The 60948-nt window shown below is 32.0% G+C and overlaps 5 protein-coding genes and 1 pseudogene across 7 annotated transcripts; 1 reads left to right on the top strand and 5 right to left on the bottom strand.

Annotated features, from left to right (window-relative positions):
* Positions 1–4497: 4497 nt before the first annotated feature.
* On the bottom strand, positions 4498–8248 carry LOC100795181 (protein SGR1-like). The gene is made up of 5 exons (NM_001364726.1): positions 7896–8248; positions 6052–6228; positions 5767–5925; positions 5193–5339; positions 4498–4828 (listed from the first exon to the last, which is right to left on the bottom strand). Exons 1-5 carry the CDS (start codon positions 8061–8063, stop codon positions 4724–4726), a joined length of 756 nt encoding a protein of 251 aa, NP_001351655.1. The 5' UTR covers positions 8064–8248; the 3' UTR covers positions 4498–4723.
* A 1688-nt stretch (positions 8249–9936) lies between these two features.
* On the top strand, positions 9937–16682 carry LOC100798553 (probable methyltransferase PMT24). Of its 2 annotated transcripts, none has more exons than XM_003527912.4 (9): positions 9937–10202; positions 11156–12291; positions 12370–12519; positions 13522–13792; positions 13894–14004; positions 14086–14260; positions 14887–15156; positions 15866–16066; positions 16158–16682. In XM_003527912.4, exons 2-9 carry the CDS (start codon positions 11191–11193, stop codon positions 16384–16386), a joined length of 2508 nt encoding a protein of 835 aa, XP_003527960.1. In that variant the 5' UTR covers positions 9937–10202; positions 11156–11190; the 3' UTR covers positions 16387–16682. The 2 variants fall into 2 exon arrangements, with proteins under 2 accessions (XP_003527960.1, XP_014631844.1); XM_014776358.3 differs by lacking the exon at positions 9937–10202 and adding an exon at positions 10329–10347.
* A 4725-nt stretch (positions 16683–21407) lies between these two features.
* On the bottom strand, positions 21408–24961 carry LOC100798027 (putative wall-associated receptor kinase-like 16). The gene is made up of 3 exons (XM_003527911.5): positions 23693–24961; positions 23121–23309; positions 21408–22784 (listed from the first exon to the last, which is right to left on the bottom strand). The coding sequence occupies exons 1-3, from the start codon at positions 24558–24560 to the stop codon at positions 21580–21582; spliced, it is 2262 nt and encodes a 753-aa protein (XP_003527959.1). The 5' UTR covers positions 24561–24961; the 3' UTR covers positions 21408–21579.
* Positions 24962–26807: 1846 nt separating this feature from the next.
* On the bottom strand, positions 26808–30043 carry LOC100797492 (putative wall-associated receptor kinase-like 16). Its single transcript, XM_041016405.1, has 3 exons — positions 29077–30043; positions 28675–28848; positions 26808–28208 (listed from the first exon to the last, which is right to left on the bottom strand). The coding sequence occupies exons 1-3, from the start codon at positions 29939–29941 to the stop codon at positions 26989–26991; spliced, it is 2259 nt and encodes a 752-aa protein (XP_040872339.1). The 5' UTR covers positions 29942–30043; the 3' UTR covers positions 26808–26988.
* Positions 30044–44260: 14217 nt separating this feature from the next.
* Positions 44261–46388, bottom strand: LOC106794148 (gibberellin 20 oxidase 2-like; annotated as a pseudogene). The gene is made up of 3 exons (NR_163691.1): positions 45955–46388; positions 45167–45490; positions 44261–44615 (listed from the first exon to the last, which is right to left on the bottom strand). The product of NR_163691.1 is annotated as a gibberellin 20 oxidase 2-like (transcript).
* Positions 46389–50436: 4048 nt separating this feature from the next.
* Positions 50437–51916, bottom strand: LOC100796428 (uncharacterized serine-rich protein C215.13). Its single transcript, XM_003527908.5, has one exon. The coding sequence runs from the start codon at positions 51795–51797 to the stop codon at positions 50799–50801; it is 999 nt and encodes a 332-aa protein (XP_003527956.1). The 5' UTR covers positions 51798–51916; the 3' UTR covers positions 50437–50798.
* Between the last annotated feature and the right edge of the window lie 9032 nt (positions 51917–60948).

Genomic DNA, 60948 nt, shown 5'->3' with positions numbered 1-60948 from the left:
AAGTAAATTTATTTAAATGAAAATCTATATACTTTCGTTACAGGCTTTACGATGATATATGATGCATGCATGAGTGGTGATAAAGCTCATATATTTACTTTATTTCGGTAACACTATATTTCCAGCTAAAAAAATTAGAAATAATATACAATAAGAGTATTGAATACGTCTACTCTAATTCGAAATGCATGAAAATAAGAAATAGCTTCATTTATTTAGTAAAGAAATATTACATGTTCCATGAGAAACTCTTACGATCAGACACACACAAGAGGTAGTTAGTTAAATATGTACTGTCACGTATGTAGATACAACATGGCAACTGGAATATATATGAAGCAGATACGTATAGCATTCTTTGGTTTTAAACAAAGAGATTAATGGCTTGCTAAGTTGAGCTGACCATATAAGCAAGGATGCGTTGCCTTATCTTTCCACATATGAAGATGAATATTTTCCTCTTGATGCTTCCTCTACTAGGAGGGAATGAGTTTTTTCTTTTGCATGCTGGCCTAGTTCGATGAACTGATCCCATTCCCACGTGCACTTTCTTTTCCATGAGAATGAGATATATAACCTAGATATCTGATGAGATATAGTGGGTTTGCAGGAGAGGTAGTAAGTGATATATATATATATATATATATATATATATATATATATATATATATATATATATATAATAGGTGCTGTATAAACTATAAAGTTAGAATAGGAACCTTCGTGGTTCGTTACAATTTGCTAGTTAATGATTATAAACTGCCGATAATACCAAGGTTCATGCAGGAACAATTATTTTCGTACTAACTTAATTTATTGTCAGTGAGGGTTAATTTTATTCAAGCACAAAATGTGTATAGTCTAGTGCGCAACGCACATTTGATTCTCGGGCATTGTTTACGTTGTCTACTTCAAAAAAGTTAGAGTGAATTTAAGTGGTGTACGGTCACCACCACTATAGAGGGGGAGGGACAACCTCCGTATTTAAAAGTACATTCAGTGGATAAGATCTGTGATCCAATTAACATGCTATTAATTTGGAAAAACTTATTTACAGTTTATTTGAATTTATCTTATGACATATTTGAAAAATTTATGAAAATAAACTATGATTTATTTTTATAAACTCTTTTCAACTTATTTTTAATAAACCTTTTAGGGGAATTAAAATAATTTTTTTTAGGGTAAACTTATGAAAATATTGTAATGTATAGGTTATCATTCTTATATTAAGATTCAATTCCTCAAAAAGATCAAATTATATTAGTGTAATTTTAATAAATTTTTTAACACAAATGATCTTGATAGTACATAAATATAACTGAACGGTTGAATTAATAAAAAACACAATATATATCAAGTTATAAAAATAGTATAATAATTATTAAAGTTACATCGATAAAATTTGATTCCTTTTGAAGATCAAATTTTTGTTATATCTTAAGATATTTTTAAGATTTCTGTAAAAAAAAAAGATATTTTTAAGATTCTATCCATAGAATTATAAGTTTATGTGATAAATTATTAAAGAGAATGAAAATTAATTAAGTTTGTTTACCTTGTAGTCAGATTCACAAATCATAGTAACAGATAAATATTGTTTTCTATTACAGCAAAATATTCTTAACATTTAATTTCTAGTGTTAGTGTTACAATGTACCAATTAAAAATGATTGTTGGTATGCTTTTTTTTAAGATAATTAATGTAAAATTCACCAAAATTACAATACACTTTGAGATTGGATGAGTATAAAATACTATAGTAATATACCATTTACTTGTATTTTAATGAAAATTATTTAATGTGAAAAATTATGCACATATCATTATTTAGTTTTAAAATTTAATGATCGAGATAATCTGTTGGGTGTGACACTCTCTACCCCACACATATATGTACTAATAATAAAAGGAATAAAAATGTGAAATTAATTAATAGTTTTTAAAAATATTTAAATAAAAATATTTCAAAAGTGTAAAAGACTCACATTTGCTTTAATATTGTCAAATAAAACTTATAAAAATGAATATTCGACTCAGAGCAAGACGTCAAAGTTTACAAAAGAGTTTTGTTAAATGAGTAAGGTAAAATAAAATAAAATAACATCATGCGATTAAAATAAAAACTCATTCCCAATGTCACATCCTATCAGAGTATTGTGTCTCAGCATTCTCTAGCACGAGGTTCTTTAAAGTTATCCACCTAGTCATCTGCTCTCACGAACACAAGGTTCGCGATCATCACAGGATCCAAATAACACACAGGGAGTGAGTTATCACATTTCTAAAAAAAATACAAATAAACAAAGACGAAATCCAAATAAATTATAGAAGTATATATAACATAGCTCAATTTAATACACCCACATCACTTCACCACTTTATCATTTAAAATTCATTTTTCAACCGCTCATCACATTACACATGAATCACACACTCAGGTCAAGACGTAATAACACTCATCAATTTCATAATAAACAATTAGCAAACATTATGCAACAATTATACTAAGACTCAAGCCTATATGCAATGTGATACCATGTCAGTGAAAAACCACCCAGGGGTGCTTAGGAGTTCATAACAAGACACACCACACAATGGGTATGTCGAGTCACTCTCATTAAGTAAAATCATAAGGTGATTAGTCAGGATCACTCTATTTTACGAGAATGCTCCAACAATATGGGATCAACATAGGCTTAAAGGAGCAATCAAACTGAGTGTCTTTACTCCCAAGGTATAGACTCCGAAGAATCCGTTTGGGCCTCATCTTCTTGATTCAGGTCCAATCCCTAAAACAATTTTTTTCATGCATACACTACTTGTGAATTATACAATACCCACGACCTCACACTTGTGTTTCAAACACGTTTAACATATTGCGCTACAATTTAACACTGGTTCCTAACTAGGAAACCTATACTTTTCCTTTAACATTGCACATAAACACTTTTCTCAAGATAAACACCAGTCGGGTTATTGTATAATTCACAACTCATAACACAAAGAATTGTCATATAGTGTTAACCAAACACTTATTCATAATCAAGTCTCATGTCCACAATTTAACATCTTCTAATGTCACAATCCACCATCATATGTTTATGTGTATCTCACAAATTAACACATGTTCAACTTTACATTTATACTCAATCTCAATAACAATATTATAATCTCAAAACAACATGTTATCCCACAATTCATCACATATTCAATTTATCATTTACACACAATTTTAATCACAATTTCATGATCTCAATACAGTTTATCATGCTCACCTAGTAAATCTTATCCAAAATACAAACAATTTATACAAAAAAATTTCTGACAACATGGGGGGTAAAATTCCTCAAACAATTTCACATAATCATATCAAAATTAAGAAATCAAAATCATAGGTAAAAAAAATATGAAAACACCAAGAACACTCAATTTATCAACCAATTCGTATCAGGACATCAATTGGTTCGTCAAACACAACAATATCATATTTATAATCATAAAGGAAAAATTATAATTTAATAAACATCTCAAAATAAATTCAATTTAATTCTCTAAGGATCCCTACACATGTTCATTATAACCCCAATTGTGATAAACTCATCCCTTATTTCTAAGCGGGCTCACGTGTGTAGTCCTGCAATGATAGCTGTGTCTCTAGCAGTTCCCTAAGATTTCTCAAGTTTTCCCTCGATTTGCTCTGTTAGGATTTCCTAGCGTTAGAGAAAAGGAGAAGAGATTGTAGCTTTCATTTTATTGTCAACGTGCGAATGTCAACGTGCGAGGGATGTTTCTCTCTCTGTGAACATTATTTCACAAATCCCAATAGTGGAGATGTGTGAAAAGGGATTCCAAAGGTGGTGTCAAAATTTCACAATGATCCAACGGCTAACGAATCTAAGATTATAGTTTTACTGGGACATGTTTTGGGTCTCTGCAGAAAAAGAAAAAACTACAATATAAAGGGAGTTTCTCTCACCTCCGACATTGTTTCACAAATTCCAACGGAAGAATGTTTGGAAATGAATTTCGAACTTGGCGCTCAAATTTCACAACGATCCAACGATTAATGAGTCTGAGATCGTCGTTTTAGTGAGGCATGTTTGAGTGTATGCGGGAAGAAGATATGAGTTTGGAAGGAGAAGAAGGGAAAACAAAATTGAGAGGAAGAATCGCATGGACTATCGCGATTGATAACATGCCTCTATTTATAGCTAGATACTCTCGACCTATTATTTACTCTATTTTTCTTTATTTATTATTTTATAAAGAAATACTCTATTTTATTTTCTATCAAATAAATAAATCAAATATCTTTTTTTTTCTTCAAACCATTATTTTAATAAAGTTATTTCTCCTTATTTATTTAATTATAAAAATCTTACCATTTTTTTCTAAAACTCTTTCTTTTTAACTAAAAAATCTTTTTTAATTTATTTTAGGAAAGATTGGGTGTTACATTGGACACCAAACAAGAGAGAGTTGGCAGATTAGAAGTAGTCACAGAAATCATTAAAGCAAATTGCCTTGGTGGCACAGGAAATCTGCTTTTGTGCAACTTCACATTTTTGCTTTTGGTTTTGGGTCTTCCCAAAGATACATAGTTTCCTTGTGGGATTGGTTCATTCTTGCAAGCTGAATTTTGCTTTGTCTAACCCACTTGAATTTCTGAGCTGTGGGGGGAATTGGGATACAAACAAATAATTCAAGTTATTGATATAGTTCAAAGAAGAAAAGCAAAAAGAGCTTGGAAGATGGACTTTGGGCTCCGCAACTTTTCGGGACTATCTCTTCTTATTGACCCTTGGAATTGATCTGCTTGTTTTCCCTAAAGACACAAGATACATAATTAGAAAAGAAAAATTCTAGTTGTTATGAATGTGTTTTCATGAAAGGACTTGTGTAAAGAGAAAAGTGAAAAAAAAATGTTTATATTGCATTTTATCAGTTATTCACTCACATCTTGAATCCTCAAACATGAACTGTTATGAGATATTGGTAACAGATAACATTGCTGATTAGAAAACTAGTCAAGCATGAACAGAAATTTCCTTCTTCTTTTCATAAGTAGAATTTATTTTGTTTAGAATCTATTGAAATCTTGATTGTAGCAAATTTGGGTACGAAGCAAACAAGTAAATTAAATTACTAATCCAAATTTCATTGTTCATTTTCACATGTCTTAATTTTACCTCCATTGCATCCTTGAGAGGTCCCCAACATTCCATTCTGTTATATTTTTCTGAGCTAGAATGAAAATATACTCTAACTATAGAATCCAGCAATTCAGGATGCTCACGGAAAAGTGCAGAGTCTCCACAATGAATTGCTTTGAGTACCTGGCGTCATATATTAGCATTACTGTAAAAAATTTCTTTAAAAAATACACTTTAGGAAAATCAGATACTCATTCTAGCATTAAATAATACGAGAACATAGCAACCTCCTCAAGAATTCACTACATATTTTCAATTGAAGCTAGAATTTGTGCATATACCAGGTAGAACACAAGTTGCACAACATACAACATTGAAGAGCAAGTTTAGGAGACGGCATATAATTCAATTGTAAACCTCCTTTATAAGCTTTCTTATTCATTTTGAGCAATGGAAAGCTTTGGTAAGGAACGGTTCATCCATACCCCCTCACACAAAATACTCGCATAAGCTTTTGAGGAGGTTTTCGTGCATAGCATAATACTTAGATCAGTCCTAGAATTCAGATTTTTCTGTTTTGATGGGATCTATAAGTTAAATGCAAACATACCAAAGGCATTTCCTTGGAGAATATGTGATATCTCAATTCAGCAGCCAGATCCAGGAAGGAATTGGGACCACTGACAAAGCAATGAACATGTAGGCACATATCATTTTGCACTTTCTTCCATTCAGCTACAACATCATCCTTCTCGTACCACCCTCTCAACTGCCCGTCACAGAAGGAATTGTATACATAAAATACTCATAAATTAAGAGAACTAATGTTCTTGCTCAAAAATATGAATTAGGCACTAGTCTTTCAAGCTAAGCATGCAAGAGTAAAGATACAAACCTGCTCTAGGTTGATCACATTGGACACAGCTAAAGTCAGATTAGCTGTAAAGTCACAATGGGATAGAATGTAGGTTCTAGGAGTAAAACTTGCATGTTTGTTTATCTGATCTTCCAATAGAACAACCTTCAGTTTTGAAGGTTCAAATCTTGCTGAAGGAACCAAGAGCCTAACAGCCTAAATAAAATAAAAACAAAACCCACTTATACAAGGAATACCAGTGATACTAATTACAACACATCAAATAACAATTTTTCGTATTGCTATACGAAACAAAGATATTCAAAATTGTAAGACTAAACTGAATTCAAGAAAGAGAAGGAAGGTATTTGGTGTTCATTGACTACTGTAAGCAATTATTTGTTTGGATCTCAAATTGCAGATAATTATCTCATGAAGCATATTGGTTTTGTGCATGAATCAAGAAACGGAATCTTAATTTTGTAAATTGGAACTGGAAGCCAGAAGCCAGAAGCCAGAAGCCAGATTACCAATTGAAGCTGTTTATCCATAATTCAGTGATAACTGTAATGCAGCCATGTCAAACAATGCAATTGCAATAGGCTGACAAAAGTAAAAATCTTTTACGGGTATAATCTTAATATCTTATAGATAGTGAAGTGAAATACAGGAAGCATAATTCCATCTACACATTTCACATGAGTAATAAGGAATTCAAATAAATAAATCATTTCAGGAAATGAGGACTTTCTGTTGCATCTGGTCTAAGAAGTTCAATTTCCTATCTTATCATTAAGATGGGCAAAGCACAATGCTGGGTCTTGGGAGTTGAGTTCAGGTTTGCATACTACCTTTGTTTCAAATAATTGTCGCTTTTGAAGTACTTAGTTTATTTCAAATGACTTGTCATTTTAGAAAGGACAAAACATAAAGGCAGTTTCTTAAGTACTTTTGGTGTTGTTCTTCAATTGGAATTAGAGTTTCACTTTGGTAATTTGCATAATAAAGGATTGTGTTAAATATCAACATAGATTACCCAGATGACACTTCATCTAAGTTTTATCCTTTTAGAAAACCAAGAACTGGAATGAGAGCATTATGAGATGAGAGGGTAATATAGTCAAATAAATTCAGAGTTCCCTGAAATTGAGTGTGTGAAATGACTAATCCTTGTGCATAATCTCAAGCTGACTGTTATATATTCATGATAATTTCAAGATCCAGAAGCGTTATTATCTAGAAGTCAATGGGGATATACTAACAATTCTTTTCATCTTTTGGAAACAGGACAATCATTATAGTTAGGGGATGGACTTTTTACAATGGAAAAAGGGCACTAAGCGAAGAAAAGGGATAGATCTACATCTCCCATATCCAAAGTTCACCTTATACAATTCATGGAGACTACAATTCTGGGATAAGAGCAAGACTATGTGATATCACTGAATGTAAAAGCTTGGACTTTAAAAACTAATATTTTTAGCATCATTTGAATTACATATTTTCTTGAATATATTCTTGAAACATGCAACTGATGGATAAGTATATGCTACGACCTGTATATGCCTGCTACAACTTATATGACATCATGAACAATTAAAATTTCAATAGTACATTGTATGGAGAAATAGCACTAAGAGACCAGAGGAAGAAACAACAAAAAAAACCTTTTTATCATGAGATACAACAATAGCATGAAAAATGCAAATTCATGAGCTTAAAAGCATAAAAAACTAGTCAAATTAAACATGTTAATATCCACAACAACAAAAAACAACTACGTTCCTTAAGCTAGCTATTAAATCCAAAATGCAAGCAAACAACAACACCGAATGAATGAGAATGGCATGACATATAAAAGCTGTGAGAGGAGAGAAGGGCACCTCAGAAACAAGGGTGTTGTAGGATGGTGTGGCATTGGTGATGGACAAGAGAAAGGGTCTGCATCTAGTAGTAGTGGATGATGGTTTTGACATGATGTGGTTGGTGGCGAAGAACTCTCTGGTTGGTGAAAATGAAAAGGCATTGTAAGAAGCACAATGACATGCCATTGAACATGCATAACACAGTGCCCCTCTTCATGTTTCGCAAGCCACCATTGTCTTCTTCTCAAGCCTCAGAGAAAGTAAAGTGGTGTGGGAAAATAGGTGTTCTTGGTTCGGTTCGTTTGTGTGGACTGTGATTCAGACCCCACACTCGAAAATCTACATCACTTCATTTCTTCCACACGTTTTTTTTTTTAATAAATTATAGAAAATAGAAATGGAAACTTTAATATATTACAATTTAAATTGAACACGATGCATGATTTGAGAATGGAATTGAACGTTCTGCCACGCCATCAAAGAGCTAAAATTTTCGATAACATGTTGCGGATAATGTAGTGACGTGGCTTTACATGGGTCAACAGTTTGGTGTGACGCCAATCCTGATCTGCTTGAGGCCACCGAGTTCAACTTACTCGGACTTTGCTATTCCCACTTCCTTTCTTTTCTTAGTTCATCTCATTCTTTCTATCTTTCTCATTTTTTTTTTATAAAATTGACATACACAATGAGAATTATTCTACACCTCGATAGATTAGATCTTGTCCAGACACACAATAGAAATATATTTTCCTAATTTTGTTGTATATCTCGACCAGAATTTTCAAAATACACAACGAATACTTGTTAAAAAACATATTTCCAACTTGATTTATTTTATTATATTTTTCTCTTACAAATACAAGTTGTATACTTTATCCATGTTGGGCCATATTTTTTCGCAGTATTTATTAAGGGAACATTTCAAAAGAAGAGAAATGCTACTTAATCTCCATCCGTGATTAGTTGAAATTTGTTAAAAGTCACCAAATTTAATAGATTTTATATCTCATTTAATTATTCTCTTTTAATTTAAATGTTAGACTCATCAAAATTCATATTATAATAAATTTCAACCAATCATAAAAAATAATATACGAAGAGAATACTATAAATAGTGTTGCTAGTATTTCTCATACTGATATGTAACTTTATAAGAAAAATCTCTTGTTCATGACTGTATCTTAGAAATCTTGCTTTAACTTTGATCAACACCTATGCTTTGGATTGTTAATACTTTAGTTTGAACTAATCCACCCATACTGATTGGACCTCTAGTCCAATCCAAAATCGAAAACATTATTGTACTTAAAAATAACATTTTATTTCCTCCTTTGACCTTTGAGTTTGGGTAGTAGCTTGAATAAAAAAGGGTTCAAGTTTTTTTTTAAAGGAAAGGAACAAAGTAAAAAAAAAAAAAAGAAAACACTCTCAATACTACCGGATAAAATGTCGAATAAAATATGATAACAACAACAAAGACTCACTTAAATTATTACTATATGGTTTCAAACACAAAATCTAATCATAACTACTTCACTAATTTTTAGACATCATGAGATCTTTAAGAGGGTTGCCCTCTAAGCAGGAAAAGTGACTTAGAGAGGTTTCAAATCCACGTCCATAGAAAATGTGAAATTTCATTTCAAATTTTTAAACACCTGTGCCAATCTGCATTCACAGCGTTCAAGTTCTTTAATTACATGATTTTGAGTTTGTAACACTATTTATATATTAAAAAAATTATCTTATAGAGAAGTTTATATCATGTCTGACCGTATCTTAAAAGATATATGTTCACTTATTGAAAGATTGTTTCAGAAGAAAAAAGTTGAGGCATATTTAGAAGATTAAAATTTCAATATATAATTTTTTTCTCTCTAAACAAGCATAAAAAACTCTAAAAATATCTATGACACATCTTTTTCTTTTTCTTTAATTTACACCTATAAGTTGCTGTAAGTCTGTAAGTCTTTAATTTACACCTATATGTTGTACAAAGACACATGTCAACTGTTTCTCTTATAGTCAAATACTGAGCGACAAATAGCTCTGTCAGCTTTATTTATTTTAGTTAGCACACGGTAACAGACACTGTTCTCTCTCTTTTTCAGTTTTTTCCTCAATCACGGGTCATTTCCTTATTATTATAGCGACAGACAGTGTTTGGCCAAAACGAGATTCCCCACATTCCTCTGCAACATCAAACTTGTCCATCCTCAAAAATATCACATTCTTCACCTCTGTTCTGTTGAGTCTCCAACAATAACATATACCTGTGAATGTGAGCAAAGACTGTTCAAGGAATCTCACCTGGCCATTATGGTACAGTTCTATACCTTTTCCTTGTTCTCACATTTTGCTTCCTTTCCTTCCAGAGTGGGATCTAAGGACCTCATTGATGATCTTGCTTTTTCAGAAGAATATGCAAAAAATGTGCTTGTGTGGGTGTCTGTTTTTTTTGGGGAAAGTGAGTTAAAAGCTGGATTTTTTTTTCTCTTGAACCGTTATCTTCATTTCCCTTATTTGGAAACCTCATCTGTGTTTTCACTTTCCATGTTTTGGGCTTTTTGGTAGTATTTTCGATTTCTTCATGGTTTCTCCCATAAGGTGTGTTCTGGGTTGTGCGATTGTTGCTCTTTGCACTAGATTTTGTTCAGTTTTGGCTCACACACTCGCATCCTTGTGTGAAATATTCCTTCACTGGTTGGACTTTTGGGAGAAAGCAAAGATTTTTCTTGATAAAAGTTTATGCTTTATTCATGAAAGTTTGATTTTTTCCTTCTTTGAAAAACAAAAAGAAAAACATGAGCATAGAACATTACGCATCTATTAAGCTTGATCATGTTTGGTTGCTAGTATTAAGTAGGTACTTTTCAATTTCTCGCTTTCTGTCTTATTTCACATGTTCATATCGTCATTGTTTGAAACTTTGCTACTTCGGTTTATGCTATTTCCTACCTTACCCTTCTTTATGAGTGTTGGAGACGTTTAAACTGTTGATCTATGTTTCTTCTCCCTTCTTTCAACCTTCAAATTTGGATTTAGAAAGAACTTTGGTTGCCCTCTAGTGTTAGGCTTTTGGGTTTTATACATTTGTTGTGCTGATTTATTTGAATAATATGGCAAGGCTACAACATGGTTTTCCTTGCAATTTATGTAAAGGAGATATCCTGGCAAGTTATTTTTCTATTTTTTTTAAAAGAAAAAGCACCAGCATTTAGCTGAGCTACATGATTTTTTTAATAGATTTGATAATACTTTGCTTCCCTTTCTAGGTGTGTTTATCTTGAAATAGCAGTAATTAGCAAACATGGCGCTGGGGAAGAATTCCCAAGGCAAGGGGAGGAAGTTGTCAAACTACTGTTCAACCGTCTCTGTGGCTGTGTTTGTTGCATTTTGTTTAGTTGGTGTATGGATTGTATTGTCATCCATTGTTCCAATTCAGAATTCAGTCATTCAGGTATCTGAGACTGAGACAATTAATGATGATGTTAAAAATGTAGCAAGTGATTCCAAGCAATTTGAAGACAGATCTGGTGATATATCAGAAGATTCAACACGGGGATCTAGCCAGACTAAAAAATCTCAGAGTGGTGATAGCCATCCAGAAAACCAGGATGACCAAAAGGGAATTGAAAAAGTGTCTGATAATACTGCAGAAGAAAACCAGGAGGTTGTTGGGGACAACTCAGATGAAAAGAATGATTTGGAGAAGGGTCTGGAGAATACTATTGAGGAGAATGATCAAATGAGGAATGTCAAGCCGAGCACTGACGAGACGGAGAAAGAATCAGATAGAAGCTTAAATTCAGAATCTGAAGAAACAGAAACTTCGAATGATCAAATTCATGACGATGAACTTAGAGGATCAATGGAAACTTTAGATGAAAAAGAATCTGACAAGAGCACAAATGATAACAAATTAGGGACAGAAAAGAGTATGGATGAAGCCACACAACAAGATGAGATGGTTGGCGAGACTGCGGAGGACAAAAAACATCTGCATTCAGAGGCAACACAAAGTACTGGAGGGAGTAACACAGAAAGCCATGAAAACAATCCAGCTTCTAAAGAAATTTTAGTTACTGGTACCTCATCAGAAATTTTGATCGAAACTAGCACTGAAAATGGAACATGGTCAACTCAAGCTGCAGAGTCACAGCATGAGAAGGAATCACAGAAGTCTTTGGTTTCTATTGACAGCAGAACATATGACTGGAAACTTTGTAATACAACTACAGGATCAGAGTACATTCCTTGCCTTGACAATTGGAAAGCAATTAGAAAGCTTCAGAGCATAAGCCACTATGAACATCGTGAGAGGCACTGTCCTGATGAAGCTACCACTTGTCTTGTTTCTCTGCCTGAGGGTTATAGAAGCCCAATTAGGTGGCCCAAAAGCAGGGAAATGGTATGCAATACATAAACTGGATGAAAGCCAAATGCTGTTACTTAATAATGAAATTCAATATTTTGGTGCCTATTGCAGATATGGTACAAAAATGCTCCACATACAAAACTCGTTGTAGATAAGGGTCATCAAAACTGGGTCAAAGTTACTGGTGAATACCTTACTTTTCCTGGTGGTGGAACACAGTTTAAACATGGCGCTCTTAATTACATTGAATTCATTCAGAAAGTAAGCCTTTCTCAGGTTTCTGTGTTGCAACGCTATCATTATCTCGCTAATATGTTGTTTTGAATAGACAACTGCTCTTTGATAGGAATTCTGGCCCAATGGTTCCTGAGCAGTCCACTAAGGCTCTTAAGTTAAGATCTACACGTGAAGGTCCAAGTGCCAAAAAGTCTAGTTGAGGGGTCTTGGTGGGAAATTACAGAAGAGGGGGTGAGGAGTTAGTTATGGCGAGGTAATTAGCCAAGTTTATTACAAGGAATAGGGAGAGTAGGGAGGGGACACGTTTTGGGTGCTTGTCTAGTTGGGGACCAAGAAAGTCTCTGGCTTGGGGGGAAATTATCCCTTTCTCGCGTTCCCTTTCATTACAGACATTAATAATACAATTATAGACTTCATATGGGTCTATTCTAATCACTCTTAAAACCTGATTCAGTGTTTCTTAGTGATGGGAAAACAGAAACCTCTTAAGTAGCATACTAGCATGCTGTACACATACTATATCGACATTTTTGAGGAAGTTACACCGTTTATATTTTTAAGACAGGGTAATAGTCGTCCTAAATTGACATTTTTAAGGAAGTTACACCGTTTATATTTTTAAGACCTAGTAATAGTTGTCCTAAATTTGAACTGACCTTCCCATTTTCATGTTAGCACTTACCTTATTTAGCTTTTCTTTCTCTGCTTTGTCATTGCAATATCACTTCACACAGTAAGCTTGTTTGATTTACAAACCTTTTCTAGTGTAAGGTCTACATTGTTAAATGAATTGGTTTGCGCTTTCAGTTTTTATTTTTAATAAGTCAGCTTAGCCAATCCTTCATTTTGATAAATATGTTTCCTTGACCTCTAATTCCTTCATGCAATGAGTTTAACAAACGTGCAAATAGCGAATACATTGTCTTGGAAATCAACCAGTGTCTTAGCCATCCCTGCTCTCACTTGATTGATATATCTGTTATTGACTTATTTCCCCTCTAAATGGGTGCTTGTCTAATGATGCAGTCTCTTCCCAAAATTGCATGGGGGAAGAGAAGTCGTGTGATATTGGATGTTGGGTGTGGGGTAGCCAGCTTTGGAGGCTATCTGTTTGAAAAAGACGTTCTGACCATGTCATTTGCTCCAAAAGATGTACACGAGGCACAAGTGCAATTTGCACTGGAACGGGGAATTCCTGCCACATTAGGTGTCATGGGCACTGTAAGATTACCCTACCCCGGTTCTGTCTTTGATCTTCTCCACTGTGCTCGTTGTAGAGTCCCTTGGCACGTAGAAGGTGTGATAAAAGTTTTGATTAAGTTTTCTCTCTCTCAATGCTTTTATTTTCTTACCTATGCTTGACTCTTCTAGTAATACTCTATTGGTTGTACAATGCAGGTGGCAAGCTGCTCTTGGAGCTTAATCGTGTATTACGCCCTGGAGGTTACTTTGTATGGTCTGCTACTCCAGTGTACCAAAAGGATCCAGAAGATGTTGAGATTTGGAAAGGTACAACCATTGAACCCTAATTCATGTTACACTAGGAAATGAACTTATGGGTTGATTTTATACAAAACCATTTTGTTGCAGCAATGGGTGAAATTACAAAGTCAATGTGTTGGGATCTGGTGGTAATTGCAAAGGACAAATTGAATGGAGTGGCAGCAGCAATATATAGAAAACCAACTGACAATGAATGCTATAACAACAGAATAAAAAATGAGCCATCAATGTGCAGCGAATCTGATGATCCAAATACAGCTTGGTACTTCTATTTTTGGTTTTTTGGCAATAGGCATAAATAGGATTCTCAAATAAAGAGGAGTGGAGATAATGCTTTGAAATTTCCTAATAAGAATGCAATTTTTTTTAAAGATAATAACAATACTAATCCAGACAATCCATAGTCTTTCTACCAAGAAGTATGAATTTATAATTGTTGATATATAAGTGAAAACCGTTTTTCCCTTGTCAAATTTTTGCAAGCTTTCTTTTGTTTGGAGATGCTGAAATTTTTCTTAAATGTTTTGCAACAGTAATTTATTGGTATCTGGAGAGTACTGTTATGCAATGTCAGTCACCTAGCAATTTGTGTGTGTGAAGCTTAAGAAAAAGAATGAGATTCTTAATAGTTGATACTAAAATAAATTAAAGTATTCTTTTATTCAAATCCTTGACGTCCTTTTCTTCTGGGCTTGAATCACTAGAGCTGCTTAAGGAAAAAAATGGAGTTAAACATCTCAAAATTAATCACTCAGGTTGAAATTGCCTTCTATGCTAATATTCAAGAGTGTTGATTGTTGATAGTGCATTACTTAGTCGGAGATTATTCCTTTTTGAAAAAGTTACCCTACTAAGTTTAATGATATGTTCCAACTTCCATGTCTTCAGGAATGTATCACTACAGGCTTGTATGCACAAAGTGCCCGTAGATGCATCAGAGCGTGGATCAATCTGGCCTGAGCAATGGCCACTGAGGTTGGAGAAACCACCTTACTGGATAGACTCTCAGGCTGGTGTTTATGGAAGAGCTGCTTCAGTGGAATTCACTGCTGATTACAAGCATTGGAAAAACGTTATTTCCCACTTGTATTTGAATGGAATGGGTATCAATTGGTCTTCAGTAAGAAATGTCATGGACATGAAAGCTGTTTATGGAGGGTAAGATATTATTTGTACTTGTGCATATTCCTGGTTCCTCTTTGAATGGAAATGAATTACTTTTTGTTTTTGTTCTGGTGGAAAATCATTATCTTTTATTCTGCATGTCTTTCTTTTCTCCCCTAGAAAAGTTTGCAGAAGCAAGAGTAGGAGGAAAATGAGTACATATTCTACTATAATGCCCAATAATTTCATGTGGTGTCTGGCCAAAGAATAAAACATCATTTTGGTCCTTGAAAGATATGAGGTTGGTCACATAAATCCCTAAAAGATGAAAATCATAATTAAACAGATCAATTTTAATCCTTTTTTACATCCCTAAAAGAGGACTAAATTGATTGACATTTTTATCCATCCTTCATGGATGAAAATGGTGATTTCCATTTTTTGAGAACTAATGCGACCCAAAATTTTAGGGGCCAAAATGGGGTTTCATTCGTGCAGAATGGTTATCATTGGCTTTTTCAAGTACACTACAGCATTTCACCCTTTTTGTTTATTATTTTTTTTGTCCTTTTAAATCTTTTGAAAATGTTTATTGTTAAACTTCTATAAATATCCTTTTAGCTATATACTAAATTGTGAGTAATTCCTTGTCCTAACTTGTTAGACTTTTTTATTTGGGTGAATGCTTACTGACTTTATTATCAAATAATGAACCTTCTTTAGTATTATTTTAATAATTTTTTGCTTTCTCTCGTGTCTTCAGGTTTGCTGCGGCACTCAGAGCCCTGAAATTGAATGTTTGGGTAATGAATGTGGTTCCAATTGATTCTCCGGACACACTGCCAATAATATATGAGCGTGGATTATTCGGTATTTATCATGATTGGTGTGAATCATTCAATACTTACCCTAGATCATATGATCTGCTCCATGCTGACTCTATATTCTCAACACTTAAGGAAAAGTATGTTCAGTAATTTTAAAAATTGTCAACTAAGAAATCTCCTTAGTCCTTATATGTCCTTCTGATTTGGCTGACTCATTTTTGGATTCAGGTGCAATAAAGTAGCAGTGATTGCAGAAGTTGATAGGATCCTGAGACCAGAAGGATATTTGGTCATAAGAGACAATGTTGAAACTATTGGTGAGATAGAGAGCTTGGCTAAATCTCTACAATGGGATATTAGGTTGACATATTCCAAAAATGGAGAAGGATTACTTTGCATTCAGAAGACATTCTGGCGTCCAACAAAGGTTGAAACAGTTGCATCAGCCATTGCATGATCTCAACTTCAAAGGCTGACACACTCCTTGTTTTTACATATTATTATTAATTTATTTAGTAGAATTTGAATATATTTTTATTAACTTTTTAATAAGCACAGTGAATTTTTTTTATTTATTAATGAATATTCCAGCCTTAGCACAAGCTGGGAGCAAAATATATAGTACATAGAGAAGGTTTGTATTCTGTACAGCAAATACACAGCATGTTACTCATAGTAAGTTTTTTCTTTCTTGGTGAGATGATTGACCTAGTTTCCTTATTCAAACCCTAATTGATCATTCCATTCGTGTTTCATCTTTCCTTTCCAGTAACGATCTTTCCTTCTTTCCTTTTTTCTTTGTATCATCCTACTTTTGCCCTGGGAGAACCCAATTTTGAAAATCTGCACCTTGAGGAAGGCATGTGTGAGGTCAAAATACCAGCTGATGTTATTACAAATGAAACCATTGATCCTGTCCTATGCTTGGTGGGGAGGTTTTTGATGGAGGTCAAAATACCAGCTCATTTGGTTGAGGGCTGGCTATATGTGAAGTGGAGGAATGCAGAACACATTGAATGGGGTGGCTTAATGTAAAGGTAGTATAGGTGGTGGTATATATAGACGGTATAATGTTCGTTGGGTAGTACTAGTAATTTTGAAACCATGATTATTTAGTATTTATGTTTATATAAGTAAATACAAAAAATAACCATAGGTATGAAAGATAGGGTTTCTCTTTGTTGGTAAAAAAAAAAAAAAATCACATAAGTTGGGCTAGGAGTACTATATATGTAAGGCCATATTATTTCAATTTGCAGGAAATCTAACGGATGGAAAAATAAAATAAACTATGGAGGTCATAAGATGGAAACTATAATATCCATGAAATGGAATTTAATGTATCTAGTTAAATTTATTAGGGAGTTTCAGGCTAAATTTAATTAAATACGTTAAATTCCATTTCCAGAAAATTTTTACCCAAAGGTTTATGTAAAGTCCACTCCTATAGTAGTCAGGACCAAATTTTGGAAAGGAGGATGGGAATATATATATAATCCAATGAGCTCGTGATTTTTTCCTTTGCTCCAAAAGCAATTTAAAATACTTAATGGAGGGTAATTAATATTTTTTTATCATAGATATTTTTTATTACATTTGAGCCATTGGATGATTATTAACTTTCACGGATTGTGAGTACATTAAATTATTGAAAACTTAGAGAAGAAATCAGAAACGAGTTGGAGGTTAGTTCATGCATGTGGACTCGATTAAGTGAATTGTATGCCTTTGAAATAAAAGAAGGGCCCGGGAATCTAACGTACGTATAACATGAATAATGTAGGCCAAGACACTTCATTTTATGGAATTAAACCATGCATATAGCTTTTTTTTCGGTGTGTATAGTTATAGTAAGATTTGGTGCTTGTCAACCTCCCTTGCTCTTCTCTCTATGCATGCTAGCGAAATCATTATTAGTGTAAACATTTATCGTATCAGTTTTACGGTGAATTAATTATAGCATGAAAATGTTATATATGAAAAAAGAAAGACAGCGAAGATGTCTCCATGAATTAGGAAAAGCAATTACAGCCATAGCCACATAGATATGCATGAGATTCTAAAAAACCAGCTATCAATAAAGAGTACGTAATGGTAATAAACTCTGCGGTTGGCTAAAGTAATTAACTCATGCTTTTATGTTCATCATGCAGCATCTATTTTTAACACAATTTGTACGTAAATTTAAGCATATCCATGTTTAAACTCACCCAATTTTACAGCCTTTATTTTTGTCTGTATGTCATGTATTAAAACGCAAGACTAAATTTTTATGCTACTAATTTATATTCTTTTTCTTTTTTGAGTTTTACTTGTTTATCAAATGAATAATAATAAAAAACGTAACAGGTTTGACATAGAGATAAAATGATCGATTCTGATCGAATAGCCTAGGGTAGTATCATACTCATTTATCACCCAGGACCACATGTGAAATGACAATTACTTGGAGGACGTTATTCTATTATATATATATACTTATTTATCATCAAATCAAAATGAAAGTTATAAAATGCCCTCAGAAAAATAAGTTATAAATTATTTTGATAATTAACAATGAGTTGTGGATGTAATTTTGAGCAATGCAGTCTATGGAGGTCATAAGATGGAAACTATAATAGCCATGAAATGGAATTTAATGTATATGTACAAGTCCACTCATACAGTAGTAGTCAGGACCAAATTTGGAAAAGAAGATGGGAAAGAGACATTTGAAAAGAAAGAGAAATTGTACTTAACAAGAGGTGCAGTGTATTATGAGGTAATAATGAGAGAATCCAATGAGCTCATGATTTTTTTTCTTTGCTCCAAAAGCAATTTAAAATACTTAATGGAGGGTAATTAATATTTTTAGAAATTTTTTAAACACTTGATGTAGCCTTTCTAATAAAACATGTTATAACCGTTTGAAAAGTAAGTTTTAGTCCTCCTATCTCTATTATTAATACGTACTCCAAGGGAGAGCAATAGTGAAAAGGCTCCATGTAAGTTACACAAAACTACTGGTTTAGCCTTTATAAAAGCTCATTTTTTATATTATTTGTTCTTGATAAATAACCTATTTTTTTATAAGAGCTATTTTAAAAAGAAAAAAAAAACTAAATGAACTTAACATATAAAACACGTCAGGTTATTAAATTAATATCTCAACAATTGAATTGATGACAGCGAGTCCGTGGCTTCAAGACAAATCCATCAAACTTTGTCAGTTAATTTGTGCTTTGAGTTAATTATCTTTTTTTTTTCCTAAATTTTTTCAATTTTTAATTTTTAACCTTTAAACAAAAAATTGATCAATTTTAGTTTCTGATATTTATTTCCGTTTTCTTTTTTTGTTCCTCCCGTTTAAAATTTTGTTATGTGTTGGGGTGACATATTAATTTTTAATTGTTTAAAAACATTTGTGGAGGTTTATTTTCTAGTGATAAAAAAATAACCAGAAAATGTTTATACGAGAAATTCGATTGGCACAAGGTAGCTCTAACACAACAAAAGAAATCATCACAACGCCATGTCGCAAATCACGTCGGCAACCTTTCAATTCCTACATGCACCACCATTAAAAAAGATGCTTCAAATTCTACAATTTAGCAATGACTTTGTGTGAAACTTAAAATACAACAAAAGGCTTTTTGAAAACCCTAATTCAATTATTGATTAGATTGACATCATCGTCGGGAAACAGTCGTCGTTCCTAAAGTCTGTGACAGACTGGATCAAGGATCAATTAAGTATTTTCTGGCCGTTCTACATGGTCAGGAAATAAATCGGCACAGGAATTTTAAAAAAATAACATGTGGCACTCAATGTGACCATCACATCATTATCTAACGACACACTTAACAGTAGGAGACTACAAATATTAACGGATGAAAATATCTAGGATTAAAATTAATAAAGAAAAACTATTTAAGAACTAAAAATAAAAAGCTGAAAAGGTTTAGTAACTAAAAATATATTTAACTCTTGTGATTTTGTCAATCATAACACAACTTTGTTTAAAAAAGATAATACAATATTACATTAATAAAAAAGACAAGATTGATAATAAAAACATGAATGTAATGTCACACAAAATCAAGATTGTATTTTCTAATTAGTCACGCATACAATTAGCTAGTATTTTTGATTGTGTATTTTACATGATAAAAAAATTATTTTTATATAATTATAATTTTATAATAAATAAATATTTAAAATATATAATGTATAATTATGATTTTATTGTGTTATTTGGGTAAAAAATACACAACAGAATTATGACTATGATTCTGTTGTCTTATTTGAGGGTGAAAAAAACTATACAACCATTGCCTACATACATGAGAGGTGAAAAAAAAAATTTACATAAGGGAAACTTAATCGTATTGTGCACTTACACGATGAAATCATATTTGAGTTGCATTTTGTTTTTTACACTCTCATAAGCAAAGGAATCAGAAAATCCGTTTACTTAAAATGTCAATATATGAAAAAATGAACTTAAAAAATGTCACCCGCTGCACAATGGGTTAGTTTGTATATAATAATAAAAAAAAAAGTGATTCTAAAAAACATAATTTTTTTAAGGGCATTGCTTCTTAAAAAAAATGAAACTGTTTTTTTTATTAAAAAAACAATTAAAATATATACACGGAGAAAAATTTGCTTATTTTACTAAAAAAAAAACTAGCTGCTTAAACATGTCCAATATTTCTGGATATAATGTGCATCACTTTTAGAATCTTCTTAAAATAAGACAAAAGAACATTACCATATATGACTTTTAATATCAAACTCAAGAACGATGAACTAAAAGAACTTTATCGTGATCACCACATAAATTCAATCTTCGAATTGATGATGTCATAGACAAAGTGCCTTCAAGTAGCATCTTCATATGCCATCCCATAATGGTGGCATTAGAGTCAATACACATGTTATTTTCTTGGCAGGCAAAACTAGTCAAATTCTTCTTAGTCTCTTCACGTTTGATTCCCAACAGCCCAATCAAGCACTGTGGTATCGGTTTTTCTTTTCTGAAGTTTGATACATTCATCAATGGAGAACTTGAAAGAGTCTTCTTCAACCAAAAGAGAGTAGCTACAAGGAATATCCATATCCCTATGCATCAAATTTGATCTCAGGACACGAGCTTGATATGCCAAAATGTTTTTTGGGATAGAGGATTGGTAGAAACCAATGTCAAAGCATGATCCATTGGTTGAAATTTCTACCCTATTGCAAAGTGATGAAAGAGTCTCACATCCAATTCCAATAAACTAGTTCTGGGTGTATGTGAAATGGAATAAATGCTTGCAAGGTCCTAGACGAATTTCCTATATCCACTAGCACACCCATAAATATGTTTTGTCAAATTAATTCCACGAAAATGGTTTGGGAGGGTTGTGGCTTTGTGTTACAAGCAAAATAAAAGTTGCTTTTCAAGTAGCAGTCCGCAGTTGTACCAAATAGGTTTGAATTAGATGATACACCCTATGCCTTAAAGCACCTTATTTGCATTATTAAAATGGAAAATGTTGTCTTAATTGATTTACTTAGGGGCACACATTACATAAACATTATTCTCAATTTAGACGTATATTATGTCGTAATCCTAAGTACAGATAAACTTGTCATTTACAACAATACCACAATCAATATCAACTATTCATCTTCCACCACCCAAAGACACTGAAAATCGGTTTAAGCTATCAAAACCAGAATTAATTCCACTTCCACTAATGCCTTCTTCACCAGCGAGAACAGATGATGCTTTTTGTAGCAAGTTTTCTGTCTCTTCTGAAGATGAACTAACACTTCCCCATCGATGCTTTCCCACAATTTGAAGTCCCTCAAGTTCCATTGCAACTTCTTTCATGGTGGGTCTATCCTCTCCTTTCACCTTTAAACATAGCTTTGCAATATTGGCAACTTCTGTTAGTTGTTCAACATTTGCCTCATGTGATATGTAGTTGTCCACAATGTCAAGTAATTGGCCTGTTTTCATTGAAGAAACAAAGTACGCTGCAAGGTTTCTATTAGCCTCTGGCCTATCAAATGAAAGTGCCTTCTTTCCTGTCAGTAGCTCTGCTAGGACAACACCAAAACTATAAACATCACTCTTCTCGGTCAATTGACTTGTATGAAAGTATTCTGGGTCGAGATACCCTAATGTCCCTTGCACCAGAGTGGTTAATTGAGTTTGATCAAGGGGGAAAATTCTTGAAGCTCCAAAATCAGAAACCTTTGCAATGAGATTGTGATCAAGTAATATATTTGTAGTTTTCACATCTCTGTGTATGATTGGTGTAGAAGTAGCAGAATGCAAATAAGCCAAGGCCCCAGCAGTTTCTGTTGCGATTCTCAGTCTTGTTTTCCATGTAAGTTTTAGAGAACAATTAAAATCATGAAGGTGCTCATAAATAGTACCATTGGGAATAAATTCATAAACAAGCATAGGAACTTCTGTCTCTAAACAACAACCCAAAAGCTTTACCACATTCCTATGGTTGATTTGGGAAAGCACAATCACCTCATTGATGAATTGCTCAATCTGATTTGGATCACTGATTTTGGACTTTTTGATTGCCACAATTCTATTATCTAGCAATACTCCTTTGTAAACTGTTCCTTGGCCTCCTTGACCTAGGATCTTGTCCTCATCAAAGTTGTTGGTGGCATCTTTTAACTCCTCAATAGTGAAGACTTTGGCCGTTTCAATTGATCCTTTATGCCTAGACATATGTTGTTGTAAGAAAAGGCCACCATTTTGTTGAAAAAATTGTTCTTTAAGTTTGATGATCTTTCTTTTCTTCGATACCCAATACACATAAAAGCTTCCCCCAAGTAGTGTTACAAGACTTACACTCACACCTAGACATAAATAGAAACATATATAGTTAGTATTCTCGTGATGTTGGCTCAACTACAAAATTGCTGATGACATATGTTAATAAATCAAAATTTCCAATGTGCTATATACTATTATGATAGTTCATAACTTGTCTGAAGGACTAATGTTCTAAATGCAACTTAAATTGTACCAAAACGTGAATTAAGTTTGCCAAAGCAATTCATAACTTGATTTAATATTGTTGATTACCAATGAGAAATCTTTCAACAATTTGGCTTGGAACATTATATATACTTTTGACATAATTGAGAATAGAATTAATGTGTTAATCTCAACAGACAAAAGAGTGGACTCACTCAAAGCAATTATCAATATGATGATCGCTTTCCTTGAATTGGTGCTAGATTTCGGACTGCATCTTGATCCATCATTTTTCCCATCTCCTTCAAATCCTTCCGGGCATGAACAATTATAACCACCAGGAAGGTTATTACATATTGCCCCATCAAAGCAATCGGCCGTGGATCCCATGCATTCATTAACATCTACATACAGGATAACGAGTCAGTTATGATTTCTATTTTCACAATGGATTAGAAAGGTCTCTGAGAAGAAAATTATAATTATTATTCTTATTATTATTTTTCCTTACATATTTTTATGAGTAACTTACACGAATATTTCTTGATGTTTTTTGAGATAACATATTTTTCTGCATGTTTTAATATTTATAATAACTTTTCGTATAAGAATACATAATATAATAATTTTCAAATAATTAATGGGAGTTGGTATAATGTATAAGGATGTTGGTCCTCATGATAATTGTCTTATTGTCGTAACACAATGTCATCTGAAAGGGTTCGAGTCCGGTATAATTAACAAGCAAAATTCAATACAGATATAAGATAAAGATATTAATTAATACCTTGACAACCACCAAGTAGGTAAGGGTTTCCTTCGAAACCATTTGAGCAGCTACAAAGATAACCAGATCCCTCGAATGAATGGTAACATTCACTGTTTTCTGATTTACACGCATAACTTGAAACCTCTTTCTTAGCTTCTTGGCACGTTTGGTTCTTCACTACCCAATCCACCCCAGCGGGAAACGTTGTCTTCTCGAACTTGAAGAGGTCCGTGGAGGAGAAGTTGTAGGCCCCACGTTCTACCAGGAACGCATGCCCGCACGGGTTGAAGTCAATCACGCTTGTGTGGTTGTACACGCTCGAAGAACCGTAGGAGAACCCCGACAACCCGCGCGGGATCGAAGTCTCGCAACAACCGGTGCCGGAACAAGACCCGTTCGTTTCGATGTCTTGGAGCCTGTTGCACAGGGACACACATCCGGTGGTGTAGTTCCTTCCATCCGAATCGGTTCCCACCACTAGTCCAAGCGTGTCGCACCCGAGTACGGTGAACATGTTTCGGTTCGAAGAGAGCTGGAAGCTTGTAATACTTAGGTCTTGGATTGTTTGACTCAAGAGTTTACCTCTTTCGGCGTAGCAGTCGCTGGCTACTGGCCATGAAATCTGCAGTTCGCCATTGAGTGAGATGTTTAGGACGCTTATGTTGGTTTGTGGCAAGAAAAGGACATGTGATGAAGAAGAGGTTCGGTTGCAGGAGACGAGAAATGAAGCGTCCAAGGAACAATCCTCAGTCATGCCAAATGGGAAGGGAACCGTGACAGAGCCACAGTTTGTTGGACAGTTTGGCTTTGACATGGGTTGAGTTTTAGTTGCTGCAATGAGAAGCGTAAAAAGTAGCAGCAGCAGCATTATTGAGCACACAGCCATGACTTTGTTTTTTAGGTTCTTGTGGTCAAGCCATTATTAGATCAATAAAAATCTCTTATAATGGTAGTTAGAGAGAGAGGGGCCAATAGGAATATCGACTTCTACTGCATAGGAGGATTGATCGATTCAAACAAGGCTGCGCTACAAATTTATAAAATACTTCCTTTTCATTTTATTTCTTTCTTCCAAATAGGATTTGTGTATTGTTTTTAAATAATGTATTTGTGGTTTATAATTTTGTAGTTTATATATAAAACTACCTGGACCGTGTCAATTTTGTGTTTCTGTCAGGGAAAAAGGTTTAGACGCAAAACCACAGTACAAACAAAAGCAAACTTCAATACATAACTCTGCCTCTGGCATATCCGGCGGACAGCTGGCCATGGGTGGCTTGAAACTGAAAGAAAGTACGTATCTGTTCAAAAAGACTATACGAATTTCATATATTAACAGGACATTAATGTTATTCATTAGACTTCTGCTTGTTAGTATTATTTTTATCGAATGAAAATTGAAGTACTAATATGAATATTATAACCAACCTTTACCAAATAGTGTGGTGTACCGGAAATACCAGTGCAAAGAATCTCAATATTTATGCTACTAAATTAATTGAGACAAGCTTAACATTAACTTTTTTTTTGTTAGCATATGAAAAATCTTTTATACGAAAGAACAAGGAAGCGGCATAGCCTATAGCCAGTGAGTTCCGTGACATACAATGTAAATAAAAGTCTACATTATTATAATTTTTTAAACATATTTTTTAAGTAAAAAATCCTTTTCCTGGAAGAAATTTGAACTAACAAGTCTTTGGTTTTACTCATATCATAAAAGTAGAATCAATGATCTTTGTTGTTTAAACTAAATTGTAGAATATCTAACAAAAAGACAAAGAAGTTCTAGAAAATTCAATCCCTATTTTTTTTTTTAATTCATAAATATTATTTACAAATCTCTAATCCTTGCATTTTGTTCTTTTATAGGTACTGGTAATTCAATCCTCATAAAAGAAAAAACGTATATAGAAAAGTTAAAAACGTGTAAGTGGGGATAAAAGAGTCGATGCTTGGCTATTCATATATATATAGTCAGGCAGTGACTTCATACAAGTGGGTGTAGAAGAGTTGATGCTTGACTATTCATAAAACTAAGTGAAGGATCGCACTTGTACACCTACTAAGAGTTTCATAAATTAAAGAAAGAAAGAAAGAAATGACATCCGACATCCCAATAGAGGAAGAGAGCTTATAATTCTTCTGTCTCCTTCAAGATAATAGGGAAATTCTTAAATCATGAAAGTTTATTTAAACCATACAATTCACTAGTAATCACTTTCCTCATCTAATTAATTTGGTGCAACTTTATTTTATGCTCTAAAAATAGTTTAAAGTCAAAACTTAAAAAAAAAAAGAATTTTAAAAATAAAGTAAAAGAAGACTTGGGTATGCATCATTTTTAAAGTAATATTTTTGTTTCAGTATTCCAAAACGATTGTCATGCATCATTTGTTCAGTACTTTAGGGTGAGAGGAAGAAGACTTGGGTATGCAACTTCTGAAAGCTACTTCAATTGTTTTGTAAGTTTTTAATTTTTCAAACGCCCCCCCAAATCCTAATTTCAACTTTTAAAAAGAAGAAAAAACACAAAAAGAAGTCTAGACCAAACAGTTTCAAAGACTAATAGTGAACATCATCACCATTGATGAGGAGTCTCATGACCTGCGTTCTATATTTGAGGGTAATTCTTTAACGTGCCCCATTTTTATATTACGGATAAAAATGAGATGCATTAAAGAATTGCTTGATTTGAGGTGTCCCCTCAAAAGCATTTTCAGCCCATTGATTAGATGTTAGGCCTGCCTTATAGTCCAGTAAGTGAAGATAATGCCTTGCTTATTAATTCAATTCCGGGTCATTAAGAGAAGGAATGCCACCAATATTGATATTGACTTCGGCTCAATGCATTTATTAAACACTTGTATGACTTTTACCAGTCCAAGCAATTCCGTTTAATTAAAATGACAACACATGCAAAAAAATACTGAAAAATTTCACTCACTGCACAATATTTCTCGATTTAATTTGCGCCACTTTAAATCGTATCAATTTCTTCTTTTGAATTCAATAATTGGTATCTTTATAAATTGCACTAGGAAAACTAGTAGGAGATGTTTGGGAGAGCAGAGTTGCAAACGGGGAAAGCATTTTCAATAGTAATAATTCGAACAATGGTGACAACATTCAATGGTACATCATAATTGCCACCATATATATATAACCATTCTGAAAATAAGACAAAACAACATTACCACTTCATAGTTAATGCAGAACTGAAGAACGATGAACTAAAAGAACTTTATAGTTGCAACCATAATATGTACTATATTGAATCTTCGAATTGATGAAGTGCCACCAACTAGCACTCTTCATCGACCATCCCATATCGGTGACATCACATCGTTGCAAATGGTTTCATCCTCATGCCCAGCACATGTATTACAAGTATAATGACAATTAGCATAGTCTGTTGTTTCTGTTAGACTTAGACCTGACCTTTCACCAATCACATATTCTGTTGAATTTGATGTAGCATTAATCCATGTAGTTGTTGTTGTTGTCATCATTCTAAGACTATCCAATTCCATTGCCACTTCTTTCATGGTAGGTCTTTCCTCCCCTCTAAGCCTCAAGCACCATTGAGCAATGTTAGCAACTTCCTTTACTTGCTCACTATTTCCCTCACTCACACAATCCTCAACAATTTCGAACAAGCAATCATCCTTCACAGCTGAAAGGAAATACAAGGCTAAGTTTCTCTCCTCCTCTGGCATGTCAAAAGAAAGTGCCCTTCTTCCGGTTAGCAACTCTGCAAGCACGACACCAAAGCTATAAACATCGCTTTTCTCGGTTAGTTGGCTGCTCTGAAAGTACTCAGGGTCAAGGTACCCTAGAGTTCCTTGAACCAACGTTGTCAATTGACACTTGTCACGTGGAACCAATCTCGAGGTTCCAAAGTCAGAAACCTTAGCTGTGTATTTGTCATCTAAGAGTATGTTAGTTGACTTGAAGTCCCTATGGATGATTGGTATGGAGGCAGCAGAATGCAAGTATGCAAGCACACCAGCTGTTTCTGCTGCTATTCTTAGACGTGCTTCCCAAGGAAGTGTGGTGTTTTTGTTGTGAATGTGGTCAAAGAGGGTGCCATTGTTCACAAATTCATAAACCAGAAGTGGCATTTCTGTCTCCAGACAGCAACCTAGGAGTTTGACAACATTTCTGTGGTTAATTTGGGACAGTACAACCACTTCATTGATGAATTGTTCGGTTTGGCTGTGGTCTACTAGTTTTGATTTCTTGATAGCAACAACATGGTCATCTGGAAGTATTCCCCTATAAACTGTACCGTATCCTCCTCTGCCAATGATTCTGCTCTCGTGAAAGTTTTCGGTGGCTTTCTTTAGCTCTCTTGCAGTGAAAATTTTGGCTCTCTCAGATGATCCTTCCATGTTTGAAATTTGCTGCTGTAACATTAAGCCACCATTTTGCTTGAAATATCTTGTTGTGAGTCTCACTCTTTTTCTTTTACGAAACACATGGTATAGCCAGCCACTACCAATTAACAACAGCATAAGGCCTATGCCAGTGCCTACATTGACAAAGTTGCTAGTTGAATCAGTCTTTAATTTTTCATGGTTTTGCAAATATGTCATTCACAGATATCTTTCAATTACTTTATTTTATAGGTGAGTTATCCCTTGAACTTCATTTTCGATAGCAGATACTAATCATTACACTTCATACTATCTACTTGCAAACAAATGTCACCTCTATTAACAAGATTCGGGGAGCTGTGAATCTAGATTTTTCCTATAGAATAGATACTGACATAGAGATCCAGAACTTCAAAAGTTGCTGTCTAAAAGCAAGCACAAATACAAAGCAATAGACTACAAGTGACAAGAAAAATCAAGAATGTTAGAGATGAAAAAGAATGTTCAAACAGATCAAAGATCTTAAAAATAAGGGAACAAAACTCATATGTCTTCCTTTTCTTTTGTATTTGTGTTGTTTTCAGAGAGTGCTATCATGTAAACCAACGAAATAACACGTACCTATCACAATCTGATTAACCACATGTTGTAGATTCGAGACGCAGCCACTTCCTCCTTTTCTGCCATCTCCCTGGTACCCCTTGCTCTTAGGACAAGAACAATTATAGCTCCCAGGTAGATTAATGCAAAGATCTGAACAGTCATTTAGACTCAGATTGGCACACTCATCAATATCTAGTAAAGAAACAAGCAAAAAACAGTTAATACTCCATTCATTTATCAACAAAACAAATTATAATTTTTGTCTAGTTACAACTTTGTGGGAATCCGGAAACAGCCTCTTTGCATATGCAAGGGTAAGGCTGTGTACAACATCCCTCCCCCATACCTTCGCATAGCAAAGAGCCTCTGGGCAATGGGGTACGAAGTTTTTTTACAACTTTGTGGGAATATAATCTGTACCTTGGCATCCACCATGAAGGTATGCATTTCCCACATAACCTTCTAAGCATCTGCAAAGGTACCCTGGTCCATTGTCAGAGTCAATACACTTGCTATTTTCTTGGCAGGCAAAACTAGTCAAATTCTTCTTAGCTTCTTGGCATGTTTGATTCCCAACAGCCCAATCTAGCACTGTGGGAGCGGTTTTTCTCTTCTGAAGTTTGATGAAGTCATCAGTGGAGAACTTGAAAGAGTCTTCTTCCACCAAAAGAGAGTAGCTACAAGGAATATTCATATCCCTATGCATCAAATTTAAACTCAGCACACGAGCTTGATATGCCAAGATGTTTTTTGGGATAGAGGTTTGGCAGAAACCAACGCCAAACCAGGAACCATTGGCTGAACTTTCTACACTACTACAAAGTGAAAAACACCCTCCAGCTGAGTAGTTTTTCCCAATTGTTGCATTGATGCTTGAAAGGGTGTCACATCCAATTCCAATGAACTTGTTCTGGGTGTATGAGAAGGGGAATGCTTGCAAAGTCATAGATGAATTCCCTGAATCCACTAGCACACCCTTTTCATCATAGCACACATAAGCTACAGGGGATTTTATCCTCAAATGGCCATTCAATGAAACCTCTAAGATCTCAATACTTTTGGTGACATTCCACAGAAATGGTTTGGGAGGGTTGTGACTTGTGTTACACGCAACATAAAAGTTGCTGTTCAAGTAGCAGTCCTCAGCTGTACCAAATGGGTAAGGAATGTTAACACTTCCACATTTATTTTGGCAGCTGGAATGAATTGTTTGTGACATTGCTGAGATCATTAATAGAAACCAAGCAACTAGCACAACTTTTGTATCATCCCGCGATGAAGTCATTGCTGCATGCAATTCATCATCAAGAATTTTGAGATTAAGCAATTGCTGACACTGCCATGAATTTGAATTGCTCAAAATTAAGGCCGTAGAGTCAGGCTTCAATTGTTACTTTTTTAACAATTATTATTATTATAGTATTCGGGATTTGTCTTCATTTTTTATATATAAGTGCAGGATTTGTCTTTTGGCTTATGAGAATAAATATCACTTCGATACCTTCTTAATTAGTGTAGCTACGCTTCTATTGGACCTACAAAAGAAATTTAATTTGCTTTAGAGAACAACTACTTATGTACTGTATGTAGAATAATCATTGTCGTGGAGTCAAGCTCATATATAGCGGGTATCCCGGTTAATTAACTCAATAAAGATAACTTGTGTATTAGTGATTTGAGAAAGTTTGTGCCAAGGTTTTATATTGGTAAAACTAAAAGACTAAAGTGGTGGACAGGAGGTGAAATCTTTCTCTAAGGATGTTCTTTTGGGTTAGTAAAAGGTCATTAGAGAACTTGTAAAACTTTTGGTAATATGGTAAAGTCAATGTTGAAGCTTCTATTCTCCGTAGTCCTATGAAATTTACAAGGCCGTTGCGATGAGTGACCGTTGACCTTGAAAAATAAAATCCGTAATTCTTGGATTCCAACTTGTTTAGGTAATTGGCCAGTTTTTTCTTTTCTTTTCTCTTTATCACGAGTAATCGGGCAGTACATTTGCTTTTCATAGACCTCGGTCCAATACACGAGAAAAAAAATAAGTTTGGGCTGGACTTAAGTAAAACATCTCACACGAAGAGAAAAGTACACCCCTTCGTTCAAAATTATGAACCTATACCCTTAAGAAGAAAAAAATAGTAATAAGCATTAGGCTTAAGAAATGTACACAGTTTATTCCTATTTCTTCCTCTTTTTTCCAGCTAAAAAGATACTTCATTCATTAGAAATAGGTATAAGATATACTCACCGTATCAAATACAAATAGGACAGCTATGTAGCATAACTGCTTGTGCACAGATGACCAAACAACCAAACACTGCCATAAAAAAGGTTAACGAAAAAATCCTTCCAGACCCACCATATTTATTCTATTTCTAAGCTCAAGAGTCGTATGATTATTGAATTGGAACAGTCTAAACTCCAGTTTTTCAGTTACAAGATTTAAATTATGGATCAATTTTGCAATGAGTGTCAATTATGCGAAAATATTAAGTATGCATTTAATAACTTAATCCATATAAAAATAAATATGATTCAAATGGAAAATTAATTACAAAAGATGCAAACCAAGGTTCATCCAAACTTAACCCTAAAATAATCATAAACTCATACAAAGAAAGCAGATCTATGAGAGGGATAAGGACAAAGCCATAATCTTTTATAAGGATTGTCATCATTTCTTTCACTCTTCAATGCTGGATAATGATTCTCAAGAGCCTCTTCACTTTAGGTGACTGGAGGGTCCAAAGAATGCTCTCAAATGCGTAATTTCTTCCATTAAATCATGAGTTAGGGCTTATCAAACCCCAAAGACACACCCAAGCCAAAGAAAAGAGAATATTAGGGTGCGAAATTGTCAAGTAGGATTGAAATACCACTGAGCAACTTAATTTATTTGAAAAAAAATCATTGTGCTAACACTGGGTGGGCACTTAAATTGAATCAGTAAACCATCAGCCTACTATATACATGTATTAACCTACTAAATATATATAATCAAAATTCATTTTCCCCAACTTGTGTTTCTTTGTCATGACTTCGTAAACGGAGTAGCACTATCCATCATTGACACCTTTGTAATGCTTCTTCAACATTTGTTTTTGGAAAGTGTTGCAGAGGGCATGAAAGGTTTTCAAAGGAAAGGGCTGCAGAGCCATGTGATTTGTCTTTTGCCTCAATTTCATGAATCTTTAGCACTATTCTATCCATGTAAAATATGTGGTTGATTTGCTCAAACAAAATGATAACCGAACAAAGTTTTAACCCCATATACCATTTTGATTCCACATACAAATCACAAAGAACAAAAAATCAGGGCTCCTCACCATTTCATCTGACCCACCTTACCTGTGAACGTGTATCTGCTCCTTGCCAAGCCATTCACCAAACCATAATATCTATATTCTTCTAATAAGTTCTAACTCTCAGTGGTGGCATGGGTTTTGCTGGTTCTGAAGACCAGCTACGAAAATTCATTAATTATTACAACAAGGCTACAACAGCCACGATCGAATGACCAGAGAAAAAAATCATTGATAAACGGATTACACATATTGACGACAAACTCGGAAACATCATCTAAAAAAGATAATATTTCCTTAATTAATTAAGGGACCAAAAACAACAATAAAAAGTTTAAGAATTAAAAACAAAAATCTTAAAAATTTAGGGACTTAACCCGATTAATTAAACTCATGGACGCTAAAATTATCCTTAGCCATTACAGCCATTACAACATATCAGAACCATTATCTATCATAGTCATGCTGCACATCAGTTTCTTGAAAAAGGTATATATATTGGAAGCATATGTTAAACGTAACAAAGATTTTTTACCCTTCTACAATCTATGGGCCGTATAGAAAAAGGCATTATGACCCCTATTAGTGATAACACTTTTATCTTTTCTTTACAATTATTGAACATAATAACTACTGCATATGGAGAGTGGTACGGGGAAGTATGATTGTTTTCCATGCATATTATTGCTCAAAAGGAAAGGGGGGCCTTCAGAGGAGGGGAGTCCTCTACCAACCCCAAGAAAAAAAAAAAAGCATCAAACAATTGCTGGTGTTTGTCCTTATTAGTCGTGGTCTCATCCTCCTTCTGTATGGGTATGCATATGATATGACCGTTGATCATGCCATTGGTGCTTATATTTGCACATTTTGTCTTTTCGATTACCCAATTTCCTGATAGAAAGAAAGAAAAAAAAAAAGAGGTGAAAATAGCAGAGAAAAAAACAAAGATAATTATTTTAAGGTGTATGGAATCCTTGAATTGAGAATGAAATATCATCCTCCAAAGACAATGACTGAATTCGAGAAAGAATTTTTGTGTACACAGTAATTAATAAGGTTAAGACTTAAACTATCAAAATTAAACCTCCGGCCTTCCTTTGAATTCGTAGTCACATATTGTAAACCTTTGCTGAGAGATTTATAGTCTGCCCTTGAAAATATCTAAATGTACACCCTATTTTAGGTGAAGAGAAAACAAAGATAAAAAGAAGAAAAAGAGAAAACAATAGATATGAAGATAAATGATATAAAAAAAGATTAAAAAATGTGATGATAAAAAATGAAATGAAAGATAAAATAATTGTATATTTATAATAAACCTTTGTCATTTTATGGTAAGGGAAATTAATGATAATAATATACTTTGTAATATACTCTAACATTCATGCGGAGCTAAATTTGAGAGTTAATAAACTAAAATGAATCTTTTAAAAGATAAAGGATTAAAATAAATTTTAGTAAAAAGATAAATATATATATATATATATATATATATATATATATATATAACTAAAAAAGTAAAAAAAAAAAGAGAAAATGTGAGAGCTTTTTTAATTTTTATATCGTGTGAGAATTTATATTTGTTGCATGATTGGCTAGAAATAGAAGGGAGACAGTACAAATAGGTGTGATGAAAACAATGTGAGTTGTTTGGTGTCATCGAAATAAAGTGGAAAAAAAAAACCAAACATTTTGAAAAAAAAATTGGCTACTCATTTTTACTCTATTTTTACTCACATATATTTATCTTTTCTCTATTTATTCTCTATTTCTTTTAAAACCAAACATTTTTATTTTATTATATATTCCTCACCTATTTTTATTAACACGTCCCATTTCCTTTGATTCTTAGTTCTTTTCTTCTTACTGAACGGACAATTATTACATGTAACTTTCATATTGTTTGATTTGCTAGCTCCTAGATATAGAAAAAAAAAAAAATCTAAAGTAGACTTTAGCTAACAATTTCCATAGACGAATCTATAATTTTAGTACGTAAGTAAATGCATTGATCTATCAATCAATCAGCCATTCAGCCTTGCTCCTATGTCCTATTCCCGTCCCAACCTCAGTCCAAAAAAAGGTGGAAAGGGTTTGAGATTGGCAGCAAAGTGTCTGCTTGCAGTGTTGTTTTTCAGTCTCTCAAAATGTATGAAGACAGAGACATTTTGGCGTACTATAATGGAATGTAATAATTATCACGCATTGGTAAATGCTGACCGACTATCGAATATACTCCATAATCCATATGACTTCAATCAATCTTGAGCGGGCTTGATATTCGTGGCTTCTAAAACTAGCTCATTAATTTTGAGCCCTATCCTTCAAATAGATTAAATTGTTGTGTAAGGTGATGTTTTGTGCATGGATGTTGTAGGTCATGAATTTAAAGCAATTTTAGAATAACTAAACTACTCGTAATTACGAATTATAACATTTAAATCATCATTACTTGACTGGGATAAATCAAGAACACGTATCTAAATTCATATAATAGAATTTATAATGATTTCACAGTGATTGTATAGATAAATAGAGAGATTAGAAAAAATTATTCAGAGAGATACTACCCTTAGAGAGAGAGTGTACGTGTATATGTCCAAACTACGTAACAGAAAAACATCTTATTAACATCATGCGAAGATAATTAGGGCTTCTTATTCCTCAAGAAAAGGAGGGGAGGGGGTAGGATACATTAACTGGCCAATGCAATGATATAACAATATAAATAGTAATTTAAATTATAATTTAATCATTGACTGATATTAGACTTACATACACCTCAGTATTTTAAACATTTCATAAATATATTTTAATTCTCTTTATTTTTCTATTTGATTGAGAGAGAAAAAATAATGATGAGATTTTTAAAATAAATAATGATTTATATTATTACTCGTAAGTAGAAGCTTTGGAGTGTACGAACGTACGTAGGAAAGCTACAGCTAGATAACCTCTTTTAACAATAAAGTAATAGTGAAAAAAGAAGGGTTCAAAACACATACAACCAAATAAAAATAATTTATTTTGTATTTAAATTATATTAAAATAGATGACATATTAAATATATATTTATTGATGAGTTTGTGAAGTATGAAAAATTTTCTTTAATAATATGAAAATTTTATGTATGTTCACATTGAAACTGATCTCTATTCGCTAGAGATGAAATAATAGTATTAAAATATTAGTGATTATTCTTTTTAGCGAATAAGAAGAAAAGTAATAATTGTGTCATTCAATGAGCAATTCTATTTGTAGATAAATTTCCAATAATATCAAAATCACTACTCATAGTATCTTATCTTATCTTTTAAGTCATTTTAAAATATTATTTTTTGTTACTTTATGGTGTTAATCATTTAGTTTCATCTTTTGTTAACGGTGATAAAATATGCAAAAATTAAAAGTTTGAGTGATAAATTTGTAAAAATAAAACTTGAGTGTTAAAATTTGGAAAATAATAAAAGTTAAGTTATAAAATTTATAATTAAATCTTTTTTTATCATCTCATTTATTACATTTATATAGTTTATATTTTTTTTTCTCTACTTTTCTTTTTATTCCTCGATCTGATCTTTCCACTCATCTCACGAGGTGTAAAACAAGTAACATACAAGAATAAATTAGCAAACAACTTTAGGCGAAGAATCATAATTGAATATATGCCACTCATGTGACCCTAACCCTAACTAATAGTTGGGCCTTTTTTTATAACCTAATAGTTGGGCCTTGGTGCTTAATAACTCGATAAAAATGGCATTTATATCCTGCACCTTTATTATTGTATCGTACAGTTCTCACTGTATTTTGAAAATTTCATTTTGAGAAATAAATTTATATTCTGAAATGAAGTTTTTAAAATACAATGGGAGGTGCATGAGATGAGAATGCAGAATGCAATAGTCTGAAAAAAGACAAACACCATTATATCCTGCATTCATACTATTTCGTTCTGTCCCTCATTGCATTTCAAAATGTATATTCTGAAACGTAAATTGGGAAATGCCAGATACGATTGTGATTGTGGGAGTGTAGGAAATAAATTTCACCAATTCTTATACTAAGAACTGGGCCAATATATTAGATCTACAGTGATCAGTTGCGTTACTATTCATTTACCCATGTAGCCAATTTTAACTTGGATTGAATTGTCGGGCGCGACAGAAAAATAAAGCACTTGGATCGAATTAAAATTTTATACTCAGTGTAATAAAATTATTTTATATATATATATATATATATATATATATATATATATATATATATATATATATATATATATATATATATGTGTGTGTGTGTGTGTGTGTGTGTGTTTTGTTCAGCATCTATACTGAAAAGTTAGACCACCGGCCGCCCCAGTGGTTTTGTAGGGGTAGTCACCATCTATCATTGAATATCTTCCTTCTCTCTTTAGCATATTTTCCTACGAATAAAAAAATGTTAAATATTATTGCCACCCACCAAAAAAATATGCATATCATTATTAATCGTTGATTTTTTTTTATCATTAATTTTGTATATTAGACTCAGACATATAAGATACATATTAGAGTAAAATATAGAACAATTTACGAATTAGGCAGGTGTTTAAATAAATAACTTAATTAAACATCTTTTTAATGAGATTTTGTCATATTTTATCATGATTTTTGAATAAATTTATCCATAAATACTTATAGGAAAAAAATACAAAAGATGAGATTTTCGCATAAGCTAAAAGTTAGGATGTAGGAGTGACAAAAATCCTCGTACTCATGGATATCTACTTCAATCACTCTCAATTTTTTTTAAAAAATATCCACTCTATTCGAGTGGGTACAAATACAGATATTATTTAACTTTCTTAAAACAAGGACGGGACGAGGATGGATATGTAACAGTCCATCCCATTCCTGTATCCATACTGGTTCCCAAAAGATTTAATAATTATAAAGTTGATAAGAACTTATTTTAATAAAATATACTAAATGTATTGGAGTATTCCAGGATCCAATTAGGCTTAATGATTTGTCCTCGTCAATTATCGAGGGTAGAGACAAAATGTGAGTCTCCTTATACTTATGCATTTTTCTACTCTTTATCTTTTAACTTTAACTTATATTAATTTTTAGCTTTGAACTCTGATAAAAATTGTCGGAACTTTGAAGGAGATGAATTCTAATATTATCAAATTTGAGAGATTTGCTGACAAACTTTGTTTGTTGTCACAAAAGTATATATATATATATATATATATATATATATATATATATATATATATATATATATATATATATATAAATTAGGAATTCAAGAACTATATTAATTATCGCTGTGTTGATTTCGGTAACCAATTTAATTACCAACTCCTATAAAATTACAAATCGATAACTATCTCATGAGAGGGATTTTAGTTCCTGGACATTAACCTTAATTAAATGGTTGACTAATAACATGACTGGCTAGCAGTTAGTCCATATCATTATTGCCATATGTTTTGAAGTGGTCTTAAATGACATGTGAAAAATGACTCGGGAAATTTAACACACAATTCTACATGCACCCACCCTTACCTTGTCCTCTGCCAACCCCACTTCTTAAGGCTTCTGTTATGTTTTGATGTATAGATTCAGTCTCCATACTATACAGCTAATTATGCAATGTATATGCTTGTTTTACATCTATACATCTTCAAACGCAGCCACTGAATCTGATTTTGGGTTAGGTGTAACTGCATGCAATTGCCATTTGATCTTTCTTTTGCCTCAATTTCATGAATCTTTAGCACCATTCTATACATATGTAAAATACGTGTGGATGATTTGCTCAGACAGAATGATATCACGGGTTCATGCACGAATCCTCACCATTGCATCTGACCCACCTTGCCTGCGAACGTATCTGCTATATCCTTGCCAAGCTATTGACCAAACCACCCAATCTATATTCTTCCAACTCACTTGTGGGATTATTATTTTCGATGAGGTGGCATGGGTTTTGCTGGTTCATATGCAGGTTGGAAATGAAAAATCTTGAAATTAAGAAAACATAGAAGAAAATGGGTAATTATATATAGATACCATATAATATCACATACACTTCATCAATAAATTATCTTTTTTTCTTTTTCATCACATTATATTACTCATTATATATTTTTTTCTCTATCTATTATTTTATTTTTTTTCTCTAAGTATTTTTTAGCACGCTGTATTCCATGCATAATTTTCTGAAGAAAATATAACATTTATTATTAATTGCAAGTTTATTATAACAGAAATTTTACTTAAATTAGGTGGTCCAACTAGCCAATTAAACGCAGCCAGGATCGAATAATCCAAGAAAAAATCATATATATATGCACAAAAGATGACAAACTCGGTAACATCAAACTCATGAGGACAAATTTAATCTTAGCCATTAGAATCATTAATAAATGCATGATCTAGCATACACATGGCAACAAAATTCGTATCCGCCCGAATCCATTTTGACTTTGACGGGTAATATCCGAGTTGACCGGATTTGTGTTTGGATTTGAGTTTTCCCGGTAACCCAAAGTTGCGTACGAGTATGGGATTAATAGATCCGTCCCGACCCCGAACTTGAATCCGTCCTGTCACTTAAAATCTTTAAAATTTTTGCATAATTTAATCAAAAGACATAAAATTTGTATTACTAATTAATTTTATTTTAGAATTTTTACATAATTTAATATTATTTTTTAACTATTTTTGTAGACACACGCACTATAATAAATTTATTGATATATAAGTAGTTAAAAATAAATGTTTAACAATTAATTTATTTTTTCTAAAAACAAATTTTTAATATTTTTTTACAAAAAAAAATATTTTTCTAATTTGAATCGTGTATGAGACAGGGTTGAGAATACTCGATATCCAATGGATACCTGACGAGTACGGGGATAGGACAATAAACTTAAACCGTCGGATATGTTGAAAAGTCGGAATAAGAGATTGAAGAGATAATATCCGTATCCGTCATACCCCATTATCATGTCTAATGTAGCATAGTGACGTTGCATATCAGTTTCTTCAAGGTATACATGATGGGAGGCATGTACAGCGTAACAGAGATCTTTGACCCTCCACTAATTTGTATTTTGTACAACCTATGGGCCGTGAAGAAAAAGGTAGCATATATGTCCCCCAATTAGTGATGTTACTTTTATCTTTTCTTACAATTATTGTACATATAACTGCATATGTAAAGTGGTCCAGGGAAGTATGATGTTCTCCATATTCGTATTACAAACGGGTGGCTTTCAGGTGAGGGAGTCCCCTACCTACCGGTCCTTTCAAATTAATCCAAACCATAATCTATCAATCCTCCCAAGAAAATAAGACATGGTTATTTGTCTCTGGTTATCATCCACCTGATGAATTATCAAACGATTTCTGGTGTTTGTCCTTAGTCGTGTTCTCATCCTCACCTATGGTCCTTCAATGAGAATGCGTACGACCCCTCATTTCCTTGTTGTTTATATTTGCATATTTTGTCTTTTCGATTCCCCAATTTCCATGTGCGTACGAAATCAAAATGAGGTGAAAACTGCATAGAACGAAAGATAATTATTATAAGGTGAATGGAGCCCTTGAATTGTGAATGAAATATCATCCTCCAAAGAATGAATTCAAGCAAGAATTCAGGTTGCGTTTGAGTAAACAATTTACTATGCTCTTTTTCGTTTTTAGTTGCTAATAAATTTTTTTATTTGTTTTAGTCTTTCAACTTTTAACTGTTAAAATTTTCAGTCTCAGCCGTCATTTTGTGATTATTCATTTTCGGTAGTTAAAACTGTCAAAAGTTGTCTTTGTTGAACAAAATGGCCCTTCACAGACGGGAAAAACTTTGAATATTAAGCCATAACCCACTCAAATAAAAAATTGAATCATTGGGGCAATTAGAACGAGCAATAGTAAAATAAAGGAAAAGGGAGCTAGAGTTACGTTCTGGTGCTCAACCCATGCAAGTGCGGTTTCTCTCATCAACTACATCAAATCCTATAATCCCTTCCTTGCAGTTGTGGTTCCTCTGATCACTTCAACGAAGTCGTTGAAGCATTTGTGTATGAGGAGCTTCCCAACATGGATGGCACCGCCCCATGTACCAACATCGTTGGTTGCGTCTTCACTACCAATGACTAAGTCCCCACCTCACCAAAAGATCCCTTTCCACCACAAGATGGACCAAGTCACCAATCGCCACACAAATCAATCTTCAACCAATCAAATAATCAATTATTCATTTATTCCATTTAACTGTGTATCTTTCGGGACAGGTTCCTAAAACATTGTTTGTTGTACACCAGGGTTTTAGGGGAAATCGAAAACTTTTCCTCTCTAATTAGCAGTTGTACAATTCTGACTTTGTGGTGGTCACCGTGATTGCACACACTACAGAGGGAGAGGATTGGACGGTGGTGATGGCAAGTTTGCATAAGTGGGTTTTGTATGGTGGGTTGCCTTGGTTTACAGTGATTCATAAGATGGTCTCATGTAGCTAGTTAGAGGCGTGATGATTTGGAGGTTTGTGGTAGTGGCTTATCCGTCGTCATGTTATGCGGATATGGTTTCAAGAATGATAATGATACTATATATGCAGGTGGTTCAAGGATTGAGGATGGGATCGCAGTTTCATGCAAGATGGAATTACTGCCATTGTTGGTTCTGGTGCTTGGGTTGTTCGCTTTAGGGATCGAGAATGAGTATCTTTGGATTTGTGATAAGAGTCGTGGGGAGTGCAAGGCCATTTAGGTAGTTATGTTAGGCCCCAAAATTATTTAAGCCCTAAACCTTTTTATACTCTTTTTTAAAAATATATATTAATTAGTAATTTGAATTATTATATGATATATTAGATACGACAAAAAATATTATAAAAATGATAATGTAAATTTTTTTATACGCTCATAATCTATCATGCATAATAAATTTATTAAATTTTAAAATAATTCAAATGTGATATGTAACTGCATAAGCATTAAATTCATTATACATTGCTATTTTTATTAATAAGATTGTAATTTAAAATTATATTAATTGAACAATTGAAAACTTTCACCAAATATGATTGTAATGTTATATTTTTCTTGAAAATATTTCAAGTTCTACCAAGTATTAAAATATTGAAGATCTAGATTTAATTTTACAAATAAAGATATTATATAAAGTATAAAGAAAAGAAATTTGTATTTCACCAAAACAATATTAGTTATTTTTTTAAAAATAGTATTATTTTTCAAATATATATATTTTTTTAAAGTTTTATTTGGTAATACTTGTAATTATTGTTATTGTTGAAAATAATTTTTCAAAATTAAACCTACTCAAAATTTCTTTGACATTAATTATGTTAAAAGATAATTAAATTAGATGTTTTTATGGTTTTATATATTGACGAACAAAAAAGTTAAAGTATTAAAAAATCCCGAGTCGTTCACCTTCCCGATTGCTTGATTAGCTAGCTAGCTATAGAGAAAATTTGGAGTAGACTTTAGACGAACAATTCTATAGAAGAATCTGTCATTTTAGTACGTTATGCATTGATCTTTCAGTCAATCAGCCTTACTCTTACCCCCGTCCCGTTATTCTTTCAGCCCTTCCTCAGTACGTAGTCCACAAATTAACAGGTACAAGTACGGAAAAGGTAGATAAGTAGTGATACGGTTTGTTTGAGATTAGTTGGCAGCAAAGTGTACGTCTGCTTGCAGTTTGTGTTTCAGATTGGAGACAGACATTTTGGAGTATAATGATCAGGCTATAGAATAATATGTGTGTTTGAATTTAAGTTAGAAATAGGTGGATATGATTTTATGTAAATTCAATAGATAAAAATAAGTTGAAAGTAAAAATAAGAATAATAATGTTTCTGTAAATATATATTTGCCTCAAACGTTTGTAACTTTGTAACTAAACACACTATATAGAATATATGACTTCACAAATCACTTATCACTCATTAATTTTGAGCCTTATCCTTCAAATAAAATTGTGCAAGGGGATGCCGTGGTTTGTGGATGTTCTAGGTGATGAATTTAATTGAGGCAATTTTAGAATATACTCTCTACCTCTTAGATACAAATTACTACTACAATATGTAAATAACCATTGCGTGACAAATATATCAAGAATGCGTGCGCCTGAATCCATGTTAGGATCCAAAGATGATTGGTCAGTGAAGAGAAAAGATAAGAAAAATTCTTGTGAGGAAAAGAAATGGGATAGAGAGTGACATTAGCTGCCAACAGCCATATGTGATAAATTTCTTTTCTGAAAAAAAGTGGTACAATCGAGAATGGAAAGCAATTTCCAATATTATGAGAAAGAACGATTAGACTGTCAAAATATCATGAGCAAAAACAAAGACGATTAACCAATTTTTTTATTGATAAATATTAATTAAATTTTTTGTTTGCAAAAAAATTAAACTCAATCTTTTTTTTCTTTTTAGTCACTCAATCCATTTTATATCTCTTCAAAGATTTGTCAACAGATACTGGGTTAGAGAATTACTATACAAGTCCAACCCTTAAATTAGATGTGATAACCGATATGTGATATCTTCTTTACAGTAGATTTTTTATGTCTACTATATATGTCCATTAACTAACGCATGGCATAACCTTCATGACCAGGTTTAATTCTGTTTCGGTGGCCTTTTTAGTGGCTTTGGAACTACTTCACCGGAAAATTATCATTCAAACTTGTCCATAAATTTAGTTAAGCGGGCCAAAGATTTATTGTTTACAGCGCAGTGATTTGATTAAGCAAATTTGCAAAAGATGATACTGTGATTACGAAAGTCCTGTCACGTAGAATAGTCAAAATGGACTATAGTGCATGATCTTAGGCAGAATTTCTCATGTTCTGCGTACTCTCTTGGCAAGCACTTTCCTTCAATAAAATTTTAATTTAGTGATAATTATGAAATTTGAGTTAATTTGATAGTCAATTTTGATTAAGAATAATTACAATTTCTTTATTTTATTATTGTTTTTAATGAAATAATAAAGAAATTATCATATTTATTTTCATAAGTAGAAGTCAAAAGAAGAAAATAATGTTTTAGAAAAAAATTAATGAAAAATTGAAAGAAAAAGTGAAAGTTAGCGTTAAGTGTGAAGTCAGCGTAAAAAGTAAGTTACCTCGAACCTATATAAAAAGAAAGAAGCAGAAGAGAAAGATATAGCAGGTCCAGAACTCTCTATTGAAAACATACAAAAAGTCTGAGTCTATCCCGAAAAACTCTCATTCTCTAATCATTCCTCTTTTTCTCTCTATTAGTCATCTAGTCTCTTCTTTCATTTCATCCAGGTTAGTCCTAAAGTGTAAAGTCTTTCATGGCGAGAGGTTAAACCCCCTCTATTAGAAATCTAGTAGCAAACACAGCGTAAAAAGTAAGTTACTTTGAGCCTATATAAAGAGAAATTAAGAAGCAGAAGAGAAAGATATAACAGGTCCCAGAACTTTCTATTGAAAATATACAAAGTCTGAGCCTATCCCGAAAAACCCTCATTTTCTAGTCATTCCTCTCTATTAGTCATCCAACATCTTCTTCCATTCCATCCACGTTAGTCCTAAAGTATAAAGTCTTTCATGACGATAGGTTAAACCTCCTCTATTGGGAGTCTAGTAGCAAACACCCTTATTATCTATTAAATGTAATTTCTATTTTTATTGTTTATTTTCTACTCTTCATCGTGAGGGATCAAAGTTGAATGTCTCATTAGATATGATGAAATTTGGAAAAATATTTAATAGAAAAAAATATTAATATTGTATTAAAGATAGTTAGGCATGTTAGGCCCAATATATTTAAATATTAAAATTATCTTTTGGATTAACTTTTGTTTATTGTTCTTGTCTTTTTAATTTCAAATTCTTTCTTTCTTCAAATTCATTGTAATTTTTTATCTTTTACTTACAAATTTGAAATACTTCAACGCAAATACAAATAAAGTCCATGTGGATTCGACATTCGAACTTCCGTTGTATATTTTATTACCTATGACAAATTAGTATACTTATCAACCAATTAAGAGTTAGTTGATAAATTTAGAGATTGAAAACATGCATAACTTGTTGGGGAGACATTTTATCAATTCACCGGATGAGGGTGAAGACCTTTGAGTAGACTACTAAAATTAAATAATTCAATCCAGCGAATATGTACTACTGGGCCGAGAAACATGAAAGATAAAGGCGAATAGATATGTAAACTGCAACATACATCCAGTGATGGGGTAAAAAAGTTTTCGGGTGTACGTAGGAAATTAAACTACAGGGAGAATTTAGATGCGATATTGTGTTCAATGTACAACCTCTTGCCAAAATAAAGTAGTAGAACAGATTCATTTGTTGGTTAGCGTAAAAGCTGGCTAGTTTGTGTGGTTTTGGAGGATTGCAACCACTTGATGAAGTTTGGCAGTGTAGCTTGGTCTGCTCTGTAGTGCTTTTGTGTGAAGTGAAGCAAATCTGACCATGTAAAATCGGGATAGTGTTTGATCCCATCCATGCTCACAATATCATCTGGGGCTCTCACCAACTTGTCTTCTTTGGGGCACAGAAAGAACGCCAAGGACTTCCTCTCTTTGTACTTGTTTACCACTGCCCTATGGAGGCAACTTTTGTATCTCCCATTTGATAATGCCTACACAACCCAACAATTCCATGATTCCTCTTGTCTAATATTTAAGCACTCACACACACATACATAAAAGATCCAAATTATATATATCCATCGTTGCAAATGTATACAACATATGCATGTTTGGACAAGAGATATAAAATGGATTGAATAGTTAAAGAGAATTTTTTTTTTACAGATTTAATCTATCTTTACTATTAATAAAATTTAACATTCAAATAAAATAAATATTTGTTGAAAAAAATATGAATGTTTTTTAGAGTTTATATATATATATATGTGTGTGTGTGTGTGGGGGGGGGGGGGGGGGATTTCATCCTGTTAGCTCTTCAAAATTCAATAGCACAATCCAACTCATCTAAATGGGTTGACCCGTTGAGTTTAATATGTTTTGACAAGTAAATGAGTCATTGTAGAGTGATGACATGATGGTATGATAAAGAAAAGAATTACACAAATATAACGTGAGCTGGTGTTATAAAAATTAATAATCGTGCAAGAAAAAATCATTACTCAGGATAATATAACGAGATATGTATGCATATAGGGCCTACCGTGAAGGTGTCTCCAATGTTGATTACAAATGCATCAAGGCGAGGTGGAACCGTTTGCCACCTGTTGTCCGCAAATACATGAAGGCCTCCAACATGATCTTGGTGAAGTATGGTTAACGACGTTGGATCACAATGCGGTCCTGTCCCCAGTGTAAGGCTCGGTTGCTGGCAAGATGGGTAATTGTTGCATCTCATGATGGAGCAACCTTCTTCAAACAAGTCCTTATAGCACAACCGATCCACCCCTAAGCTTATTGCCAATAGCTCTATCAGTTTCATTCCCAACTGCTTCATGGCTCCGCAGTACTTCTGGAATATGTCAATCTGGGAATGGGAAATATTCTTTTATTTAGTTATATATGGATCATCACGACTTGTCTAGTTGTCTTTCAATGCCATCCAAAGAGCAAGCCGAGATTTAAATAAATAATAAAATATATAAAACAAAGATGACTTAAAAAAAATTGCATGGACACCAACATGCTAGTAGAAGGAAATTATTATATTTGAGTTTTATTAACTCTTTCTTAAAAATTAAAAAACTTAATTATGCGTCACATAAAAATCAGTGAAAATTATAAATATTTAATAGTCTCAAACTATGTAATAATTTCTGTTAATAAACATTCAAAGAAAAAGATATAAAAAAGAGAAACAGAAATATCATAAATGATATGATCTAAAAAGAAAATAGATGTGTGAGTGTATTTGCATTGCTCCTGTGTCCAAATATAGTTACTCAAAACAATTATGTTGTTATAAAAAAGTGAGTCTATTAGTGATGTTACCCGGCTTGTTCAAAGTCTTCTCCTATGGTGGATTTGAAGCAGTTTGTTACAACAGGCTCTGAGGTGTTGTCATGATATGGGAAAGAGAGGGTTTCCTTCCACGGCAATTTGGAGGAGAAGCGATGAGCATGCGCACCAGAGTAACCCCACATGGAACAAGGTACCTTATGAACACTCAATTTCCTATGAATTGGAAGCTTGAAGAAAGTGTCCATTTGATGATGTGCTTCACGAATGAGGTGTGGATCAACCCCATGATTGATCACTTGGAAGAAGCCATGTTTCGAGCAAGCTTCACTAATGAGCTTAGCAGCATGTTTTGTAGGCTCATTATCCCCTCTGAGAAACCCATAAAGGTCCACCACTGGTGCTTGGAGCTCGTGTTGTGCATCCACCAAGTACTCCTTTGGCCAAATGAAATTGGTTGGCACGTGGTGTAGAACCTCAAGTTCAGAACACAAGAGACCTGAATTCATCTCGCGTTAATTGTGTTGTTTCAATCAACTAAGGTAGGAAGCAAGGAACTCTAGCTTAACACGTACAAACACTAGTGATTATTGAATAGCAGTTAGCTTAGACAAGGAAAAGACAGGGCACGTTATATTGGGCAATGCATATGCTGTGTATTTATAGAATTGGGAGTTAGACAGAGAATAACCAGTAGCTAGCCAGAAACAAACACAAAAACCTTTTGGAATCAACTCTTTTAATTACTCAATATTTTTTACATGCATGTAAAAAATATATATTTTAAAATCAACAGAATAAGAAAACATTTTATTTTTTATGTTCAAATATATATATATATATATATATATATATATATATATATATATATATATATATATATATATATATTTCCCTGTCCACGTTTCGCGTTGGTAAAGTTATGGAGGTGGGGCGAAAAACAAAAAGAAAACATGGATGCACACTTATTTCATGTTTTTCATACTTTTGTATATATCACCCCTAATTAGGGAAAACAAGACACGAATTGCACTAAAATGTTTCTTTCGCTTATATCACTCAAACAAAGTAGTCTAATGAGAAAAAAAATTCATAGACACGATTTATTATTATTTATTAGGTATTAGAATTATTATTTGACACTGGTAAAATAATTTTAAAATTACAATATGTTAGGATAAATAATTTAGTTAAGTGTTTATTTAATAATTTAAAAAATACATATATCGAAACAGCTATTTAAAGTCTCAACTATTTCTTTTTTTTTCCTTTTTTTTCACGCTTCTATTACTAAATAATTCAGTATCATTTTTTTATAGAAAAATTTAGTATCATTAAGATAACAAGATTTTAGTATTTTATATAGAATCTAAATAAGCACGCCTCCATCCCATCACCCCATGCCTACTTAATATTACTCTTACCCAAATTGAAGGAATAACCCAAAAGTTTCAACTTTCAAGGATCTGGCAACAAAAAAGTATCTAAAAATATCGTTAAAAAAGACCTAACAAACAAGATGTCGTTTTTCATCTAAAAACCAAATTAAAACGATATTAAAGATGCATGTAACAATAAAATAATAGCAAGGCTTTCTGTTGGCGAAGCATAAAAGTAATCACATAAAAAAGAGTAACAAAAAAATAGATAATTATTTATAATGGAAAGATAAGGAATAAATAAAATTAATGAAAATAGCTATTCGAGAAAGTGAGTAAATTAGAAAGGTTTTGGGGAAGAAAAAAAGAGGTTTTATTTAAAAAGAATTTGGGTTGATAGAACTTACAACAATGTAATACATTCACTAATACAAATGTAATGTTTAGCAACATTCTTTTTTATCTAGTACTTAACAAAAATATTACTAAAAACATTTAATAACATTTAAAAAATATTATAAAATTATAAATAAATGTTATTAATATATTTTTTATCATATATTAAATGTTACATATAACTCACATCTTATGTTATTAAGACATTTTTAGTCTTTAGTAACATGACTTGTATATAACATTTGATGAAATGTCACAAAAATATAATAGCAAAATTTATTTATAATTTGACAATGTTTTTTGAATGTGACCAAAGGCTTTTAATAACTTTTTTATTAAGTGTCGGACAAAAAAAAACTTATTAAAAATCACATTAGTAGTGAATTTTTTTACGATACGCAGAAGTGCATAACATTTGAAAATAAAATAGTTGTACGTAAATATTATGAATCGTTGTAAGAACTAAGAATAAAAAAAAAGTAGAAAATATTTTTATTTTAAATAAGATAAATTTATTGAAAACCGAAGAAACTAATCTTATTAGTAAAAAGATCATACATATATTTATTTCAAAAAAAGAAAAACTCTTAAATTGTCTTTTGGTACGTCCCGACGTGTTAGTATATGACATTTTGTTTCTGGCCAGTCACAACCATATTTAGGCATATCTTATACTCAAATTTAAAAATGTCCAAGATTTCATATATGAATTTCCCTTTTAAATAAAATTATGTATAGTCAAAATCTGATCCGTGTTGGAACTTGGAAAGCATGCATATACTCGTATCATGTTGTAAACTTGCAATGTTTTTTTATTGGAGACGGCAACTTTGGAAGAGACAACATGAAAAGCATTAAGAGAATTTTAATTTTCACACACTCGCTTTATTTTCTCAACTCTTCTCTCTTTCTATTTCAATTTCTTTTATGCATGTCATTCATCACATTTATATACTTAATTAATTTCTATTTCTTTTTTTTTCTCTCTTGTCTTTTTATTCCTCAATCTGTTCTTTCCACTAATCTCACATGAGGTGTAAAACAAACAACATTGAAGAGCAAATTAAGCAAAACAACTTTAGTTGAAGATCCAATGACCATATATATATGCCACTCAGTGGCCCTAACTGTAATAGTTGGACCTTGTTGCTTAATAACTCGATGAAAAAAGACAAACACCGATTCATAAACTAAGAGACCGGGCCGGCATATTAGATTTACCGTGCATGCGTTACTATTCCTTTACGCACGTAGCTAGTTTAACTTGGATTGAATTAAAATTTTATACTCAGTGCAATAAAATTATCTTTCTATATAAAAATATATATGTTTGTTCAGCATCTCTACTGAAAAGTTATGGAATATGCAATGAGAGTGTTTGAACTCAGATCACGCAATACAGTGTACCACGGGCCACCCCAGTGCGCTTTTCTAGGGGTAGTCACCATCTATCATTGATTATCGATCGATCTCACTTCTGTCTTTAGCTATGCATAAAATTATTTACTAATTATTTTTTGCATTATTAATTCTTCATATTAGACTCAGAGCTATAAGATGCATATTTGAGTAATATATAGAGCAATTTGAGAAGTAAGCGAGTATTTAGTTAAATAACTTAATTAAACACTATCACACAAAAAAAACTTAATTAAACACCTTTTCAAAAAAAATTATGTCCATAAATACTTATAGCAGAAAAAAAAAAATACAAAATCTGAGTTGAGCTTCACAAATAAACTAAAAGCTAAGATACATAAATTGATTAACTTATAAAAAAATTTAATGTATTTTTTATACGTATTTTTTTTATAAATATATATAAAGAAGTTTATTCAAACAAAACTTATGTGAAGTAAACTAAGAAAAACTTGCTTTAATAAGTCATACTAAATGTATTGGAATATTCCACAATCCAATTAGACTTAATAACTTATCATCACGAGTAATTGAGGGTACAGACAAAAGGTTCTAAAAATTCTAAGCTAAGCCAAGCCTCCCTATGTATGCAATATTCTATTCATTATTTCTTTACTTTGATCCATACTTGAGTGTCAGAACATATGTCTCTCTGGCTCGCTAGGAAATTTGTGCAGAAGACTAATTAAAGGTCTTGTTCATCCACCATTGAAGGTTGAACTCGTTCTCTTGAAAATCACAGGGAATGTGATCGCAATTTTTCTTTTGGATTGATTGAACACTAGAAAACTTACCAAGATTAATTTAAAAGAAAAACTTACCATGGTTATAATTATATATATATATATATATATATATATATATATAAAATTTGAATGAGCTTCCTATTTTATTAATTTAAGCTAAAATTTCATTAGATAGCTAAACTTAATATGAGCAGAAGATATGCCCAATTAAGCCACATCACATAAAGTTAAATATCAATGGTTTTATTTGTGATTTGAATAGAATTTCGTATCCATGTGCCCTCTATTACTTTATTTCTTGTAGTGGTGTTTGGTACGTAGTACCAGTACCACTTTACTTTGAAGATGTTCAGCTTGTAGTGTGGGAAATCACGGTCGCCTACTCTTTCGTACTTTTTTAAGGCATTGCCCTTGTATTGATGTCAAACAAGTAAGAATTTTTTTACTATATATATATATATATATATATATATATATATATATATATATATATATATATATATATATATATATATATATATATATATATATATATATATATATATATATATAATTTAAACAACAACATCTTTTTTGCACAGCTAAACAACACCATCATATTGTTTGATTATAATAAAAAAAATGTATATCAAATCTTAAATGTTGGATATATTACAGTCTCACATTACACAAGAATTCTCTCATTATGCTCAAACATAACAAATTCAAGCCAACCAACCAAAGCAAAACACACAATAGTGTTTCTAATCCTACATCTAAAAGGTTTAAATAATAATTTCATCAACCTTACAAACTCTAGGGGAGTTATGAATAAATTGTAATATTCAACAAACATTAAAAAAAAAAAAAGACATACAAACAAACAAAAAGAAGCAGAAATTGGTTTCGAACTTTCTATGGACACCAAAATATATGAATATGTTGGACACACCCTTTTCTACAAAAAGATAAAACAATCCAAGGAGATAAGAGGGTTGTCAATATCCTCCATCAGAGTTAAGTCCATGTCATAGTCAGACACCACATCCTTAACCACGGTTTCATCAACTTTAGGACTAACCCCCAATCCCAAAGTGCAAGAAGTCTCGCGAGTGTTTCTCAAACCAGAATGAAATACTCTTCGTGAACAATTATTATTGGGACTCGCCGCTTTAACACTCTCTTTCCTCCTAGAAGACAAAACAGAATGATGAGAATTCGAATGAACTCCACTTATAACACCATTAACCTTGGAACTATTCATCGTTGTAGCCAAATTAGCACTTTCACATTTGTCTCCATTGAATCTTCTGCTGGGAGAGGGTGACCTAATTAGCGACCTACTCTGCACGTTGGAAGCATGATTAATAGTAATAGACCTCTCCGTGTCCTTTCGGAAACTCTTCTGTCGTGTTAGGTTCGTTGGAGAATTTGATCGAACCCTCTTCTGTGGCATGGAAAACGATTGTGGTGGCGGAGAGCGCTTATTCAGTGAAGCCAAGTTGGGTTTTGGCGGTGAGGGGTTTATGTTTACAAGCTTTCTATTAGGTTTAGTTGGTGGCAAGAAGGAGAGAGAGGTGGCATCCCTGAGAGAGTTGATGCGAGTGATGATGTGAGGGTTGTCTTTGTAGCACGACCAGAGGAACTCGTTAGAGAAGGACCTGTCCTTGGAGCTCAAGGAAGAGGAAGCGGTGGATAAAGAAGAGGCTGAAGAGATGGTGTTGGAAGTGGTGCATGTGAAGGAGGAGATTGAGGAAGTGGAAGAGGTTGGAGAAGGTGGGGAGGGTGAGATTTTTGTTGAGGAGTAAAGGGTTGGTGGAAGTGGTGGTGGAGTTTGTGATGAGATTGGAAGCTTGTGTTGAACGTGGTTGAAGTTGAAGTGGTGTTGATTATGTTGTTGTTGTTCTTCTTGGGAGGGTTTGTATTCGGGCCTGCATTTGCTAACGCAGCAACCCATTTGGTTTAAAAATGAGGAACGAGGATATTGGTGTGGAATGGATGTGAAGAGGAAGAAGAAGAGAAGGGGAGTGAGTGGTTTAAGTTTGAAAAAAGGAAGGGACAGTCAGGGAATGTCTTTTGCTTTTAGTGTTGCTCTTTCACTTTTCAGAGTGTTTTATTTGAATTTGAGTACCGGGGACGGGTTCCGTTGGGTAACGGTTATAAAATACCAACATGGTTGTGGTGGATACTTCATACTTCATAGTGTATACTATAATCACTTCTTGCTTTTGACCTTTGGGATTAGGAACTAGTAATGGTAGGGTCTACGTCTTTGTGTGTACTGTGCAATGCCACAACGTTTTGGGCCAACTCATCTACTACTTCGATCAGTTTGACAAAAGGGGTGCTTTCTGGAAGCAAAAAGGATGCAGGAAGCAATAGCCTAGGAAGCTGTGTGGCCCAACAAAGGTAATGCAAAAGAAAAGAATGAAAGAAAAAAAAAATAGGATTTGCTATTTCCACACCTTATTACTAATACATTTTTCTTTAAAAAGAATCCCAACAATACCCTAAAAAATACACTCCCTCTTATTTATCGATGCTTCTTCACCTCCAGGATTATACAGTCCCCTTAATAATAATAATAATAAGATATTAAGTAAAATGTTCTTAAATAGAAAAGTCCCACATGCCAATCTAAAAAATAGTTCCATACACAATCTTATCCCACATGGCAACACCACAAAGTTTCCTTTTTTTTTCTTTCTTTCATATGTATAATTTTTCAATTCATTTTTACACAAATGGATTAATGAACAATTATTTGCAGGCAAATCAATTATGGGCAATCATAACACACAAATATAGAAATTCATTTTTACTTTATCTTTTGCTTAATGAATCAAAATTTGAAATACACGATTAATTTAAAATGGACGACTAGAAAATGTCTCTCAAACATAAAATGTTACAATATCATCAAATTTAATACAATTGAATGTGATATATGATATTGCGCTTACATGTAATCATGTAAATCTGTATTCTTAAATTTATGTTTTTTCATTCATTCGCTTAATTTTGTTTTTAATATTTTTATAGGATGTCACATTAACAAACACTATAAAAACAATTAAGATAACAATATGTGAGTTATTTTAATTAATTAAAAATAATTTTATTATTGTTTTTATTTTTCTTTTTGTTATATAGTTTTATTTGTCTATAGAAAAGTTTTCAAAAAGTGGCATTGTGAAATTTAAATTTATAGGGAACAATAAGTGAGTTATTTTAATCAATTAAAATTAACTTTCTTATTTTTTTCATTTTATATTTTTTATATAGTTTTAATTTATTTGTCTATAGAAAAAAAATTACTTCAAAAAAGTCGCATTGTGAAATTTAAATTTAAGGGAACAGTATGTAGTATATTATAAAACATACACATTTAATAATCTTTTATTATTTTTATTAATGAAAAATTATTTATTGCAGAAATTTGAATTAACTTTAATTTTTTTAAGTAACATAACAAATTATCAGCATATTTTATACATACAAAAAAATGTTCCCTTCCCTCTTCAATAAACCCGTGCATGACATGGACCCACTATCTAGTATTTTATAAAGAACGAAGGATCTAAAATAATACTACTCAGTATTTTATTTAAGAAGGTTCAGTCTTTAAAAAAATTGAGTCATAATCACGTTTTAAAAATGATAAATAAAAAATGTAATAAAGTATTTAACATCATTATGCAGATGCCGATCGAGGGTGCAGCATGAACATGAATGCGCTATGAACTATGACAGCACAAAAAGACTTCTTCTGTTTCTCATAATTTTTTTAATTAGTTTTTTACATGATTGGCTTCAGCATCGAAACATAATAGAATCAAATCAAAACTAGCTTCAAAACTTTTACGATCTTTCTCGTCACATCATCTCTGAACCACACGAAAATTGAGTTTATGGAATTCAAAACATGTCAGGAATTCCACCACAAAGAGGACGAGATTCCAAGGAAAAAAGAAGAAGGGAAGAAATGTAAAAGCATTGTTTTGAATATTTTGTTTTATTATCTGTCATCAACGATCACAAGTTATGCTTCTTTTGTTCCTCCCAAAAGAAAACTATGTCCCTTTTTTATTTGGAATGTATATCTACAGGGTTTCCTCTTTTAAGATAGTTCCATGAAGGCTTGTACGTTGTATTATCTCATCTTTTTTTCAGAGATCATTTTTCTTACAAGATTTAAACTATAGAGACTTTTTCTATGAAAATATTGCTCTATACCTGCGAACTAACTCATGATCACTAGACCATCCTTAACTATTTATGTCCTTTAATCGAATATCTATATGCAATTCAACCGGACGGATTGTGGGTCTTGGTAGGTCTCCTTGAGGCACTACAAATTGCATTTTGTGAACAGTCCTTGAATTATAGGACTCAGTCCCCAGTAATTTTTTAGTGCAACTCAAAAGTTAAGGATCAAATAGAGCAATACTGCAATCCCCAGCGCCCAGTTTTCTTGTACGTTGGATCTATTTTACATAAATATTGATATCATATTCTTCAAATCTATTTTTTATTCATAAGAATTGAATTTAAATAATATTAAATAATTTTTACAATTTAAGTATAATATTTAACCAATTAAATTAGATTTTCTTAATTCGTTAATATGTTTTTTTTTCTATTATTGGTCTAAATTTATCAAAATTTACAAAATTGATTATAAATTTAAATTTTTCTAATTATAACTATTTTACTCCTAAGTTCATCATGAATTTTAATAAATTATGATAATAAAAAATATGTACAAAATATTATATTAAAAAGTGTATCATTAACCTTTCTTTTCTTTTTTTTCAATGTTCAGTTAGTTTTTAACACATAAATCATTATTTTCTAACAAATCAAATTCTAATATTCGGATTTATATATATAAGTAAATAAAGAGGTATAGTGATTAATTCTTAATAGGGTAGACAAAAATAAAAATAAAATAACTAATAGAGAAAGAAGTAAATGGAGAGAGAAATTATATAAGTATTGACATATAGTTTTCACACATTTATGCTAGCTTCTAAAAAATTGTTTATTTAGACTATTTGTTATTGTATGTCATTTATATTTGTAATAATTAAAACTAAAAGATTTCTCCGCATGAAAATTTGAACAATTGTGAGATTTTCATAAAACTCACGAGTTTATTTGTCTAATTGTCTCTCTTGCCTAAATGATTATTTTGATCTTTAAACATTACAGATCAATAACATACTAATTTTACGAAAACCTAATGATAAAATATAATTACCATATTTTTTACACATTTACAAACTAAATTAGAATTCTTTTTTCTTGATTAAATTATCACAAATTTACACAGTCAATTACCATAATAGTCATTTACCCGTCTTTCTTTTTAACTTTCAAATAAAAGGATATTGCTATTTGTTTCGAAAGTTTTTTTGTAAAAAAACTATACGAATCCTACTTCCTTAATTTAATAATTAAAAAAATAAAATTAGAAAACTTGATGAAAATCAACTCCACATTCTTGGTACTCACCTAATATTTGTCTATTGAAATTAGTACCAAATATCCTTTTTTTAAAAATAACTAAAGAAGTGTACATATATTAATGTTTTTTGTACTTTAAATAGCTGAACTCTAATAATAAATTATGAAATCACTCTGTTATTCCTTATTCAAACATCAAGCATCAAGCAAAAATATTACAACAATTTCCCTCCCCACCTTCATATCTGTAAAGCAGAACACTAGCAAGCTGTGCTTATTTCATTTGCCAGTTGCAAAAAGATCCGTAGTACCCTTTGATTAGTTTCCATAATTGGCTGCAAACAAATGAAATAAAAATCAAAACATTAGCGCCACCCGGTGAATGGATTAGAAGCTAGGCACAACTAGTCATGAACATAACTCAATTGGACAATGGTAAAGTAACAACGTTTGAACATGTAAAATCAATTTAATTATGCATGTAAAATCAATCAAACATAAAAGCCAAAAGTTATTACCTGTACCATAGACAGCCTTGTTGGTGGTTTTGGTTTTGGTTTTGGAGCACTGGTGAGAGAAGCATTGGATAAAACAACTACACACCATTTTCTTAACACTCTTTCTCTTTGCGGGGATCACAGTTGCATGATCCCTGGATTTGTTAAAGGACTCTACTCTAACGGGGACAATAATTTTCTCTTTATTTGGCTCAGCTTCCCCGTTTATGTCATACTCGACCCCTTCGCAACACAACCCCAGCCCTCTCATCTCTCTCTCTCTCTAGTGAAAACCCCTACGCTATTGCCAACTCCCACGGTGTTAACTAAATAACCAAAGACTTTAATTAAATAATACTTTGTTCAAAAAGGAAGGAGCAATGTGAATGGAGTTAAGTCCTTAGAGACTAGCTCCGGCGGCGTCCTAAGCCTAAGTTATTTTGCATTAACAAATTGGAGAGTGACACTTTTCTTTGATTAATATAAAAATCTCTTTCAATCATTTCAGATTTACTTTCTTTTATCTTTATGTATACTTAGTTTTCTTAAGCATCAATCTTTTCAATTGATCTTTTTTGTCTCGTATTTTATATCGTGTACAAGACGAAATGCTAGTTTTAATAAATTTATTTATCTTTTGAGAAATAAAATTATTGATTGCATGCTCGCAATGAAAAACACCACACAGTGAAATCTTAATTATGACGAATTAACCATGACATGTAGCAGCTTACGTCGTCAATTGTTTATAATCGATAAAGAAAAATGTGATAGCTAGGAATATATATATTTTTAAAACAAAATGCGGTACGTTGCCCGCAGTTTTGGAGGAATCAATCACAAGTAGACGCCATTTTTCATCCTCCATAACAGATTTTTTTTAATGCTTGATTAAATACCTCAAGGACATATATTTATTCTTCTTTCTCTCTCCTTTAATTAGGGAACAAAAAAAATTTGAAAAAGAATTACAAATTCATGTACGGGCATATATACATGTTTTTATATATATATCATTAAATTATAAATTATCATATACAGTAATTAAATTTTTTTTACTTTTAATTTATAATAATTATTTTAAAATATTTTATTAGTTGATAGTGCAAAATAATTTGCATTGACAATGTCAGCATATTAAATTCTTAATTTATATATTTACATATTAAATGTAACGACTATTATTGATAAAAAAAATGTTGAGACATATGGTTGATTCATCATTATATTTATCATGTAAAGAAAATCTTATGTATTATTCCACATTATATCTGTTTGGGATTTTATGTGTCATTCTTTAAGAAGAATAAATTAACTTATTTAATGACTTTTAAGATAATGTAATCAGATAATTTAATGCATGAGGGTTGATTAACGATGAGAAACTTTAGACATGAACTATTATATTGATATGCGATACAATCAGGGGTACGTATATTCATATAGATTTCGTACGTGATTCGTCAAGCGTTTAATTACCGCATCAATCCCTTACCTTAACTTGAGCATTGTGAATACAAAAAAGCATGCAGTCAAAAGGGAATAAAGCAAGGAACAATGAGTTTAATTTTATGGGGCGGAAGCAGAAGATTAATTTTATGGGTACCAAATCTCTTTAATATCTAATATAAAAATGAGATCTATTTATATAAAAGAGATACATGAAAGAGGTACCGAACAATGGTCAAAAATATTATTCTTTAAAATGTTTGTGTCATATATATATATTTTATTTTTTTAAATAAAAAAATATCAAATATATTATCTCCATTACATTTTTATTTATTTTCTAAATTAAATTAATTTTGTCTTATATGACTATCATTCTTAATTTTGTCCTTCCTATATAACTTAATAATTCTCCTACAAAATTTCTACTCTCATCACTTTGTTGTATAGAAAAAATGCATTCTAAATATATTAAAAAAATGTTCATAACACATTATCTGGAGCTAAATTATATAAAATAAAAGTATCATGGTCCACGGTAGAATTTATCCAAAACTAATATCCTTTTTAAAAAATAAAATATTGTTTGGTTAAATTTGTTGTTTCTCTCTCTCTCCTTTAATTGAAAAACAAAAATTCTTTTTAAAAAAAAGAAATATAAATTCATGCACTAACATATACTCCGATTACCAGAGGGAGTACTGTATATTTTTTTTTATAATATCATCCGATTACAATTTTTGTTTTTAATTACCTAGTTTAAACCAATTTTGAATAGTTAGTCAATTATATTTTCTTCAAAGAAAAAAAAAAAGCAATTCTCTCCCACTTAATATGCATGAATTTTTTTTTATTTCTGGAGCTAAATTATATAAAGTAAAAAAGATTATTTTTTTGCGATACTCTCTAACTTAATAAGTTTTTACATTTATTTTAAAAACAAAAACATTTTTTTAAAATAGAAAATAAAATATCCTTAAACATCCTTTATGTCTCTCGCCTCTTTCTTTCTCTCCTCTTATCGGCAAAACCAAAACCTTCTCGAGACAAAGTTGACGGACTCAAATAAAATAGAATAATAGATCACGCCAGTGAAACAACGGTTAATACTAATTTAGTCTAAGGAAGTTCAACTTTATTCGACGATTTATAAAAATTGTGTAGCTTACTTTACACAAACTCTAAGAACATTCCACAAAAGGAAACTTATTTATTTCTTCTTCCTTCGCTGACTTGTGTTGCAAACTTGGGATGCATTGCATTTGCATGTATTAACAGACTGGCCAAGTGTCGAATCCATATATATATAGGAACGTAGCTTAGTTGTTAAGTTAAGACAAACATGTGCAAATTAAAATTTGAAAATGCTATTGCGTTCCCTTCTTCTATCTCTGTCGTTCCTTTCCCTGTGTATTAGTTTTGTCCCTTAACAGTGAGTTTTTCAGCTAAAAAATAGTATAAAAAATTCCTTAAAATATCTTACATAATTGATATTTTTTTTATCATAATATGGAATTTATTATCTTTAATATCTTTTTTATAAATTTCAAAACATTTAAATGGTATTTATTTGATTTTTAAAATTTTAATTAATAAAATTTATGTTATAATTTTATTTTTTTAAAAATAATTAAATATGTTTTTAGCAATGTTTTTAAAACCGGATCGATGATTGAACCTTCAAGGTTGAATAATAAAACCGTAGTTGAACCATTTTTTTATTTTTTTAATATTATATAATATTTTAAATTATAAAATAATATATAATTAAACAATAGGATTAAAAATTATAAATTAGTATAAATGATTAAATTATATATTTAAAAAGATAAAAACTAATAATAGTTGAGAAAATAATTGATAATTATGTAAAATATTTAAGAATGTATTTTTATTTATCTTAAAAATATTTTAGATTAAATAATAAAAAAAAGATGGGTTCAATCTCTGTACCAATTTAAAGATGTTCCGAATTTTAGAGTTTTCAGACTAGTCAACTGACCAATTTCCAGTTCAACTAGTAAACCTTGACTTTTAGATTTTTTTTTTCTTTTGAATTTCACTTTTAGTTCCTAAGAAAATGACCAATCTTAATATTTGTACTTTTTCTTATGTTAACATAACATATGAGGGAAACTACTAGTTTGATGTGATAATCATATGGTAAGATGTTAATTCGAGACATTTTCTAACAATTCTAAGCTATTATATATTTTTTTGGTGATGTAAAGCTGTCAGAAAATGGATTTGAAAATTTAAAGAAGAAAAAAACATAGAGAAGATGTAGTAAGCAAAATGAAGAACCCACAATACACAGATTAACAAATGATTTGAAATTTTTTGTAATATCGAAACCTGTCATGGCTGCCTCCCTCTCTTGCTTACTCGTGTCTGTCCTCTTTGTACGGTGTTGCTCACTTACTCATGGAGCAAAAGGTTCATGGAAGCAAGATTAAAATGGAAGAGTTTATCTTTTCAATGAACACTTACAATCGATCAATTTTTTATTCAAAAAATACAAGTGAAATTCAAAAATAAAATTATGAATTAAAAATATATTTAACCTTGTATTTTAATTTTACTTTTAAATTTTTTTATAACTATATATAAGATAATATGTTAAATACAAATCTTATATATATATATATATATATATATATATATATATATATAATATGTTGAAATACAAGTTATAAAAATTTAAATATTATGTTATAAAAATTATCAACATTAATATAATATCAATATAAGTAATACAATATATACGAATCATTCATTAAGTCGAAGCCCCAAAACTTTAAATGCCGATGTTATAAAAAAAAAATTTATTAACTTAGAATACTAAATGGAGGTGATATATAATTCTTATGAATATAACCTCTGGCAAAATTCAAGTCCAGTCTTACTTCATATGGTTTGTTTTTCTAATGATGTATCTCAAAAATCTCTAAGGTTTGAATCTCAATTGAGTTTGAATTTGAGAACATTTCTCAAAGCCCAAGGATAGAATTTTAGTTTGTTGCTATGCAATCAAGCGTGTTATGAGCTGAAAAACAGCTCATAATTTCCTAGCATTCGAAGCCTAGGATCCTCCAAAGAAGAAAGGTGAAGAGAAGAGAGAAATTCTATTATTTTATCTCCTGCTTTTACTCGCAATACATCATCCCTTTTATAAGCATTGCAGCTATTGATAATGATAAGGATTCTAACAGAATTCTAAACAAGAATGGCACCACTGGCCTTAGAGGAATAATAGAAAAGGAATAACAAGGAACAGATCATAACACAAAGATATAAATGGCAAACAACCACTAATTCTGTAGCCACAGAGAAGATGCCAACTCAGCATCCTTTCCATACAAAATCCTTGAGATGCTGAGGTTTAATAATTTTCCTTTTAGGCCTTTGATTCGAATCTAGCTCCTTGTATGCTTATAGCCTTGTGTCACTAGTACTCTGCTGTGTGTATTGTTGCTGGTTTTATTTCCGTCATAAGTCATAACAGACCACAAATCAGACTTACAACAACGAGGACCAGAAATAGGGGCTTTATTAATTACGAGATAAAAAAAATTCAAATACATAAATTTTGTTACATAATCAAATTAGACCTGCGTACTAATTAAACCGTGAAAGTTTGATGTTTGTTGGAGAGTGAAGATGGTACTTTAACTCTTTAAGTATCTGAATCAT

Source organism: Glycine max, chromosome 6 (genome assembly GCF_000004515.6).
Source record: "Glycine max cultivar Williams 82 chromosome 6, Glycine_max_v4.0, whole genome shotgun sequence".
In the NCBI taxonomy this organism is placed as follows: Eukaryota; Viridiplantae; Streptophyta; class Magnoliopsida; order Fabales; family Fabaceae; genus Glycine; species Glycine max.
This window is presented reverse-complemented; position numbering and strand designations above follow the sequence as displayed.

Coding starts and splice junctions, on each gene's coding strand:
- LOC100795181 (NM_001364726.1), bottom strand. CDS start 8,063: ATGGCATGTCATTGTGCTTCTTACAATGCCTTTTCATTTTCACCAACC. Junction 6,229..7,895: donor ACAACACCCTTGTTTCTGAG/GTGCCCTTCTCT, acceptor TATTTTATTTAG/GCTGTTAGGCTCTTGGTTCC. Junction 5,926..6,051: donor ATGTGATCAACCTAGAGCAG/GTTTGTATCTTT, acceptor TGTGACGGGCAG/TTGAGAGGGTGGTACGAGAA.
- LOC100798553 (XM_003527912.4), top strand. CDS start 11,191: ATGGCGCTGGGGAAGAATTCCCAAGGCAAGGGGAGGAAGTTGTCAAAC. Junction 15,157..15,865: donor ATGAAAGCTGTTTATGGAGG/GTAAGATATTAT, acceptor TCGTGTCTTCAG/GTTTGCTGCGGCACTCAGAG. Junction 16,067..16,157: donor TTCTCAACACTTAAGGAAAA/GTATGTTCAGTA, acceptor TTTTGGATTCAG/GTGCAATAAAGTAGCAGTGA.
- LOC100798027 (XM_003527911.5), bottom strand. CDS start 24,560: ATGGCTGTGTGCTCAATAATGCTGCTGCTGCTACTTTTTACGCTTCTC. Junction 23,310..23,692: donor CCTACTTGGTGGTTGTCAAG/GTATTAATTAAT, acceptor TCCTGTATGTAG/ATGTTAATGAATGCATGGGA. Junction 22,785..23,120: donor CATATTGATAATTGCTTTGA/GTGAGTCCACTC, acceptor ATTTATGTCTAG/GTGTGAGTGTAAGTCTTGTA.
- LOC100797492 (XM_041016405.1), bottom strand. CDS start 29,941: ATGACTTCATCGCGGGATGATACAAAAGTTGTGCTAGTTGCTTGGTTT. Junction 28,849..29,076: donor CCTTCATGGTGGATGCCAAG/GTACAGATTATA, acceptor TTTCTTTACTAG/ATATTGATGAGTGTGCCAAT. Junction 28,209..28,674: donor GGTTAATCAGATTGTGATAG/GTACGTGTTATT, acceptor TTGTCAATGTAG/GCACTGGCATAGGCCTTATG.
- LOC100796428 (XM_003527908.5), bottom strand. CDS start 51,797: ATGGGTTGCTGCGTTAGCAAATGCAGGCCCGAATACAAACCCTCCCAA.